Here is a 65,587-nt window from a genome sequence, read left to right on the forward strand (position 1 = left end):
TGGTATTCATCTTCACACCAACACAGTTGTGAAATATAATTTTAAACATGTTAATGGAGAAGGGGGCCCACAAAGGTACTAGTTGAAAGGGGGCCCTGGTGAGTGCGGAATCATGAGGTTGGGGAGTGGAGCTCTGGGCCATGGCAAGGCCCGGAGGGCAGGGAGCCTGGACCGTTCCCAGAGGAGGCCCTAGAGAGCAGGTGGCACAGAGCGGGAAGAGTCCAGGGGAGGCCAGTTCTCCGGGTGACTGAGCCAGCTGGTGATGAGAACTGGCGGTGGGAAAGGGGTTCTGGGACTGTGAGGTGGACACACATGGAGGCTGTCGACTCTGAGTGTCTGGACTGAAGCTAGAGATTCAGAACCATGACCTGTAAAGAGGAGAGTGGGCCCTGGCTGGTGTGCTCAGCGGTTAGGGCCTTAGTCCACAGGTGTGACTCAAGGGCACATACCTGGGGTGCAGGTTCGATTCCTGGCCCTGATCCAGGTTGTGTGGGAGGGAACCAATAGATGTGTCTCTCTCACACGGATGTTTCTCTCTCTTTCTCCCCCTCCCTCCCTTCCACTCTCTCTAAAAATTAGTGGAAGAATACTCTTGGTGAGGATTAACCAAAAAAAAAAGAGAGAGAGAGAGAGGAGAGTGGAACCTAGGGTGGAACGACCCACCCACCCTCAGCCTGAAGAGTTGGGGAGGCAGAAGGACATTGTGGAAGAAAGAGCGAGCGCGAGAGAATGCCGGCTGCTCTGAGAGGAGGGCCTGGGGCGTGTGAAGCTCATCGAATGCACAGGGAGCCGCCAGCGGAAGCACAGGAAAGTTCCCACGTGCTGAGGCCAGGAAGCAGAGCCCACAGGTTTGCTGAGGGCCACGTGCCTGCCTGGAGGATGGGATGAGCCAGCCCAAGTGTGGCTTTCCCCCAGACCAGTGACGAACCAACTCACCTGCCTGTGAGGCCCCAGGGCTCAGGAGCCCACACACACTGCTGGACCTTAGACACACAGTTACTCAGCTGCTGACCTGGGGCAAACTCTTGAATTTTGGCAAGACCGCCCAGTCCAGAAGGATGGTCTGTGTGTTCTCCTGGACGGAGTCTGTAGCACGCCGACATCTGCCTGCACATAGACCATGAAAACTGAGCTCCTCTGTGGGCAGGGCATGAGGACCCCACATTTGGGGACCCCACAGCCCTCTTATAGAGGTAAAAGCATTCTCAGACCAGCCCCAACTCACTAGCTGCCTCTTCTCCCCCAACTTCTCAGGGGTCTCCAAGCAGCCTGCCCAGTCCGCGAGCCAGGAGGTGGGAAGCCCCCAGGGCCGACCTGGGGCTGTGTTAAATGCCCAGGGAAAGTGCCAGGTTATGGCCTTGGATGCAGCCCTGAAATTGCACCCTTCCGGTGCCCATGATTGGTTCAGGTCTGGCCTGTGCACGTGGGCTCCCCTCAGGCTCCAGCCAATACCAGCTGTGCCCTTTAGCCCACCCAACTCTGGGGCTGCACCGGGCACCGTGTATAACTCCAGGGGGTCGTGCATCACCGAGTTCCCACTGTCACGGCACAACATGCAGGACCACCTGTGGCACTGCAGACAGACATGGAGAGAACGTGGCCCACAGCAATAAAGATACCTCCACACACAGGCAGCACCCACAAAGATGTCGATGCACCCTCGGGACGTCACTGACTATCTGCCCTTAGAAGAAGGGGTCCACTGGCACTGGGAGTCCGGGGCTTGGCCTTGGATGGGGTCAGTCTAAGTCCATTGCCTCAGAAAGCCAGCCTGGGCCAGAACTGTGGTGGGAGACAGGGCAAACTCCTGTGCACCTCAGCCTGTGACATCTGAAAATCCCTGACGTGCCCTGGCAGGTTTGGCTCAGCGGTTAGAGCATCAGCCTGTGGTCCGGAGAGACCCGGGTTCGGTTCCCGCTAAGGGCATGTGCCTTGGTTGCAGTTTGTCCCCGGCCCTGGTTGGTTGTGCGGATGGTGACCACTCGATGTGTCCCTTTCACATCAATGTTTCTCTCTCTCTCTGTTCCTCTCTCTCCCTCCCTCTCTATCTGAACAAAGAATGGAAAAATGTCCTCGGGTGAGGATGATTAAAAAAAAAGAAGAAGAAAAAAGAAAATCCCTGACGTGACGATCCGTGGTGACAGTGACTGCTGGTCCTCTGGGTGACCCTGACAGACCCCCACCTCTCCTCCGGTGCAGACAGGTGGGCGGCTGCAGCCTTGGGAGGCGCAGGGACAAGAGCTTACAGTGCACAACCAACTGCAGGGCAGAACCTGTGCATGTGGGGTGCAAACTTCCTTAAATAAAGGAAAGTGGGCGGGAACCCAGAGCTGACGGGGTGTATGTGAGCTCCCCCACACCCCTGGCCCCCTCACTGACCACAGGCAGCTTGGGGAACAACCAGAGGCAAGGGTGGTGTGTGTGAGGGGGGTGTCCCACTGTGGTGTGTGTCGAGTGGACATCGCCGTTCTGTGTCACACGCCACATACATCCAGGTCACGCTGGGGAAGGGCACGTGGCTCAGGGTGTGCGCTGGGACCGGGCCTGAGCACTGCACCCCTGCTGGTGACCCAGGAAACTCTGTTTCTTTCTTTCTTTTTATTGATTTGAGAGAGAGAGAGGGAGAGAGAAACATTGATTGGCTGCCTCCTGCCTGCCCTGCATGTGCCCCAACCTGGAATCAAACCCGGGCCCTCCGGGAGCGCTGGAAAACACAGGCCACGGAGCCACACTGGCCAGGCAGCTGTGTCCTCTTTTAAACCAGTCTCCCGCCCTGGCCGGTTTGGCTCAGCGGTTAGAGCGTCGGCCTGCGGTCCGGAGAGACCCGGGTTCGGTTCCCGCTAAGGGCACGTACTTCGGTTGCAGTTTGTCCCCGGCCCTGGTTGGTCGTGCGGGTGGCAGCCACTCGATGTGTCCCTTTCATGTCAATGTTTCTCTCACTCTCCCTCCCACTCTATCTGTACAAAAAATGGAAAAATATCCTCGGGTGAGGATTAAAAAAAGAAGAAGAAGAAAAGAAAAAAATAAACCAGTCTCCCTTTTATTTATTTATTTTCTATTGCCCTGGCCAGTTGGTCAGTGGTTAGAGCATCGGCCAAGGGACCAAACAGTCATGGGTTCGATTCCGGTCAAGGGCACGTACCTCGGCTGTAGTTCATCCCTGGCCCTGGTCTGGGTTGTGAGGGAGGCAACCAGCGGGTGTGTCACTCTCACATCGATGTTTCTCTCTCTCTCTCCCTCTCTCTCCCTCCCTCACACTCTGTCTGAAAATAAATGGAAAATGTCCTCTGGTGAGGATGTAAACAATAAATAAATAAATATGTCTTATTGATTGTTTTAGAGAGATAGAAACACTGATGTGAGAGAAACACCCATCGGCTGCCTCCTGCATGCCCCCTGCTGGGGATCCAGCCTGCAACCAGGGCACGTGCTTGACTGGGGATCAGTGTTGAGGCTCCACTTGTTTCTGTGCCCTCTCAGGCCCTGGAGAACAACATGCCCCGTGACCCTCTTTGGAGCACAGAAGGCCTTTGGTGGGAGGATCATGGGACAGTCATCAGGAGGCCTCCAGCAGTCACCCCCTATACTGGGGGTGAACCTGTTTCTTCATGCAGGAATGGGTGCACCTGGGAATCCATCGTGGGCCTCTGTGCCGCCCTGCATTGCTGTCGGGACCTCAGGACAGAGCACCACACCTGTCTCTGGGCCCCGACCTCAGCTTGCGGTCTGGGCACACCTGTCAAAAATCAAGGGTGCCTACCCTGCACCCTCTAGGGAGAGCCTCCCAGGCTCATGAGTTTCCTCTCTGCTGCAGAGCATGTCTGTGGCCATGGGTGCTGGGAGGCTCAGCTGGGCTGAGCGGAACCGCACTGGAAGGCGTGTGTGCAGCCTCAAATGCGGACATGTGGGCTTGTCAGTGAACTAATGCAACCAAGCCCTGCCCTCAGGGCCTGTTTGCCAGGAAGTCCAACGCAGAAACAGTCACGTCCAGGCCAGGCTGGGCTCCCTGCACAGCCCGAGCCTTGGAGCAGCACTTCTGCCCCATCCCCGCCCCAATCAACCCTTGGCTCCAGCCAGCTTCTCTCTGGGCTTCTGCTCCCAGTGTCCCACCCAGATGTTCCCTCTTCTTCAACTTCCACCTGGCAGAAAGACCACCTGAGCCCACACCTCCCCCAACACCCTGCGACTCTGAGGATGGCACAGCCTTGTCTCTATTGGGACTGTGGTGGGTTCTAAGCCTCACAGGTCTGCCCAGCTCATGACAGGTGAACATGCAAAGAGTAGATGCGTGACCAGCACAGTCGGGATTGACCCTCCAGGGCACAGACCCCTGCAATGAGGAGCATGGGTCCCCAAGGTCTTCATGTGGGGTCTGTGTTGTGTGTGAGCTGAGGTGCACAGCGGGACTGTGGTCACAGGGGCCAGGGGAATACGGCCACGCACAAGAACAGCATGAACACGTGTGAGCACCGGGCATCCCTCCACCCTCAGGCCTGGATCTGCTCCTCCCTCGCGCTCGGCCCTGCTGGCACAGCCCTGGGACAGGGGAATGCCCCTCGGCTCTGGTCAGCTCCCTGACCTGGCATCTGGAAGAGGCCGATCGTAGTGCTGCCATGGCTTGTGCCCTGAGGGGTGAAGCCTGCACAGGGCCTCGTGCCCACATCCACCCCACAGAGCTGCAGCCACATCCAGAGATGCTCCCTCCTCACCCCAGGCCAGGTCCAGGCTGCAGGCTGGCAGCGTCTGCAGGGAGGGGAAGGGTGGGACCAACTTCATGCCCACTCATGAGAGATTCTTCTTCCCTCAGGTTCCTGGAGGACTCTGTTTCCTGTGCTTGGCCCCACCCTGAGAGGCCCCCAGCTCCTGCACCTGAGCCCATTCGCGGAGGAGCATGGGTGTTGTTAGTACACACTGTGGCCCCTGGCCAGGATGACAGCACCTGCGCACACCTGTCCTGTGCATGCATGTGGGCGTGAGCATACATGTGAGTTGCTGTGGGTGCTTCCGGAAGGCATCCGTCTGCTGGTGGCTGTGTGGGCAGAGTGGGTGTGCAATGAGGGTGCTTCCTCACAGCTCAGTGTCAGCCACAGCCACACCTGTGGGGCCCCTGTGACCCGTTCCTGCACGCCTTCGAGTGCCTGCTCTCCAACCGCTTCAGTCACCCTGGGTGAGCGCAGGCCAGGGGGCAGGCCGGTCTGCACCTGGGGTCGCAGGGACACACGGCTTTTCTCTGGCCTCCCCTCTGGATCTCTCTTCCTAGGATTATACCACATCTGGTGCTCAATAAATGATTGATTGATGGAGGATGGATGGAAAGCAGACTCTAAGGGGTGCAGTCTGGAAAGGGGCATTGGCAGGCACTCGGGATGGGAGGGAGTGTTCTGGCAGAAGCACCAGTTGGGGTCAGGGTCGGGCAGCGCCAGAGGGGGCGGTTAAGCCTGGCTGAGCCTGGGCTGGGGGCAGCGGGGTCGGCGGGCCGCCCCCGCGCTCCCCGGGGAAGTCTCGGGTCACCGTCTGCGCCGCCCGCCGGCCGCGCCGCCCGGCGCGTTATTTATGACCCCCTCCCCCTCCCTGGCGGCGGCAGCGACTCCGGCCGGGGCCCAGCGGCGGAGGGCCCCGATGGGGGGGACCGCGAGCAGCGACGCTGCTGCCAAGGCCGGGGGCGGGGCCTCCGCCGGCTGGAGGTGGGACTGTGGCCGCAGACCCCGCCCGCCCCCACCCCCAACGGTGCTGCCAGCCCAGAAAGATTCTAGCGCCAAAATTCTGTCCCTCTAGGCTCTGCCTGCAGTCTGAGAAGAGCAGAGCGACCTGCGGGCCCAGGTGCCAGACCAGGACACAGGTGGCCAGGTAGGGGAAAGCAGACCCCTCAGGAGGGGTGTGATGACCAGGGCTGAGAATGCCTGGTCCCTGCTGGAAAGTGGCTCCCACCGGAAAGCAGAGGGGTCTGTTTCCCAAGAAGAGGAGAAACAGGTGGAGTGAGCCGCCCTGATCAGCCAAGGCCCTGAAAAGGGACCTCCCAGGAGCCAGGGAGTGGCCCTTGGAGGAGAGGGGCCCGAGTCCTCTAGACATGCCTGGAGCCAGATGGTGGGGTGGAAGTCAGGCTGGGTGAGTTAGGTTGGCCCCACACCTTGCCAGCTGAACCCTCACCCCTGAAAGCCAGAGTTGGGGACCCCAGAGCCCTCCTTAGCCATTGTGTCTGTGATGAGTGTTAGGGGTGGCTCTGCAGAAGCGAAGGGAAGGCCCCTCTGCAGATTCAGGTTGTAGGAAGGACACTGTGGCACCTGCTCAGGTCTGGAGGTGTCTCAACAGCCTTCCCTCCCCAAACCACAGTGTGATGCTCAGGGGTTAGGAGGCTTGAGGCTCAGGGCAGGTGCAGGCAAACAGAAGAGCTGGGTGGACGGGACTGTCTTTTGGCAGAGGGTCAGGGTTGTGGCCAGACAGTGGGCACACTGGCCTCCCATTTGACCTCCAGCAAAGCCCTGACATCCTCTGCGTTGACAGGATGGCTCCTCCCTGGGCCTTGGCTGTAGGGCAGGGACAGTCTCCTGTATCCATTGGACACGAAGGCATCACACCTGAGAGCAAGACACAGGACACAAGGCTGGCCATGTGGGGAGCTCCCCAACTCACACCTTGGGTCAGGCTCCTGCAGAGGTTCAGGCTGCAGATGGGGCAAAGAGGCCGTGGGTGGTGAAGCAAGGGGGTGCCTCTCACATATGCCCACCTTCCCTTCAGCAGACAGATGTGCCAGAAGTGGAGGAAGCAGGGATGGTGCAGAGGTTCAGGTGCACTGAGCAGTCAATTCCTGGTCCGAGCCCAGATCTCCACTCCCAGGCTGGTCTTGGTGCCTCAGCTGAGGATGCGGTGTGTCTGAGATGGTCTCCAATGGTCAGTCACATGCCCAGGAGGATGTGGGTGGCAGTGATGTGTCCCTCACTCCCAGCCCCTCCCCTGCAGAATGTGCTGGCGCAAGCTGTGATCCAGCTCCCCTGCAGAGGCTGGCCAGGGAGATGTACACAGAGATATCCTGCCAGGTTGCATCTCAGAGGGGCAGGGTTGGTGCCTGGCCACTGGGTTGGGATCTGAGGTTACTTCCTGTCTCACCAGCCATTACCCAAGCCACCGGGTTTCTCAGTTTCTCCTCCTAATTCTCCCGATGCCAGGCTGTCATGCTGATGTGCACAGAGGTGTGGGTTGGTCTCCAGGGGACAAATCACCCTCATTCCTGTTTTCCCAAGGCACTGAGGTGGACACGGATGTAGCAGGTCCTTCTTCTCCAGACCTGCTCCTCATAGAAGACAGAAATGTGCTCAATGCACAGTCCCCACTTCCCCATCCTTCCCCCAGACTGGCTCCAGCCCACTTTCTTGCCCCACACCATGGTTCAGATACTGTTTGTCCTAAAGTCACAGGGCCTGGATCTGAAGCAGCTGTGTGACATTAGGAGTGTTGCTTATGTCTTACCTTTCTCATCTATAACAGGGGAATAAGGAAATGATACTGAAATGAACACGTGAACTAAGGCCTGTGACGTTCATAGTAAAGCAGCAATAATTAATAGAATTGTTATTGTTAGTCACAGAACACAAACCCTTCCTGGCACATTTGCCGAGACCACCGCGAACCTACTGTCTCACACCCTTTAGGTGCAGGGGAGCCCCCACCCACGACCTTCTCCCACCCCACCCCCGCACTGGCGCTGTGCAAACACTTCTACCCAGAGCTGCAGGCTCACACCCACACACCTGCCAGGGAAGCGGGCGCGCCTATTCCCGGATCCCCTCCTCTGCCGGGAGCCCACTGCAGACCCAGGGCCGCCACCACCCCACGTGGTGCCCCAGACTCCAGCAGCGGCCCCGAACAGTAATTCCCTCAACAATGGTGCTTTCTGTGCGCGCCGCGTCTCGCTAGCCAGCGCTCACCCTCGGTCTCCCGTCCTCCTATCGTCCGCCACTCAGGAATAGGGCAGGGGGCGCAGGCCCGTCCCGCTACCCCTGCCGCCTCGGTGTGAGCCCGGTCGGCCTTCACGCACCCCCTGTCGGAGCCCGCGCCCGCCCGCCCGCCGCGCCGGGGCCGTTTAAATGGGCCAAGTTGTGGTGGCGGCGGCGGCGACGACGGCAGGAGTCTCCCAAGTCCCCGCCGGGCGGGCGCGCGCCAGAGTACGCGGGTGCGCGGCCCGGGCGGCGGGGCGGGGCGGGGGCCTGGGACCCCCGGGAGGGGCGGGGCGCGTGGCGGGAGATTTCTCGGCTCCTCGCAGCCGCGCTCTGCCTGGAGGGCGGACCAGCTAGCTGGGGGGCGGGGCCGCCCCAGGGGGCGCGGGCGCAGGTGGCCCGGCGCCCCGTGGAGTCCCAGGGCCCTGGAGCCGCGGCGCTCGGCTCGTCGATCCGGGATCGATAGCAGCTCCAGCAGCACCATGTCTCGGGCAGCCGAGGCCCTGCCAGCCAGGCGGGCGGCGCGGCGGCGGCGGCAGCTGCCGGCGCCGGGACGCAGTAGCGGGTAGGGCGGGCGCGCGGCCAGGCGCCTCCCGGGCCCCCTCCCGCCGACGAGACCCAACTCCAGCTCGGGAACAAGTTGAGCCGGCGGCGGGGAGCCAGGTTGCAGGACCACTGGCCCGCCATGCCAGCGGTCAAGAAGGAGCTCCCGGGCCGCGAAGACCTGGCCCTGGCTCTGGCCACCTTCCATCCGACCCTGGCGGCGCTGCCTCTGCCGCCGCTGCCCGGCTACCTGGCGCCACTGCCCGCCGTGGCCGCCCTGCCCCCGGCCGCCCCGCTACCTGCCGCGACCGCCGGCTACGAGGCGCTGTTGGCTCCGCCGCTCCGCGCCCCGCGCGCCTACCTGAGCGTGCACGAGGCCGCCCCACACCTCCACCTGCCCCGGGACCCTCTGGCCCTCGAGCGCTTCTCGGCCACTGCGGCCGCGGCACCGGACTTCCAGCCGCTGCTGGACAACGGCGAGCCGTGCATCGAGGTGGAGTGCGGCGCCAACCGCGCGCTGCTCTACGTGCGCAAACTCTGCCAGGGCAGCAAGGGTCCATCCATCCGCCACCGCGGCGAGTGGCTCACACCCAACGAGTTCCAGTTCGTCAGCGGCCGAGAAACCGCCAAGGACTGGAAGCGCAGCATCCGCCACAAAGGTGCGCCCGCAGGGGGGCCGCGGGCCGCTTCTGTCCCTCCCCTCGGCTCCCCAAGACCCCTGGGTCCGAACCCCACTCATGCTGCCATCTGGGAAACTCCATCGCCGCCCAGAGAGGGCGCTGTAACTCCGGGGCTGCAGCAGGGGCACTCCCCCCGCCCCACCCCCCGCCCCCCAACCGCAGCAAAGTCTGCTCGGTGGACGCCGGCAGAGCGCCCTCGGCCTCCGCGTTCGCCAGCTCCCGCTGCGGTGCCCTGGGCTCCTGCTGCTCACTAGCCAGCCGCTCCTTACGCGCCGAAGGTCTGCGGGATCCCTGAGCCTCGAGCCGCAGGGGAAGTTTACGGGAACTCAGGAAAGCAGGCGGGAGGTCGGCTGGGCAGGACACTCCCCCGCACCCCGACCCCCAGACGCGGAGCCGCGGGTTCTGGCGGGAGTGGAGGGGAACACGTGTGGCCGGGGCGCGGGTGCGCGCTGCTGGAGAGAAGGGCAAGGCGTAGGGGTGGCGCAGGCAGGTGGGGGACGCGGGTCGCGCGCCGGGGCGGGGACGCGCGCGGAGCAGGAGCGGCGGCGGAGCTGGGAGCAGCTTGTTGGGCTCCTGCAGGAGTCGAGCTCCAAGGGTGAGACGGGTGGGCGCCTGAGCTGGCAAGCAGGAGAAGGGCGGTGAGCGGGGGTGGGGGGAGTTAGAAAGTTAGGGACCCAGTGGCGTTCGACTTTGGGGTTCGCGGCTCCTCAGTGGCTTCCTTCTTCCCGCTGCGGGGTCGGGTGCAGCCCCAGGTCCTGACTGCGCCGCTCACCTGTCCCCGGGCTCAACCTTCCTCGGCCCTTCTCGGGGTTCCCGCGGACCAGCTTGGAGAGGGTGGAGCTCGGGAGAAGGGGCGCAGGAGGGAGGAGGAAGAAGCTGCCCTTGGTCAGGGGACGGTGCTCGCCTGATCTGCCGTTTCTGAGCTCTGCAAATCCCGAGGGTGGTGTGGGCGGCCGGGCTGGGCGGCAGGTTTGAAGTTGAACTGCGGTGGGTGTTCACACTCGTGCTGGGAGGGGGCTGGGCATTGCTGCTGACTGCGCCCCGAAAGTGCCCGAGTGCCGCCCACTCCCTCACTGGTCCTGCCTTGGCTCTCCTCGCAGGGAAAAGTCTGAAGACGCTTATGTCCAAGGGGATTCTGCAGGTGCACCCTCCGATCTGCGACTGTCCCGGCTGTCGAATATCCTCCCCGGTGGTGAGATGTGGGAGAAAGTTGGGCTTCGGGGTCTTTTTCTTCCCAATGGAACATGGGCATATTTTGTAAGATCCAGAATCCTATCCTCAACTCTGCCAGTGTGCAGGAGGGAGCCCCAAGGGCAAATAGGGGCGACTTTGCTTGGAGTGGGAATCCTGTGGCATCGAGAACCCCCCACCCGTTTGGATCCTGCCTCTCCTGAAGCTTTTCTTTGGGAACAACCCAGGGTGTGAAGGTTCCTCCCTGGAGAGTGTCTTCCCACTGACTTGGGGACTCTGCCCATTACCAGTCTGGGGGTCACCATGTCATCTGGCCCAGATTGGAAGAGGTGCTGATCCTAGGGTGATGCTTGTTCCGGGGTCTGACCCAGTGTTGGCTGGTCCTCATGAGTGTTCTGGGGTTTGGATGGAGCCTGCCGGAGGAGACCCTGGGTGTGCAGGACTGTCTGGGCAGCTCTGTGCTCGGTGGGCCTTGGGCAACCAGAGCTGAGGCTGGTTGGAGGTTGGTGTGGGGCCCCCAGCCCAGGGGCGACATCCAAGGAGCCCCTCAGGGCCTGGGAGAGCTGAGCAGTGGGTGCTGTGCCTGCCCCGGCACCTGTCCCCCAGGCAGCAGTGGGTGGAGGATGGATCTGGAAAGGAAATTGTATCTTGAGAAAGACCAATTTTGAACCCCTGGGGGGAGAGCCAATTAGAGCCCTGGCTGCTGGTGGGTGGGTTGTGCTCCCCCTGCTGGCACCACTCAGCAAAACCCTCTGGCTGGAAAGGGTGAGAGGGGCAGAGGCTGGTTGTTTGCCTGAGGTCCCTGGCCTTGGCCTTAGGCTCCTCTTCCTTAGAGCAGTAGGGTGGGGGAGGGGTGTCCTGGGTTCCTCTTGGGCCCTGGTGGCAAGTAATCTGGGCAAGCTGGGAAGCCACGGACACACCTGTGAGGACAGACACGTGGTCAGACACCAGTGGAGCAGCGGAGGGGGCTCTCATATGCCCACCGCAGACATGCTCTGACAGGAGCTCCTCACCCTGCGCACTGGGCTCCCCAGTGTGTGTGCCCAGGCAGCCCACCTCCCGCCCACGGCCACCGTGCCGTCCTGGGGCGAGAGACCGAGCTGTCTCTCCACTTCTGCACCTTCTCCAGCAGCTGGGCACCATCTAGGCTGGTCTGGAGTTTCTGTGCAGGTGGGAAGAGCCCTGCCTCTCCCACAGGAATGGAGCAGCAGGGCCTGAGCCCGGCATCGGTCTCCCGTGGACACTGCTTGGATGGTGGTTCGGACAGGGATGGGGACACAGTCTAGGGCTGCCTGCCTGTCTGGGGCTCCCAGATCCTTGCTTTTCGTGAGCGATGGCTCAGACCTGGGCCTGGTCCCTCCCAGGCCGGTCCCCACACCCTCTCTTAAGAAGGAGCTCCTTGTCTTTCCAGCCTTCACTTTTTCCACGCAGAGCTGTCTTCCCCACCCCCACAGCCAAGTCCACAGGTGTGTGTACACTGCAGTCACAGACAGCCCAGGGCAGAACGTGGGTGGGCACATGGCGCAGGGATCACGCAGCCACGAGGGGGCCACCGGTACTTGGCTGGGGGCAGTTTTCTTTTTTAAAATATATTTAATTGATTTGTTTAGAGAGGGAGGAAGGGAGAGAGAGAGAGAAATATCGATGAGAGAGAACATCGATCAGCTGCCTCCTGCACGCCCCCCACTGGGATCGAGCCCACAACCCAGGCATGTGCTCTGACTGGGAATCGAGCTGGGACCTCTCAGTCCACTGAGTCACACTGGCCAGACTCAGCCCCGTTTTCAAATCTGTGCTGCTGAGCAAGGGTGAGTGGCTGAGGTCACTGGTGTTCGTGGGAGGCGTGATGTCCCCTGTCCTTGGCCAGGGTCAGGGCTGCCCATCCTGGTTCCGCGTCTGAGACCCCTCCCCCAGGAGCACCCCAGGCCAGCATAGCAGGTCTGGCCTCATCCCAGGCAGCAGCCTTAACCACCAGCTCCCTCGGATGAGAAGCAGAGGGCGGTGCATTTCCTTTCCCTCTTAAGAGGGTTTGCTTTGGGCAGGAAGGCAGGAGAGGCGGTCCTGGCGGGGCCTGCAGCAGGCTCCCTCAGGGCAGAGTTGATGGGGACCCCCCGCTGAGCTGCTGCACACACTCCCAGCCCAGGCTGGCATGTGGAGGCCGGGACCAGACTGGTCACCCCGCAGCCTCGCCCATGCTCTGCTGGTGCGGGTGGAGCTCTGGGCCGGGGTCCTAGAGGGGCCGCAGAGCAGGCTCGTCTGCAGGCTGCACCCCACGCCCACGCCGGCCCCCGCTACCCCGTCCTCTCATTTAAGTGTTGCAGAGAGGAGACTGGAGGGTGTCCCAGGTAGACTGCTGAAGGAAGGGATGGAGGAGAAGGAATGGGGGCTCCTGGAGCCAGGGGTGGGGACACGGTCTGGAGGTGACAGAGGTCTGCGTCTGACGAGAACCTTCACTCTGGAGGACAGTGGCTGCGTAGCTGCTCTGTAGTCCAGGGTGACACTGGTCCAGGGAGGCCAAGGTCCTTGACACCCTGCTTCTCAAGCTCAGGGGTGTAACGGGGATGCGTGGTCCTGGCAACAGGGAGAAGGGGAGCAGAGGAGGCCCCTGGGACTGAGGAGGAGAGTTAGATAATCCCAAGGCCCCCACCACCTTCCTGAGCCAGTGGCCTGTTATTAAATAAGAAAAAGCTTCCTACCCACTAACTCTTCCTCTGCCCCTGGGTGGCGGGACCCGGACACGCTGGACGGTGCCGTGCGCAGGAAACCTGCCTGTGTGTGCGTGATCTCTGAGCACACCGTCTGTGCGCAGTGCCCTGCGGGTCTGCGGTCCTGGCGCAGGACCGGCAGTTCCGTGCCTAGAAGCCCTGCTTTGAGCACAGGGGTGGGGGTGGGGGGCCTCGGGGAAGCCTGGCTCGCTCAGGGCTCCAGGGCTCGAGGCACCCAGCTGGTCCCGGTTCCTGGCCAGGTGACCTGTGAACCACAGGCCTGCACTTTGCAAGGGGGCAGCAGGCTCAGGCCCCAGGCTTCAGGCTTCAGACCCCCTGAGACCTGGGCTCTGCGTGGCTTGGTCTCAGCTGGGGGTTCACAGAATCGGAGTAGGGTTGCCAGGCACACACATGCACACAGAGGGCACTGCATGTCCAAGGAGGGACAGGACACACAGGCGGGTGACCCCTCCGGGCTCTGAGGAGCTGGGTCCGCCCACACTCAGGCTGCCTGGAGTGTGGAGTCTCAACAAGGCAGTGCCCAGAGCAGCCTGCCAGGGCCACACCTGAGCCCAGCCCTGTCCAGGATGTAGGGTCGCCCGTGAAGGGGCTCTTGCCGAGGCCTTGTCCCCCTGCTCTGGCCCTCGGCTCAGCTGCGGCCTTTGCCTACCATGGAGCCTGTCTTGGAGGCTGGCGCCCCTCTACTTTTGGGGGCATGGGCTGGTGACTGCGCCTGCTTGATCTCAGCAAGGCTCCGTCACCTGGGCCTGCCAGCCACCCAGGGGCCGAGGGGCCTCACCTTCCTGTCCTCCCACTCTGCCCAGAACCGGGGGCGGCTGGCCGACAAGAGGACAGTTGCCCTGCCCCCTGCTCGGGTCCTGAAGAAAGAACTGACCCCCAGCTTCTCAGCTAGTGATGGCGACAGCGATGGGAGTGGACCGGCCTGTGGGCAGCGGCCGGGCCTGAAGCAGGAGGACGACACACACGTCCGTATCATGAAGAGAAGGTAACTCTCCCGAGCTCCAGGTGTGGAGGGTACACGGCTCAGGTGCGGGCGGGGACCCGAGATGGGTCTCCAGGCCTGGGGGGGTCCTTGCCCTGGGGACAGGGCCCCAGCTTAGCTTGTAGCTCAGCCCCAGCTGAAACAGAACCTGGACGGCCAGGGACACACCGCCTCTCCATTGCACAGGACCAGTTAGAGCCCCCCTGGCCCCCGCTTGGAGACGAAGGGCCACGCCAGGACTGGGTCAGCACTGCGGGAGCAGGGAGCGGGCACCCCCAGCGGTGGTCCCTGCCATGGCCAGAGTGGGCCAGGGAGGGTCCTGGGGAGGGGCGGAGCTGCTGGGTGTGAGGGAGGAACTGGAAGGAGGGCAGTCAGGGAGCCGGGGTGGGGGTGGGGTGCCTAGTCCCTCGCAGCGTCCCCAGGCCTGGGTGGACCCTCCCTCAGCAGCCCCGGGCCCTCCCCATCTCATTCGGGTGTGGTGCACCCTCCTGACCCCCCCCCCCCCCGCAGAGAAGCCTCCCTCTGGCCACTCACTTCTTCTGTCTGTCTGTCCATCTTCTGTTCGTCCAGCACTTGTGATGCTTCCCCGGAATTTCTCGGCCTCTTCCCACCTCGGCCTCCCGCACTTCCCAATGTCTCCCACCCTGGTAACCCCGGGCCCCCAGGACTCCACTGCCCAGCCCACCCCACTCCTGCTTCCCTGCTGCCCCTCAGCCGCGGGTCTTTCCGGAACCCCTGCTGAGGTGGAGGGCCTGGCGTCTCCCCTGCCTCTGCTGTGCAGTGGTCACTTTTGGGGGCCAGTTGGCAACAGCTGGGACCCCAGGGAGCCTGTGCCGGGCTGACATCCAACGGCAGTACTGGCGGCTCGCTCCACGGCCTGGTTGCAGCCGGAGTAGCTCTAGCCACTAGGAGTTGGGGTGGGTCACACGAGTGACATGCAGAGGAAGCTGCAGCCCCCACCCCGGCACCACACGGCGCCTCTGGGCCCGCGGCGGAGACATGGCGGCCTTAGCTCTGCTTCCCAGTCCTCTGTGGTGAGGGCAGGAGCTGCCGCGGCCCCGAGGCCTTTCCTGGCAGCAGCTGCGGTGCTGGCCTGGTCCCAGACGGTGCTGGAGACGGGCCTGAGCCAGCGCGCTTCCTTCGGGGCTGGCGCCTGGGGCAGGTGAGGGGCACCGTCCTGGAGGCCATGCTGACCGTCTGCTTCTGTCCTTGCAGGGTCCACACCCACTGGGACGTGAACATCTCCTTCCGAGAGACGTCCTGCAGGTGGGGTCCGCGCCCGGGCCGGGCTTCGTCCCACAGTGTTCTGCTTCCGCCCTCCTCCGTCTGTGGTTTGTCTGTCTGTCTGTCTGTCTGTCACTGCGCCTGGGCCTTGGCAGCAGCACGGGTGGACCCTGGGCAGCCCAGCCCTGGAGCCAGAGTCCCTGTCCCCCATGAGCCCATCTGCCCAGGGATGAGGCCATGGCTTCCCCTCCCCCCTTCCCAGAGACCCAGCAGGAGGTGAGCGGGGTGGAGTGAGTGGGGTCTTGAAGAAAGCATAGGAGTTCCCCAGGGAAAGGGTGTCTGCAGAGACATGGAGAAATGAGGGGTGGGGGGGGGAGGGCACGAGGTGGGGAGTCTGGCTCATTAGATGCTGGGCCTCTGGGCACTGTCCTCCGGCACAGGAGCCTGCAGGAATGTGGAGCAGGAGAAGGGGCCCTGAGACCCGCCCAGCGGGCTGGGGGTTGCCCAGTCCATGTGATTTAGGCTACGGAAGCAGGATGGAGGGTGATAAGGATGAGGGGACCTGAGAGGAGGTTGGGGGCATTGGGGACAACCCAAGTTTCCACTTCCGGAGGTGGTCATCTGTGGGCAGAGCTCAGGCTGTGGCTTCTAGTCAGTGGGGTCAAGTCTCATCCCAGGCTTCTGGGGAGGCTGCAGGAAGGGCCAGAGGGCACTGGCATCCAGGTCGGGCCTGGCGACCTCGGCGGAGCCCAGGTGGGAGCTGGGCCTCCCCACTCCCAGCCTGGTCTGAGAAGGTCTGGAGCCAAATTATAACGAAAACATTTTCAAACTTACTTGGTCGTTTTTACAACCGTCATGAACGTTGATGACATCTGGGGCTGGTACTTGGGAAGCTACAGGATACATTTGTCAACGCCAGCTCTGCCTGCAGCCCCTCCTCCCCCTGCGCCGCCTCGGGAAGTAGGGCAGGGTCCCAGGTGTCCAGACACAGGTGGCAGAAGCAGCTAGGATCCTCTCCGGGCTTTTATCAGAGGAGAGGTGGGCCCTGCTCAGCCCATCTGCCCGCCCCCACGCTGCCCCAAGTCTGGCTGGGGAAGGCATACCGCCCAGCTGCCTCACGCTGCCCGCCCTGCTTGGTTTCCCTGTCCCTCTGTCTGTCTGTCGTCTCCCACCTGTCCTTCAGACTCGGTCGAGCTGTTCTGTCATGCCTGTCTGTCTGCCGTCGTTGCTGTCTGTCTGTTCTTCTGCATCTGTCATTCTCCATCTGTCAGTCTGACTCCATCATCCATCTTCATCTGTCCATCGTCTGTCTGTTTATCCCCGTCCCTCTGTCCGTCTGACACTGAAGTGGACAGGTCTGTGCAGGGGGCAGCAGGCAGATGTGGTCCCTGCCCGTTGAATTCCCTGAGATGTGATGGTCACCAAGGGAGCCTGGAGGAGCCCAGGGCCCCTCGGGCAGGGCTGGGGTCTGACGGGTCCTGCTTCCCCCAGCCTCCCAGTGCACCTGCCTCCAGCCAGCCCCACCACAGAGCCTCAGAGCCCTCCTCCCTGGCGCACAGCGGGTGAGGGTGTTTTTATGGCTCCGAGAACCTCACGCTGGGATGCCAGGTGCAGGGTTCATGCTATCCGTGCCGTTTCTTTGTGGCCTAATGTGCTCAGTGAGTGACCAGAGCAGGTTTTCCAGGACAGGGACAGGCTGTCTTGGGGCCTGTGGGACGAACCCCCAAGGCAGAGACCGAGGTGTCCTGGTTCCCATTGGGCATCACCTCCAAGGGGCCGCAGCACCCCTGAGTGTCCGAATGACCGGCCAGCGGGTGAAAGAGCTAATGACTGTATTGGGTCAGGACAGACCCCATGGGCCTGTTCTCACCGCTCAGCCACCTCCTGCAGGAGCCCTGGGGACCCAGAAGGGGCCTTGTCGGCCCTGCCTCTAGGCCCAGCCCCTCCCTGGTGCTGAGACAGCAGCTCCCCTCTGACCCGCCTCCCGCCCCTTGAGTGGCTGAGGACGACCAGGGGGTGGATTAGCTGCCACTTAGTCCCCTAAAGGACCTGCTCCCACCCTCCCTGCCCCCCTGTCTGCATGGGGGGGCACCTCTCCTGAGGAGGGTGGGGTGGCGAGGGAGCCCAGCCTTCTCATCTTTGGTGCTGAAACTGATCTGCTTAGGGGCCAGCCCCAGATTAGCTGCTCAGCCGCCCAGGCCAGGGGGCGGAGGCTATTTAAGGAGGTTTAGGGTCGGGTCCCAGGTCACTTTGTGGAGGTCCCCCCGCAGTGGCCCAGCCAGGAGGCGGCTCTGTTACAGGTGGGCCAGGGACCAAGGGTTCTGGGGGCAGACCCTCCCCCCCTCCCCTCTGTCCTGTCCTGACTTCTTTCGGCTTCTGGCTGCGTCTGCCCCTAGGCAGCCGGGTGGCAGGTGACCCTTCTCGGTGCCGACTGATGGAGTGGGGGACCATCCCACAGTCACACTGGGGCTTCCTCACTCCCTCTTCTCTCTGGGGTTCTTTGATGATGTAGGGCTGGACTGATTTAGCAGGAACAGAAATGAGGGGACAACAGAGTAAAGTACTTGCTTACCCCCAGCCCCCTGCCCTGGGCCCGGCTGAGGTCCTCCTTGGAGCCTTGAGGTGAGCAGGCTCCAGTCTGTCCGCGTAAGCACGTCCGCAGGGCTGTGTGCATGCGCATCTCCATGGCTGCTGGCCTTTGGTCTGACCCTTGGTTTCCCTATTGAAGAGGTTGGGGTCTACGGCTGCGCAGGAGTTTTAGTGGATGGCGCGGGTGGCGCGGCAGTTGGTGCTCGTGCCTGTGCCAGCGCCTCTCCGGGCTGCCAGGGGCAGGCACACCTCCTGGTGGGTGCTGGCTGCCCTCCAAGCAGGGGGCAAGGACACAGCCCTGGTCACCCTGCAGAGAGCATGGCAAGGCTGCACCCACCCAGCTCTGCACAGACCCGCCCCCGAGCTGCGGTGGGGTCTGCGTGCCCAGCAGGTACTTGGCAGGTGCCAGCTGTCCGGGTGGGACCTGCTGTGGGGACACTTACACATGGTCTCAGCAGCCACCCTTGGAGGTGTGCACAAGGCACCCTCAGGCTTGAACGGGCACTCCTCGTGCCAAGGGTGGGCGCAGGCCTCACAGGGCCCCCTTCCCTGCCTTGCCTCCTGCAGCCAGGACAGTGACCTGCCCACCCTCATATCCAGCCTGCATCGCAGCAGCCGCCTCGTTATGCCCGAGCACCAGAGCCGCTGTGAATTCCAGAGAAGCGGCGTGGAGCTAGGCCTGGGAGGCGCAGGTGAGGAGCCTGGGGGGACTGGGGCCAGCAAGGAGCTCCAGGGCCACAGCAGCTCCGCCTGAGGGCGTCTCTGCTCAGTGGCTCTGGAGGCTGCCACCCCCAGTGGCCTTGGCAGGCAGCCAGGGAGGCCAGCGAGGAGGCGGGAGGTGGCGAGGCCGGCTGTCCCCCGGGGCTCCATGTGATGGTAATTGTGTTAATCCCTACCAGCAGGGCAGACAGGGGGCGGAGGCAGTGGCTCCATGGTGGCTGATGCAGGGGTGGGCTTGGAGTGACCGAGGCCCCTGCTCACAGGGGCAGAGGGAGGCAGGGCGGCAGGGGTGTGCAGGCCTCACTGAGGCTCAGAAAGGAGCACCTGCGAATGCTGTGCACAGAGCACCCACCAACCCCACAGCGCACAGGGTCTCAACAGGGAAGAGTCCATCCTGGGAGAGGGGAACTGGGGCCTAGGCCTCCAGAGGGGTGGCAGGAAGGTGCTCGCCCAGGAGCTCTGGGGTCACCTTGGAGGGGTGTCTCCTCGAGAGCAGTTGATCGGGGTGGGGGGGCGCTGCTTGAGGACTCAGGCCCTCCTCTGAGGACTTGGCTGCAGAGTTGGGGAATAGCTGAGCTTCAGCTGAAGCTGGAGGGGTGTGGGGTGTCCTGGGCGCCCTGGGCAGGGACCTTTCGGGCAGGGGATGCCGGCCTCAGGAAGGCTGGGCAGGGGATGGGCAGCGTCCCGGGCCCCCCACGCATCCTGTTGGGGCCCCAGGACTGCCTGCCTGGGAAGGCCCTTGTGGGGAGGGGGTGTTTCTGGAGGCCGCTGAGCAGGCAGCTGATACAATCTAATTGCCCCATCGATCGGGCGGAGCCTCGGGAGTCCTGCAATGATTGAGATGTCCTGCCGCAGCCCCTCCCTGCGCGCTGTCTGGAGCTGGGCCGTGTGCCCTGCCCCCAGCCACAGGCTGGCTCGGGCCAGCGTGGCTGTGTCAGGGTGTCCTCACTCACTTGGTGCTGAGGTCACACTGGCTCTGCAGGAAGTGCCACCTGTGCACTGGGTCCAGGTTTCATCAAGGTCTGGACCTCTCCTCAGCGCGTAGTCCCCTGTCTCCCTGCGTTCCCGTGGCCCTGGCGTGGGCTTCACCTGCTTCTCCCCAGAAGCCACATGTCAGTCCGGTCCCTGCAGTCCCAGCCCCTCCCTGGCCCTTGAGCCGGAAGGTCAGGGAGGCCTGTGAGGGGCCCAGGTGGGTTGGTGCGGCTTCTTGTGATTGTGTGTCTGCTTCTGCCGGCCCGGCTGAGTCCCTGCACGAAGGTGGCCCCAGACCCCCTGGCAGGAACTGCTGCAGCCACCACATGGGTTCACTGGCGGACCCTGGCACCCCCATAGGAAAGGGTAGGTTTAGGAGGGTTCCACGGTGGAAAATGGGGAACAGGTCGCAGGAAGGCGAGAGCCCTGGGTTATTTGCTAAACCTTAAAGTGTGTGTTCGGGTTGGGGTATTGACCCAGCCCAGGCCCAACCTCAGGCCAGGGACAGCCAGACATCCAGTCCTCCTGCCTGAGACCCTGAGGCCACAGGGCTGTCCACTTGGGCTTCCTCAGGGGCCTCACGCTGGCTGTTCCCCCATCCTGCCAGGCCCCTGAGGTAGGGATGGGGCAGGGCCTGGGCTGAGCCACGGGGCCCAGGCCAGTGGCAGCAAGGTGGCCAAGATCAATAAGTTATTAGCACCATTCTGTCAGCTGTAAAGTGGAGATTGATCGCGCCGCACTTCCCAGGCTGATAAAAATGACAGATTAAGGGAATAAGGAAAAGGAATTAGGCTCTGGAGCTGATGGTCGTGCCCCTTCGCGGAGGTGTCATAGTGGCCCTGGGTCACAGAGGAGGCAGATCCTGCACCCCACCCCCCAGACAGCCTCGGGAGATGGAGAGGGGGCCAGGGCCTGGCGGCCAACACTGTGGTGGGCCCTGGAGAGCAGGACCACTGCTGAACTCTTCACGGAAACCCTAGGCCCGGGCTCAGGAGGGAGCCTGGTGTACAGGGCCAGGGACTGGGATGGAGACAGCTGGCTCAGGGTCACGGATGGATGTGGTTTGGATGTGGGAGCTGAGAGAGGACTTCAGGGAGGGATGGAGTGGGGTGGGACTGGCGTGTGTGTATGGGGTGGGGGGCTGAGCAGTGGGTGAGGCTGCTCAGGGCGTCCTCCGGAGCTCAGAGCCTGCTTGGCAGCTGGGCGGGCCTGTGACAGGCAAAGCCAGGGTGCTGGCTCAGGTTTCTAGGGGCAGTGAAGGGTGTGGCCTGGGTGGAGGACCTAGGGGTATTGGATGTGGCAGGTGCACCCGTCCTCAGGGGCCTCCAGGTGGCCTTAAGAACCTGTAGCCTGGAGACCTCCCTGAGCAGGAAGAATGTGGGGCACCCCGGCATGGGCTCCTGCACCACCAGTCCTCACCCCTGTCCTGGGAGTCACATCAGGAGCCTTTTCCTGCTCTCTGGTAGGGTGCTGAGCAGGCCTGCATTTGCACAGGACACCCGTCTGGCTGGGTAGGGGCAGCCGGATGCCTGTGGGGTCCTGAGCTTCCACCTGAGGCTGTTACCAGAAATCTGCCATCCCATCTGCACATACACACCACAGAGCCCAGGGTCAGGACTGTCCTCCGGCTGTCCTTGGGACTCTGGTTAGGCAAGGCCTTGACCTGGCCAGGACCCCTGGACACCTTGAGCAGCCATGGGTGTGGTTCTGGGCTGACCTGGGGCTGGGCAGGGACAAAGGCTGCAGTTGGGGTGAGCCTGGGCCCTCCCTGTCCCTCCCAGTCTCCATCCCTTCCAAGCCCGGAGACACAGGGTGAGGCTCACTGTGCCCTCCACCAGGTGACCTGCTGGGCAAGAGACTGGGCTGCTCCCCCCACGTCGGCACTGACTGCCCTTTGGAGAAGAAGGCTCGAAGCAAGTCCCCCCAAGGTGGGTGGTGGGACAGGTTCCTGGAGGGGGAGGGCACAACTCAGACCCTCTGCAGGGTGGAGTATCTGAAGAAGACCCCTCTCCATGTGCTTCCCCCAAGCAGAGACTCTGCTGCTGCCAGAGCTAGGGCCCAGCATGGCCCCCGAGGACCACTACCGCCGGCTGGTGTCCGCACTGAGCGAGGCCGGCACCTTTGAGGACCCTCAGCGTCTCTACCACCTGGGGCTCCCCAGCCACGGTATGTGCCCTCTACCACGCGTCCACCACGTGTGCTGAGCTCTCTGCCCCTGGAGGCCGACCCTCACCCTGGAAAGAAACCCTGGGGTCTTGACTGCTGACAGCAAGGATGCACTGGGAGCAGGTCCATCAGCAAGCTCCCTGTAGCTGGGCAGAGCATGCGCTCCTGCTCCCTCCACCTGAAGCAGAGCCCCTCCAACAGGTCCCCTGTGGCTTCATTCCCTACCAGATCCCCACCCACTGTCCCCCACCGCAGGGCCACCCCTACCTCTTGCCACAGGCAGGCCGTGTCACTTCACACGGGGTGAGCCTGAGTGGGTGTGGGATTGACGCCCCTGCGCAGTCCACGCAGGCTGCCTACGCCCTGTCGGCACTGCGGGCCTGCTCACTCCAGCTGGAGGGTGTGACAGTGTCAGGTGCCTCCTCCAGAGAGTCTCGGGGTGGGAGGCCCCAGAGGAGGGAAGCAGGCAGCTTGGAACTTCCCCTGGCGGAGTCCAGAGGCAGGGTGGGCAGCAGTTGGGATGTGGCCACCAGGACCTCACTGGTGCTCAGGAGAAGCCCAGCTGGAGGCACTGTCCCTGCCCCACCCTGCTCCCCACCCTGCCCACTGCTCCGGCCATCTGGCCATCCCAGCTCTTAGGGGCGATTGGAAGTCCTAGCCACCATCTCAGGATCACACTCCAGCCCCCTGCCCAGATGCACCCTGACCTCACAGACCCCCAGCCCCTAGTCTGGGGGAGCTTGGCTTTTCTGGCTGGAGGTGGACGAGGGGGTGCTGGGATAGGGGGCAGGATTTCCTCTCCTTACACAAGGCACTGTCCCCCAGGGCAGTGAGGCACCGAGAGCCTGAATTATTCACCAAATGTTAATAATTTAAAAATCTTCCTTTTTAATTGCTTTCCCTGCCCTGCCTGGGGCCGGCTCCGCTGGCCTGCGCGAGGGAGGGGGCGCTGGCCGCCGGGGAGCAGCGCCGGGAGCTGGGCTGTCAATCACGGCCCTGCGCCGCCGCCCCCGCTGCGGAGCCGACTGTAAATAACCCAGGCCGCCGGCGCGCGCGGGGGCGCGGAGGCCCCACTGGGATCGACGCAGGCGGCCGCGCCGGCTGGGCTCTGCGGGCTGGCACCCGGCCCGGGCAGGACCCACCTCCGCTTTTCGGGTAATTAATTTATAAACAGGCGGCGGGAGCCTGCACAAATGGGGGGCTGCGGGGGGACTCAGAGGCCCGGCCCTGAGCAGACTGGAGGGACTCAGTTGGGTAGCAGAGTGCATCAGACGCATAGATGGAGTATGCACCACGTGTTACCTAGGAAGGGGTCGCCTAGGCAGCCTCAGTCCTGGACTTCAGCTCCCGGACACTGGTCACACTGCCCTCCAGGAGCAAGCCTGCGCCCTCAACCTTGGGCCTTTGCACGCCCCCCTCCCCTCGAGACCCCTGCAGCCTTGGTTTCCATGCCTTCTGAATTGTCACTATCAACGTGTATGCACCGCCAGCTTCCCCTGCGCGCTGGGTTTTCCCTTCCCTCCCTCCCACTGCATTTTTGGTTACTAACATCCCCATGTCCCTTTGGAATGCTTACATGGCCCCCTCCCAAGACATGGGGTGCCTCCCACCCCCAACCCCAGCATCCTTTAGCTTGTTGCAGCTAATGATTTGTCTCCCCTGCCCTATGGCTTTCTGCTTGTCTTTCTGTCCCAGTGACCAACCAGCTGGGTCAGTGTGAGGACATGCTCTCGCCAGTCCTGGTCTCCTTGGTGTCCTTGGCCAGTGCCCTATGCTCATCAGGGTAGGGGGAGTGAGAGCCCAGGGGGAACCTGGCCTCTGGGTCACTGCTGTTGCCCCCACCCCCCCAGACCTCCTGAGGGTCCGGCAGGAGGTGGCAGCAGCAGCGGTGAGGAGCCCCAGTGGCCTGGAAGTCCACCTGCCCTCATCCACCGCAGGTCAACGTCGGAAACAGGGCCTGGCTCAGCACCGAGAGGGCACCGCTCCAGCTGGCGCCCCATCCTTCTCAGAGAGGTACTGGGGTGCCTGCATCTCAGAGAGGCCCCCCTGTTCATTGTGCTTGTTTCTGGGGTACAAAGCTGGGGAGGATAGACATCACCTGGTTTCTGCAGGTCAGGTCTACAGGCTGCACCTCCCTACTTGTCAGCCACCTTGACTGCACAACCCCCCTCATCCCGGCCACACAGCCTGTGGTCCTCAGTGTGCTAGCCCGAGGCTCATGGCTTCCTGTGCCCTGTGAGCTGGGCAGAGGCCCCGAAAAGCACTCTTGGGTCGAGCTCCTGGGGGTGACCAGCCCTCTGGTCGGACTGTTAAGGGCGATTCCCTTTCACACTGAGCCACAGTGAGACCCGCTGAACCCAGGTGCCCCTGACAGCTGAAGGCTTTACTCCCCCAACAGGTGGGTTAGGGTGCTTGACGCAGATCGGGGAAGCCCGCGGAGGGCGGTGGAGAGGGCCGAAGGGGGAGCGGCCAGGTCTGGAAACCCGAAAGCCGGAGGTGCCTGCCCCCAGCAGCACCGGTCCAGACTCGAGCCTTCGGGGACAGTGACGAGGCCCCCGGCTAGTCGCGGCCCGAGGACCCCAGGCGGGGGCGGGGGCTGACAGCCCGAAGGGGCCGAGGGGCGAGCCGAGCCGAGGCGGGGCGGGAGGAGCTGCGGGGCTCCCGGCTCTGCTGCCCGGCGGCCACAGCACGCCCCGCCCCGGGACACGGCGACCCCCGCCCCAGACGCTGTCTGCAGCCGCCGCCGGGATCGCGGCTAATTGCGCCCCGCCCCCGCCGCGCAGGGTCCGAGGGGCGAGGAGGCGGGGCCCCGATGCGCCCGCGGTAATTACCGCTGCAGTCGCCGCCGCCCGCCGGGTCAGCGCCTCCGCGCCGCCGCCGAGATTAATTGGCGCCGCCAGCGGGGCCGGGCGGGGGCGGAGGCGGCGCGAGACCCGAAGCCGAAACGAGCGGCGCTTCGACCGCCCGCGGGGCCGGCAATTAGCAGCGGCGGCCGGAAGGGGGGCGCGGGGCGGTTCCGGGAATGGAGGGGGCGCGCGGCGCTCACCTCCCTGCCGTCCACAGGGAGCTGTCACAGCCGGCCCCCTTGCTGTCGCCCCAGAATGCCCCGCACATCGCCCTGGGCCCCCACCTCAGGCCTCCCTTTCTGGGGGTGCCCTCGGCTCTGTGCCAGACCCCAGGTGAGAAGTAGGCGAGTGTCTGATCCCTTTGTGCCCCGGGGGGGGGGGGACCTGCGTGCGGGCGCCATCGGGCTTGCCTGTGACCCAGTGTTTCTGTAGGGCCCGCCCCTCCCCGGACAAACGGGGGTGGGGGGGGTTGGGGGTAAGAGCCCGGGCGGCTCCGGACCACCGGCCACCTGGCTTCGCGCTCTGTCCCCTTCGCACCAGGTTTCGGATTCCTGCCCCCTGCCCAGGCGGAGATGCTGGCTCGGCAGCAGGAGCTCCTGCGGAAGCAGAACCTGGCTCGGTAGATGGCAGGGGAACTGGGGGGGAGGTGGCCCCGCCCCGCGGGCTGACACTGCCCTGTGCTCTCCCTGGTCCAGACTGGAGATGTCGGCAGAGCTGCTGCGGCAGAAGGAGCTCGAGAGCGCGCACCGGCCGCAGCTCCTGGCGCCTGAGGCTGCGCTGCGCCCGCCGGATGGTGCCGACGAGCTGCAGCGCCGCGGGGCCATGCTGGTGCTGAGACACAGCTCCGCGCCCGTGCTGGCCCTGCCCCCGCAGGGGCCCCCGGGCCCGGGCCCTCCCACCCCGCCGCGGGAGCCTGCCCGCCGAGCCCCTCGGAAGGGGAGCTCCAGCCCTGCCTCAGCTCGTCCCAGTGAGCCCAAGGAGACCACCGGGGCTGGGCTCTGGGTACAAGATGGCTCTGAAGATGAGCCCCCCAAGGACTCAGACGGAGAGGACTCCGAGATGGTGGCTGTTGGGGGCCAGGGCCCCACCCCGGGTCAAGCCCCAACTGGAGGGGCCAGCTCAGAGGGGAAGGGACTTCTCTCAGGGTCCATGCTGCCCCCTCCACTGCCCCTGGGCGTGCCCTACATCAGCCCCTACTTCCACACAGGTGGGCACCCCCGATGCTCTAGATCTCCCCATGGGGTGGAAGGAGACCCCTCCCCCCCAACCCCCTTTAGGGTATCCAAGGGGAGAAAAGTCCCTTTTAGTCACGAATCCATCATCTCTGAACAAGGGCAAAGGTCAGCAGATGGTTGGGACCCTAGGAAAGAGTCAGTCAAAGTCCTAGTAACACCCCCTCCCAACCCAGGCACCATGGGGGGACTCTTCACGGATGGGGAGGAGGCCACAGCCCCTGAGGATGTCAGCAAGTGGACAGTGGACGATGTCTGCAGCTTTGTGGGGGGCCTGTCTGGCTGTGGAGAATACGCACCGGTGAGGGGGGCACCTGCCCAAGATGGTTCTGTGCTCCCTGTCCCCCAGGGCCTCCTCACCCCGCTCGCCCTCCTCAAAGGGTCTGGGGGGCACTGGCGCATGCTCCCTGCACGCGGTGCTCTGCCTGCAACACTGGCACGTGCCCAACAGAGGAGTGTGTTCTCTCACTGGCGTATTTTTCCTGCAAACGGCACAAATGCTCCGCTCTGGGAGGCCTCGAGCCGCCCCAGAAGCAGCCCTGGTGGGGCCGAGGGACTGCAGGGTGGGCAGGCACCGGTCACACTCAGGCCTGACAGGCTCCCACCTCACACCAGATCTTCAGAGAACAGGGGATAGACGGGGAGACCCTGCCCCTGCTGACTGAGGAGCACCTCCTGACCACCATGGGGCTGAAGCTAGGGCCTGCTCTCAAGATTCGGGCACAGGTGAGTGCCCGTTGGGGCAGTGGTCTCCATCCAGTGGAAGGGCAGCATCAGGGCTCTTCCTGGCTGCAGACTCCCACCTGGGCGTGTCTCTCCGCAGGTAGCCAAGCGCCTGGGCCGCGTCTTCTACATGGCCAGCTTCCCTGTGGCTTTGCCGCTGCAGCCACCAACGCTGCGGGCCCCCGAGCGGGAGCTCACCTCAGGGGAGCAGCCCCCATCCCCCACAATGGTCCCCTCGCCCTATGGTGGGGGTCACCCCACTGCTGGCCGAACCTCACCCAAGCAAGAGAATGGGACTGTGACTCTGCTCCCAGGGCCAGCAGACCCCTCCCAGCCTCTGTGCTGAGTTGTGGGATGGGCCGGCCAGGCCCACGGTCCCTCAGTGCCAGTTGCTGCAGTGCAGAGGCCCCTCCCTCACAGCTCATGTCCTTCAGTTTTGGAAGTGAAAACACACAGAACTTTTAAAAAGAAAACACGTGACTTAAGAGAAAGGAACACCTTCCCAAAGACTTTTGGGGGTACCGGCAAAGCCTGGCGCAGGCCTGGGGATCTGAACCTGGATGCTGCAGACAAACCAAAGACAGGCAGCTCACTGGCCCTGGCTCCCTCTGGAGCTGGGACTGCTCTGGGTCTTCAGCACCCTGACCTCAGGCGAGGTCAGCTTCCCTCACGGGGACATGCCCCTGGGGTGCGGCAGCAGCAGGTTCCACGGTGCAGGGGTCGGGCCCAAGGCCACCGCTCCAGCCATCAGCACACAGCGCTTGGTACTTCATGGTCTTTTGTGTTGTGAAAATAAAGCCCCATCCGCCACCTACTGTCCTTCCCCCATTTGGGCACTGACCCCTGGTGAGATGGGGACACTGCTGACAGGCCCCGCAGCCACGGGTGGTGGCCGAGTCCTCAGTCCTCCTCGGAGAGCTGTAGGTCCTGCAGCTCATCCTCCGGCCCCTGGGCCAGCAGCCGCCACAACTCCCGGGGGGCCAGCTCTGCATCTGCATCTGGGCCTCCATCTGCAGGGAGACACCAAGGCCACATAAATTCTGCTCTATCAGGAAGAAGCCAGCCTGGGGGGTTACTCTTGCTAATTCATCACAGCAGTAATTAATTTATTGGTGCCCTGCTGCTGGCTGCCAGAGCCAACAGGAAAGGAACGGCTGGCCTGACCTCCCAGGGAGGAGCTTTGGGCACCCAGACACAGGGGCTCGAAGGGCACAGCACCCTCACCCCAGGAACCACTCACCCTCTGAGTTGCTAACATCTTGGCTACTACTGCTGCCATCATCCTCATCTTCATCATCCTCATCCTTGTCTTCCTCCTCTACCCTCTGCTGAGCTCCAGAGGACGCAGGTGTACCTGGGGACCAAGGGGAAGAGCCCGTGGGAGAGGCCCACCAGCAAATGCACAGGGGGACAGCTGGCTCAACAGCCCTGCACTGCCCTCCCCTGGGGCCTCCTCCGGCAAGTGGAGAGGACTCAGAACTGCCAGCAGGGGGAGGGACAAGGCCCGCGGACGTTTCCATTTTAGGAGGCCGCGTCTCAAAGAAAAGGGTCAGAGAAGGGACAGAGCAGCCCGCAAACAGGAGCAGAGGTGGGAGTGGGTGCCCTCCCTCCAGCTCCAGGAGGTGCTAGGGACACCTTCCAGGTCCGCCTGACCATCCCCCAAGAGCTCAAGCTGAGCGGGGCAGGCCCACCTCTCTCTGAGAAGTCCACAGCATCCTCCTCACTATCCAGGTCAAAGAGGTCCTTGAATTCCACCCTGTCCTCATCCTTCCTGTCCCCCAGCTTCCGCCGCTTTATCTCAGGGAAGTGCAGATCTTCCAGCTGGGAAGCCCCAGAACAAGGGCAACAGGTGAGGTGTGCCAGGAGCCTCGTCCCAAAGACAGGCTCCACCTAAACCCAGGACCCTGCGTTCTCCCTGCCCCCGGTCACATCCCTCGATCCCACAGAGACCTGTTGGGCCACGTTTCCTACCGACTGCCCATCTGCATCCCTGGGAGTGACCCCTGGATGGCCACCTCACCAGGCAGGTGAGGAGGTCCCAGCCCCCTCTAGCCCTCAAGTGCCATCCAAACCACAGCCCCACCCCAACCACCCTGGCAGATGTGTCCCCAACAGCCCCAGCCCCATCTTAGTCATATCAGGGTGCTAGGGCCTCGTCTCAGAACAGTCCAGCCAGGTATGCCCAGACCCCGGCAGCCTCCCACACACACCCGCTCTTTGCCGCTGATTTCCAGCTGGATCTCACGGTCCCGCAGTTTCCGCCACTGGCTGTAGTACTTAGTGAGCGGAGTCCCCTCCTTGCGGATCTGTTTCTCCCAGTCATCCTGTGGGTAGCGGTTCAGGGTCATGTCCCACCCTGGGCAAAACCCCAAACCCCAGCCACACTGACCAGTGCCCTCCCCACGGACCACGGCCTGGAGGTTTGTCACACCGAAGGAGGCCCTCTGGCGGAGGCTGCAGATGTGGTCTGCATTCTCCTGCAGCTTCTCCAGCAGCTGGCGCACCTGCCGGCAGTAGTTGGCCACCTTGCACTCTCGGAGGAAGGACTTCAGCTGCAGAGGAAGAGGCTCAGCCAGCTCCACAGGCTGCTGTGTGGGTGGCCCGCCCACCCACTGCCCACCAGGAGGGGCAGAGCCCGGGGCCCAGGCCCAGCCACAGAGCTCCCATGCGAGGCTCGTGCACACAGCCTCTCCGTTGCTTCCACGTTTCTGTGGGCTTTTTATTTCGACAGAATTAAGCAGCTGTGGAAACCACAGGACCGCAAAGCCTAAAACATCACCTGGCTCTTTACCAAAAAAAAAAACTTGCGGATCCCTGGGGCTTCAAGCCCAGAAACAGAGCCTTGCACCCGCTCCTGTGTCTAGATGGGCCTCTGCCAGGCACAGCTAGGTGGGAGCAGCCCCACCACCAGAGCCGCGAAGACACAGGCAACACTCCCTCCCCCGAGCACAGGCCTCCCTGAGATGGGGGATATCTAGGCTGGAAGCCAATGGACTTCCGAGAGGAAAGACACCCACCCTACCCCCAGTATTGCCTGGAGAGAAGATGAGGCTGCCGAGGACCCCTGGGGAGCATGCAATCAGTAGACCAGCCCACTCAGTCCCAATCCCTCAGGAAAGACTCATGACATCTGGTCCCCGGGCTGCGCAGGCCTAGAGTCCTCGTGGAGTTTGCCCATGCGCAGATTCCCACACCACAGCCCCAGCACGGGGCCAGGTTCCATCACCTGCTCTGTGGTTGGGACAGACGACCTTCCTCTAGCCCCTGTGTAAACAGGGAGCTGAGTCCATTAAAACACAGTCTAGCCAGCCTTACCACAGGACTCAGAGGGACCTGGGCAGGGGTCGGGTAGCGGGCACACACCTGCAGGATGGCGGGCAGCGCCAGTTCGGGGAACGCGATGCTGTGGGCCTGAGTGTGCAGGTACTCGAGGGTGAGGTCATACAGCTGCTCCACCAGGCCGTCCTGAGGCAGCAGTGCAGAGGAGAGCATCAGGGCATGGGGGAGGGGTAGCTCAGACCACTTCCACCACAGGCTGACACGGCCGCTTACTCTCCAGGGCAAGGAGGAAGGCTGGGACCCCACAACCTCCCTGGAAGCCACACTCAGGCTCCCTGGAGCTGGGCCAACCACCATGGGAGCCCACAAGGATCCATGCTTCAACTCGCAGTGCAGCACACCCCTCCTGTGCACACCCTGCGTGCTGACCCCAGTGTCCTCTGACACCTGCGGCAACCTCAGCCAGGGCCCTCCCTAGGCACCTCCCTGGAGGCCCAGAGGCTGGCCTCACCCGGTAAGCCTTCTCCTGCAGGTTGACTTTGGACAGCTTCAGGATCACAGCGAAGTTGATGGGCTTGGAGCTCATGCGCCCCGGCTTCTTGTTGAAGTCAACCTGCTGGAAAACCTGCGCCGACCCGTGGCCACATCAGCCCAGACTGCAGTGCTGGATCCCGCTCACCCCACCCCAACTGCACCTGGGTCCTTGAAGACCCATCGTGGGAGCAGACCTACAGCCCACAGACCCCCCCCACCCCAAGATACTGCTTGCCTTCCAGAGCTCTGGTGGCCCCCGAGGGAGCCCCTCACCCAGAGTGGGACACTGGCCACTGGGCAGGCCCAGGAGCACGTGCATGCTCACTGCTAGACCCTCTTCTAAAAACTGGGCCAGAAGGCCGCATCTGGAGACAGGAGAGCCCTCCTGCACAGGACCACTGCCACCACACCACCTCACTCTCGACCGCGTTCCCAAGGGCTGCGTCCCCAGCAGTCACACACCAAGGAACACAGTCTCGGGAGCTGGGGCTCGGCTCCCGCGTCCTCTAGAGGCGGCAGGCTGTGCACTTCCCGTCAGCCCTGGCCTCTGGGAGAAGTCCTCCTCCCAAGCGGGAGGCTGAAGCTGCCCAGGGAACAGTGGACTGCCTGGCCCCTCAGCCATACACCTCTCCCACGACCCTCGAAGAGGGCGATCGGGATGAGTTTCCGAGAGCGATGTGTGGCCGAGGCTGGGGGAGCGTGACGGAAAGCATCCCCATCAGGAGCCCAGAGCTGAGCTCAGGACGGCTCCCGATGAAAACAGCCATGGTGACGGCGACCACAACGCGGCCCCTGGGAGGGCACAGCTGCAGCCTGGCTCGGCCCCGGGAGGTCTGACCTCCCACACTGGTGCTCCCCGCCACCCAGGGAGGAGGGCCAGGGCTCCCGGGAGACAGAGCTTGGCTTCCAGCTCTGTGGTCTGTTTCCTCTGGGAAGGAAAGGCCTGCACCGTGGGTGAGGGACATGCGGGACGCAGATGAGGCCAAGACGGGCCAGTGCAAAGGTGTAGGAAAACAGAGAGCGGGCCCAGGGAGACAGTGAACAGAGGGGACAGACAGATGCCCAGGGCACACACACGCACACGGGGACGTGCAGACGCGGCCTTGGAATCAGACCTGGGCTTCCAGGCTGGATCTTGGACAAATGCCCAGATCAAAGCAGGTCTGTGCCCCAAAACCAGCTCCCTTAGGCCCGCCCCAGGAGGCAGCCTGTCCTCAGTGCCGCTCTTGCCAACCAACACAAGCCACCGGCCTGGGCAGACAGAAGGCACCAAGGACAGCGGTGCCCTGGAAGCACCTGTGCTCTGCAGGTGAGGCCCCACCCGCCTCACCTCAAGGACGAAGGGCAGCACAGGGATGAAGGTGCCCGTGCCCTCGGAGAGCAGCGTCAGGGCACGTATGCAGTGCATGCGCAGTGGGTAGAAGCGCGCCGTGGGGACCAGCCTGGGAGCGGGAGAACGGGAGTGAGAGGAGGCCCCGCCTTAGGGACCCCATAAACCCGCCTCACCCTCCTGGCTGCTGCCACAGAGCCCTAGCCTCAGCAGGGGCCCTCCCTATCACCTTTCTCAGGGTCAGAGGCCACACCTGCCCCACCAGATTCCTGACAGCACAGGACAGAACGCAAGGCCTTCAGGACTCGCCTCCTTGCTCGGTTATAGGGCTGCCGGGCCCCCACCAGGCTGGACTTGTTTCCTTTTGAGGAGCGTTTCCTCCCAGCTCTCAGCTCCCCTCAGAAGGACAGGGCTGCCCCCTCCTGGCCAACAGTCACCAGCCCACGCTAAACGTTCACACCCAGGATCCTACACACCAGACCGGATCTGCTGCTCAAAAACCCCATGCGAAGAGACCCAAATTCCCTTCAAACTGCACACGGCCCCCTCTACCCGGCGTCCCCAGAACACACGCTTGGGCTGTGTCCTCAGAGGAAGGTGCTGAGGAGTCACGTCACAGGTGACCCAGAAAGAAGCCTGCTGCCCGGGCCTGGGTGCTCTCTCACACGGGCACCAGAACAGACAGCCCCACCCGGGCCCTTCCACAGATGTTACCAGGTCACAGACCACAGAACCTCCCTGGAAGCCTTGGCCACCTGGAAGAGGACCCCCTGCCCCTCAGGACAGCTCTGTAATCCTGACCCCTCTGACCTCCAGAGCAGCCTCCTGCACCCGTCCCTAGACGACCCACGCCAGCCTGGCTCTCAGGACGCCCACCCAGACTCACTTGATGCAGCCGAGGATGACCTGGGCGAGGGGGTAGACCAAGGGCTGGAGGGTGTCGCTGGGGCAGATGGTGCTGAGGACGCGGCACCACAGCTGCAGGCAGTGCACGAACTGCCAGTTGTACACGGACTGGTGCGTCTCCTGCAGAGCCGCTGGTCAGCCGGTCCCAGGGCCCACCCTCCCCACCACGCACAGGGGCCCAGCAGGCAGCAGCACTGGACCCTCCCAACACCCACCCCAAGGACCCTGGCCCCACCCAGATGCTGGGCTCTCTCTTCCCGGAGGCCCCAGGCCCTGGGCTGGCTCAGCGCCCCAGCCTAGCCACCAACCTTCTTGCGCGTGGTCATGGCATTGCGCAGGTGGACGGCGAGCTGGCGGATGTAGAGGAAGGCGTGCTGGTAGGCCACGCTGGTGTCCAGGGCCAGGAGCTCAGTCAGCGTCCGCTGCATGAAGCCGATGAGGGGCAGAGCGCCGGGAGAGGTGAACTTGCAGTTCTTCACGTACGCGATGTACATTTGCTGCCGGGAGACCAGGCACAGCCGCCTGAGCTCCCAGGGCCCCGAGGCCCCACCGCCAGACACCAGGGCCTGTCCCTCAGAACCGCTGCCTCAGAACCACAGCCCGGTGTCAGTGCAGACCCTCCGCCCGCGGTCCCCCTGCTGCTGGGCCTCCACAGGGCAGTCTGCAGTCCAAGGGACTGTGCTCACAAGGAGGACCTGGTGCCAGGGGAGGGGGAACTCCAGCATAAACCAGTTTGGGAACCAGCAGGGGAACCTCGGAGGGCCTGGGAGGGAGGACCCCCTGCCGCCAGGCCACCCTGGCTGGGACTGGGCACCAGTGTCTCTACCCCTCTCCACCTCCAGGGTCCTGTCCACTGAGGAGAAGTGGCCACCACTTCTCAGAGGAAACAGTGACAAGGACCCGGGTCTGCCTGGAGCCACAGTCCCACTGAGCCCAGCAGCCCTTAGACTGAGACTTTCAACCCTGATCCCAATGGACACTGACTGGGGGCACCACAGGTGGAAGCCACGGGCCCAACCTACCTTCAGGACGGGGCTCAGGAAGGTGTCTTTCTGGTGCCGGCAGGCTCTGACGAGGACCAGGAAGGCCAGCACGCGGAGTGTCTCCTCGCCTGTGCTCCACAGGACCACCATCCTCTGCAAAGAGTGAGACGTCACGACTGCCTCGGCCTCCCCAGGTGCAGCAGGAGGCCCCTGTGGGCACTGCTGAGAGACAGCCCAGCCTGTAGCCTGTTCTCAAACACCTGGGCAGTGCTGCCCGAGGCAGACCCTGGCAGAGGAGGGGTCTGTCACTAGCCAGGGCACTCAGCCACGCCCACAGGCCAGCCTGCCCACCTTGAGCAGCATGCGGCACTGCTTGGGGAAAGTCAGGAAGTAGGGCATGGAGCTGCTGATGTGCTGCAGGAGGGCCGCCGCCACCGTCGCCTCTGCCACGCAGGCCACCAGCTGGGGAGCAAGAGAGGTCAGTGCCAAGCCCACTCACGTCGAGGAACAGAGAAGAACCGGACCACTGCGCGCGGCCAGGCCCTGATGACCCAGCAGCCCTCTCCCAGCAAAACCGCACCTGTATGACTGAGCTCAGGTGAGTCTTGACATCCAGCCGGAGCTTCCCCCAAAGCGGGCTGCTGGATGGCTGCAGCAACCTGCAGAGACCACACCCGTCCACCCACGTGAGACCAGAAGTTCAGACACCCCAGCTCACACACGGGTAAGCCCTGGGCCACATTCTGTCCACACACAGGCTCGTGGGCCCTGTGGGGAGACCCTCTCAAAAGTGGCCCAGATCAATGCCTGAGGAGGGGCAGCCCCCAGCTGACCAGAGGGCTGACAGCCACTGTGCCCCATGTCTGAGCCCACAGCCACCACTCCCCCAGTCTCCAGAAGGCACCCATACCTGCGGCAAGCATACAGGGCCCTAAGGTCTAACCCAGGCATCACCAACCACAACTACACCAGGCTTTCTGTGGCCCAAACAAGCTTTAAAATAAACCAAAGTCCCCATGTCTACAACTCAGCTTCACCAAAAACCCAGACTCTGACCTTTTTCGAAAAATGCAAAGGCCTGGCGATGCCAATTACCACCTCTGGCAGTTTCTCACAGGCATCGCCCCTCAGCATGCACAGAACTCAGCACACAGTAGGTGCTCATTAAAATCTGGTGAGCCCGGCCGGTGTGGCCCAGTGGTTGAGCGTCGACCCTGCACCAAGAGGTCGCCAGTTCGATTCCCAGTCAGAGCACATGCCCAGGTTGTGGGCCCGATCCCCAGTGGGGAGCATGCAGGAGATGGCCAATAAATGTTCTCTCTCATTCATCTATGTTTCTCTCTCTCTCTCCCTCCCTTCTTCTCTAAAACCAATATAGAAAACTAAAAAACAAAACAAAACAAAAAAAACAAAACAAAAAACCTGCTGGCATGCACAAAGGGGCAAAGGCCGGCACCAGTGGAGAGCTCACCTTGACCCAAGAGGCAGCATCTCCATTTCCTCAGTGACGCAGTGCAGCGGCCTCCTTCCGGGAGAATGCAACCAGCGCTGTCGGCTGCCCACGTCCTCACTGCCCTTCTACCCCTGCCCGTCAGCCACCTCCACACGGCCAAACCCTTCAATCCCTCGGTCCAACCTCACCGACACCACCAGGCCCAGGTGATGACAGAGGACCCTCTCTGGACACTTCCTTCTTCCTTTAAGAGGCATCTGGGGTGAGTCTGACCCTCCAAGGCTCTTTCTGCCTCCAACCCAAGTGGTCGAGTAGCGTAAGCCCTGTTCTACCAACATATGCTGCCCTCCTCCCTCCTCTGAAGACAGCTTCTCTCCCCGATCTACCTCTAACACGGAAGGTCAAGTTCTCAAACCCAGCACTGACCAGGCCCCCGCCTGGAGACACACCCAGCAACCAAAGTAAAAGGGAAGGAGAGTAGACGACACTAATTTATCACAAAGAGGAAAAACGGGGAGGGGGGGGGGAGAGAAAGAGAGAGAGAGAGAGAGAGAGAGAGAGAGAGAATATGAGAATCCTAACCCAAAAAAACAGGGAAACAAAGTAAAGCGCAGAGTTTGCGGTCACTGAAGAAAGCTAGGCAGAGAATTTCCTTTCTCAGAGGAAACAAAAAATGGATGGGGCCACCCCAACTGGCCTTGAGAACCCAGCCACTCCCAAGAGCCCCAGAAAGAGCCTGGCTCTGCCCCCAACATCCCTCTGTGCCAGCTAGGTCTGGAGGGAACTGCTAAGTCACAAGGCCTCTGCCTTTACCACTGCAGGGCCCTGAACAGCCCACCCCACCCCCACCTCTCACCTGCTGCTGTCCTTTGGGGTTTTTCCAAACAGCAGCTTCTGGAGACAGCCAAAGAGGTCTCTGATGCAAAAGGTGACCAGAGCGTTGAACACTGCAACGAGGGGACCACAGATGACACTCACAGGACAGCAGATAGAACAGAGCCCATATCCCAGGTTCCCTGGCCCCAGCTCACCAGAACTGTCTGTGACCTGGAATTTGCTGGCCTCAGCACCCTCCTGGTCTCCTTGGGTGATGGTCACAGCTGCTCGGAATGCCTGCACGACTTCGTGGAACAGCCTTGGAGTGAGGTGCTGCTGAAGGGGCGACAGAACCCAGAACACTGAGGGGGCCGTCGGCTGTGCTGGGCTGAGGGAGAGGTAGCCGGGGTCCCAGACCCCGCCCTGGGAGACAAAGGCACCTCTCGCCCTCATTCTCAGACACAAGGCAGAAATGGAACAGTGTCACTGAGCCACACGCCAAAAATAAAAAGACAGAGTCCAGAATCCTCCTGGGTGGGCAAGGAGCCCAGCTCAGGGACCACAGGGGAGGGGCTGAGGGTCCCGGATCTGGACGACTGCCAACAGTGAGTAGCTTCTGGAGCTCTCCCCTCTGTCTCCTCCTTTCCCTACAGAAACCGTGGCAACACCCTCGGAAGAAGATGCCTGGCTCGACCAACCAGCAAAGGGACAGAGACCTTATCCTGCCCACAAGAAAATTCAGAGAACGAGGAACTGGAGAGAGAAACTGAGAGCGAAGGAGCAGGCAGAGCCCCTAGGACCTCTGACTGAAGGAGAGGACGCAGTCCCGGAGTCTCTTAGCATGAGGGAGAACTGTCCCGGGTTCCCATGCAGGGCACTGCTCACAGAAGCGGCCTCCCATCTGCCTAGCCCAGGTAGCTGGAAGGAGCAGGGCAGACTCCTAAAGGGGCAGGGTGGGCAGCAGCTCCTCCATGCTACTTCTCACCTGTGCTGCCTGCTTCCATCTCTCAACCATGGCGAGGGTCACAGGGGTGCAACCCCTCTTCTTCCCCTTCGGTCCTCTAGAGGCCCCATCCTTGTCCTCCTCGCCTTCCTCCTCACTTGCTTCCTGCACCAGACACAGAGGGCCAGGCTAGAGCAGGACAGGGTGGCCCGAGTGTGGCCCTGTCCCTGCCCGGCTCTGTCCAGGCCTCACTTCCAGCACGTCTGGCAGGGAGTGGAGCTGCTCCTCTTCATCCTCAGAGCTGTCCGAGTCGCTGAAGTTCAGCAGGCTCTGGTCGTTCTCCTGCAGGAACTTGTAGAACTCAGGGTCTTTGTCCTTCAGCCGAGAAAGCTGGTCCTTGTGCTCAGATGCACGCCCTTTACGTCGGCTGGGAAGGTGGGGGTCAGTCATCAAGTCAGATGGACAAGCAGAGCCACAGTGGGGGCGGGGGGGGGCATAAGGCTTCCTGTCCTCCATACTGCCAGCTTGGTGGCCTTCTCTGGGAAGACTGGGGCTTAACCTGCTCGCCCCACAACAGCTACCCACAACTAAGGCAGGGTTTCCAGTGGGTACGTTTTCAGCAGATGCCCAGACTTACATATCCCACAGCCTCACCGTACCTGTTTCAGCACATGCACCCCAAATCCAACATGCACAACACTGAACTTGGGGTTCCTCCAAACTTGCTCTGCCAACACCCTCCTCTACCTCACTGGTTAGTAGCACTACTTTTTCAGGTGCTCAAATACTAAGCAAACCTGTCTCTCTCCTAATCCACCGCGTCACCTGTTAGGAGATCTCACCAGCTATCTTCAAAACCCCTCCTGCCTCCTCTCAAAACCAGGACCATCTCTCAGTTACCAGAATGGTCCCTCCCGGTCCCCGTTCCTGCGCCTACAGCCTACTCTTAACACGCACCCCAAGTGACCCTCGCTGTTGTCACGTGCCATTTCTCCACACACTGCACACAACCCTGAGATGGCTCCCCACGTTCCTGGGACACCTTACCAACGGCCCCATCACCTCCCCAGGCCCAGCCCCTCCTACTCCAGCCCGTCCTGCACCCCGAAGGAGCGGCAGCTCCCCTGCCGCCCACACAGCTCGCGGCCTCGGGTCTCCGCTCAGTGACACCTCTTCCAACGACCTTCCCCACGCAGCACAGCACGTGTCGCGGCTCCGCTCCCGGCTCCTCCTGCCCGCGCACTGCCTCCCACGGCGCCCGCACTTCCTGGCGCGCCCAGGACCGGGGCCTCCCGCACCCACGTGCGCCTCCCGAAGCCGGCTCGGCCCCTCAGCAACGACCAGAGACCGAACAAGCTCGGGGGTCCGGGCTCGACGGTCCCTGGGCCGCGGTCCCGAGGCCCCGGAGGGGTCCGCCTCCCGGCGGAGAGCGGCCGGGCCGGAGACGGGGACGGGGTTGGCTCCCACGCCGCGGACACGCTGCGCTCACCTGGCCGAGGGGCTGCCGTCGGGCCCTTCCGGGATCCGGGAGGCTCCGCGCGCCGCCCGCGCCTCGGCTCCCGCGGCTCCTTCGGGCTCCGACTCCGACTCGGAATCAAAGCCCGAGGCCAGGAACTCGTCCACCGTCAGCTCCGCCAGGCGCCTGCGGGTCCCGACAGGGGAGTCAGGACGGCCCGCCAGCCCGGGGGCCCCGCTGCCCGGGAGCCCGGGGGCGCGAGGGGAGCCCTCGGACACAGGCCCGCGGGGAGGCCTGAGCCGCCCCCAGACCCCACTCACCGCTTACGGCTCCGCGCCGCCGCCATGACCGCCCGCTGCAGCGCGAGCCCACTTCCGGCCCCAGAATGCCGCGCGCCAGCCGCGCTTCCGCCGGCCGGCCCCGCCCCGCCCCGCCCCGCCGCGCCGGCTCTGCGGTTCTCCGGCCGCGGTGCCGGCGGCGTGCGAGCGGGAGGGTGCGTTCACCGCCTCCGCGCTGCGGGCGCGCCCGGGCTCCTGGCCAGGCCACGGGCGGGGTCACGGCTCCCGCTCGCGTCCGCTCGTCGCCGGTGTGCTCGCACCTGAGGGTCCGGGGCCCGGGGCCCACAGCCTCGCTGGGCTCCGCAACCACGTGCCAGCGAGGGTGTCAGTGCGTCCCCAGCGCACAGAGCGCATCCACACGGGGCTCCCGCAGACCGCTCACAGATCAGTGATGAAAAGCCAACACGCTGGGGGCGGGGGGGACAGAGGAAAACAGAAACGGTGCTGCTGCGTACGTGGGCAGTTCGCCGCAAGACAGACGACAGCTGTTGGCCAGGCCGGCCTCGCCCTGCTCAGGGGAGGACCAGAGCCACGCGGGCATCTCCGTTTCACTGGACAGCTCCCCGGTCCCTGTGGTGGGGAAGGGGTGAGGGGAGGCGCTGGTATTGAAGCCGGTGTGGCCAAAGCTACCCGAGAGCACTATGCCTGCTGGCCCCGCGCCCGGCCTCTGCTGGGAATTCACCTGTGCACACAGCTGCCTAAGCTCACCGCACCGGGCTCGGCCACTCCCCCGTGCTGTCCGTGTGCAGGTGCAAAGGCCCGAGGCTGGAAGGTCGCCTGGGGAAGAAAGGCCTGGGCCCCCCTTCCCGCCCCCACCGCCTCGGGGTGAGGGTATGCGGGGTGGAGGGCCAGACCCCACCACAGCGGACCCCACAGCCCCTGGGGCGCGGGCGAGGCTCTGGTCAGACCCCTCGGGCCAGCGCCCCGCTCCACCCACCCTCATCCCGCAGCCAGCGCTCAGCTCCAGGGCTGGTACTTGCAGGGGTGGGGTAGGGTGGGGGGCTTCTTGAATGAGTTGGGGAGGGGGCGGCAGGTCTAGGAAACGTCTTGGAGATAAGGGCAGGCGGGGCCCGCGGGCTTCCTGGAGGAGGAGGAGGAGGGCGTGGCGCCGGGACTTTGAGAGGAGTCGCGTCCTACGTTGCGTGCCCGAGCCACGGGGGACTGCGGGAGGCGGGGCGGGCGGCGCCGAGAAACAACGGCTGCAGCAAGCGGCGGGAGCCAGGGACGCCGAGCGGTCCGCCGCCGCCGAGCAGCCCTCCAGCGGCCCGTGCGCCCGTTAGTCGGGGCGTCCTCCGCGAGTCGGCAGGTCCGGTGGCCGAGCCCATGCAGCCGCGCAGTGAGCGCCCGGCCGGCAGGACGCAAAGTCCGGAGCACGGCAGCCCGGGGCCGGGCCCCGAGGCTCCGCCGCCGCCGCCGCCGCCGCCGCAGCCGGCGTGAGTGTGCCGAGGGCTGGGGGCCGCGAGTCGGCCGGGGGCTGAGTGGGTCCGGAAAGGAGGGCGGGAGGGAGGGAGGGGCGCGCGCCGACCCCGGCCGGCTGCCCGGAGGGGGCGGCCTCGGCGCCCTGCCGGCTCGGGCCGCCGGGGATGGGTCCAGCCTGCACCCCTCGGTCTATCCGTGCACACAGCGGGCGCGGGACAGGGCGGCCAGCGGTGGCTGCTGCCGGAGGCGGCGTCCCTCCCGCCGCCCTTGAATCCTAGCTGCGCCGCTCACAGACTTGGGCGCCTTGTCTGCGGAATGGGGGCGGGGGGCCGGCGGGGCGGGCGGAGCCGCTCCGGAGAGTCGAGTGAGGTCACCCTGCTGGTGGACTTGGGGTCCGCTTCAGAGCTTCCTGACGCCACTGACCAGTTTCACTCTGTGCACTTCCTGTGCGCCAGCTGGGGCTGCACTCCGATGGGGGCCCTGCCAGGGTGGCCAGCGATGGACCGAGGAAAGCCTGGTTCTGACGGGGCACCTGGGCAGCATGGAGTATGGTGCCTGAGGAGGGGTGGGCAGAGGAAGCTGTACAGGTTCAGCACTCCGACCTCCTGGGAGAAGGTGGGAGGCTCCTGGAAGTGAGTGAGCAGAGTGGGTTGAGCCTAGGCCACAGGGGAGGTCCTCTCTGGATGCCAGTTATGGACCCTGGGGGGAGGAGTGGCCTCCTGGGTGCCCTGGCACCCTGACCTGGCACTGTCCGTCTGCAGCCCCGAGGCCGAACGTGCACGGACACGGCAGGCCCGGCCCACAGCCCCCATGGAGGGTGCCATGCAGCTGCTGACCCGTGAGGGCCATACTGTGTCCCACAACTCCAAGCGGCACTACCACGATGCCTTCGTGGCCATGAGCCGCATGCGGCAGCGTGGCCTCCTGTGTGACATCGTTTTGCACGTGGCCGCCAAGGAGATCCGAGCACACAAGGTGGTGCTGGCCTCCTGCAGCCCCTACTTCCACGCCATGTTCACAAGCAAGTACCACCCCACCCAGTGGGCCCTGGGGGTCTCCACGGGTCTCCCCAGGTGGGACTGGCCTGACCCACTGTCCCCACAGATGAGATGAGCGAGAGCCGCCAGACCCACGTGACGTTGCATGACATCGACCCTCAGGCCTTGGACCAGCTGGTGCAGTTTGCGTACACGGCTGAGATCGTGGTGGGCGAAGGCAACGTGCAGGTGAGGCTGCTTCAGCGCCCCTCCTGTGCCCACCTGTCTCCTGCCTCGGCGCTCCTCTCACCAGTCTCTCTGTGCCTGCTCCCCCGGCCCTCTCCCATCTCACCCACAGACTCTGCTCCCAGCTGCCAGCCTGCTGCAGCTGAACGGTGTCCGTGACGCCTGCTGCAAGTTCCTGCTGAGTCAGCTTGACCCTTCCAACTGCCTGGGCATCCGGGGCTTCGCCGACACACACTCGTGCAGTGACTTGCTCAAGGCGGCGCACAGGTACGTGCTGCAGCACTTCGTGGACGTGGCCAAGACGGAGGAGTTCATGCTGTTGCCGCTGAAGCAGGTAACGTGCCAGCCAGGGCGCTGCCTGGACCGTGACCCAGTCCCTGGACCCCTTGACCCCCATCATTTCAGCTCTCAAGACCTGGGCATCTGTCCCCCCAGCCCTTATTTGGAGTCTCTGACCCATGTTCCAGCCCCACCACCTGTCCCCTGCCCCCTCCTTGCCCCCATTCCTGACCCCACCCAAACCTTTTCTTAGCTTCCTGAGCACATCTCTGCCTATAACCCCAGTCCCTGGTTCCAGTCCCCAGGATTGCTCTGGGCCTGGGCCCCCAGGAACCAAATCTTCGGCTCCTGACCCTGCTTGGCCCCTTCTCATAGGAACACTGGGCCCCCGTTTGACTCTCCCTCTCAGGCACCTTCAGGGCTCCGTGGGCTCCCAAGACCCTCCCCAGATTTCAGGTCTGAGGGTCCCTACCCCCAGGTGCTGGAACTGGTCTCTAGTGACAGCCTGAACGTGCCTTCAGAGGAAGACGTCTACCGTGCCGTCCTGAGCTGGGTCAAGCATGACGTGGATGCTCGGAGGCAGCACGTCCCACGGGTGAGGCAGCCCCTGGGGCCCCCGTGTCTGTGAGGGGGTGCGATGTCTGAGGGGATATGCACCCGGGCTCCTCCGTGCCCTGAGTACCGCAGGGGTGATGCAGGCATGTCTTAAGAAGCATCCGGCACACAGGTGGACAGGGGTCTGGGGGTGGGTCTCACTGCGGGGATGAAGTGTCTGTGGGTTCCACCTGCTGCCTGATTACGGCGTCCCTGCACCCCAGCTGATGAAGTGTGTGCGTCTGCCCCTGCTGAGCCGGGACTTCCTGCTGGGCCACGTGGACGCCGAGAGCCTGGTGAGGCACCATCCTGACTGCAAGGACCTGCTCATCGAGGCCCTCAAGTTCCACCTGCTGCCAGAGCAGAGAGGCGTCCTGGGCACGAGCCGCACACGGCCCCGACGCTGTGAGGGTGCCGGCCCTGTGCTCTTCGCTGTGGGTATGCCCACACCTTCTGGGCCCCCACGTCCCTTCCCTCTCTCTCCACATCTGTCTTGCGTCTTCCACCCGTAAGCCCAGTCCTCTCCATCTGTGCTGGTCACACCCTGCACCCACCCCATGCCTGCTCCTCCGCCTGCCTGTGGAGCACCTGTGTGGTGTGACCCACTCACAGATCCCCATCCCCACCCTTGGAGCCCCCATCCTCTCCACCTTGAGCTGGGCCAGAGCCCCCAGCCCATTGCCTCCCTGGGCCCCTGGTCCTGCCCCATCACCTCCCCCTCCCTAGGTGGCGGGAGCCTGTTTGCGATCCATGGGGACTGTGAAGCCTATGACACACGCACTGACCGCTGGCATGTGGTGGCCTCCATGTCCACACGCCGAGCCCGCGTGGGCGTGGCAGCAGTGGGGAACCGGTTGTATGCAGTGGGTGGGTAAGTCTGGAGGCTGCTCTCGGGTGGGGCTCAGGGCGTGCCCACTGGGCAGCCCGGCCGACAGTGGACCCCTCTCCTAGTTATGATGGGACTTCAGATCTGGCCACCGTAGAATCGTACGACCCTGTGACCAACACCTGGCAGCCTGAGGTGTCCATGGGCACGAGGCGCAGCTGCCTGGGGGTGGCTGCCCTGCACGGACTCCTGTACGCGGCCGGGGGCTATGACGGGGCTTCCTGCCTCAACAGGTAGGGGTGAGGTCAGGGCAGTGTGGCCTTTGGAGACTGGCTTGGCAGCTGGTATGGCTGCATCAGGACTGCAGAGGTCATACCTTGAGGGAAACAAAGAGGGATCCTGCCTCACTCAAGTCCCTTAGGCCTCTTCATCTGTGCCAGTCCACCTGCCCCTTCTGTTCCTCTCTGGGCTCCTTCCCACCGGTCCAGGGGCTGGGGCCAGGTGGACACCTGCACAGGGTCACCAGGCAGCCAGAGGCCTGTGCGCACCCCGCAGGCCTACTTCCTGCTCCAGTGGGGCTCTGGGGGAGGGCAGGTCCTGGTCAGCCGTTGCTCAAGGTCACTGGTGGTCCTGTTGTCCACAGTGCCGAGCGCTATGACCCCCTGACAGGAACGTGGACGTCCATCGCTGCCATGAGCACCCGCAGGCGATACGTTCGTGTTGCTATGCTTGGTGGGTAACAGCTTGCTTGCTGTAGTGCCCACCCTGCAGACCCCACGCACAGCAGGCACACCACGGGCATGTTGACTCCCTGCAGATGGCAACCTGTACGCGGTGGGCGGTTATGACAGCTCATCACACCTGGCCACTGTGGAGAAGTATGAGCCCCAGGTGCGAAACACCCCAATCACAGGTGTTCCCCTTCCCAAGGGCTGCCTGAGGTCATCACTCTGGCCACCCACATTCCCTGGAGTGGCAGGCCTTTAGATCCATCTCCCCCTCCCCCCACATCCTACAGACACCCACCCCGGAGTGGGGGGTCTCCGCTGTGGAGGTGGAGGGAGGCTGGTGGTGGGTCTGCCCCCAGCGGGTCCCCTCGACCACAGGTGAACACGTGGACGCCAGTGGCCTCCATGCTGAGCCGGCGCAGCTCGGCTGGCGTGGCAGTGCTGGAGGGGGCTCTCTACGTGGCTGGCGGTAATGATGGCACCAGCTGCCTCAACTCTGTGGAGAGATACAGCCCCAAGGCCGGTGCCTGGGAGAGTGTGGCGCCCATGAACATCAGAAGGTGTGCTGTGCTCCAGTCCCCGGGCTGGCAGTGCCCCTTGTCACCGCCACAGCATGTTCCCCTCAGAGCCTGACTGATGGGTTTCACCCTGCGTGGCATGCCAGTGCCCCTCCTGCCTCCAGACTCCCCTCGGGGACTCTTTCCCACCCCCTCCGCTCCCGGAGGCTCCACCCCCTATGTTCCTCCCAAGGCCTCTGGCCCCGCCCACAGAGGCTTCTCCCAAGGCCTGGGGCCCCGCCCCCGCAGGATTCTCCCTGGCCTGTGGCCCCTCCGTACTTTCTCACACCTGCCTGTCCTGCCCCCAGGAGCACCCACGACCTGGTGGCCATGGACGGATGGCTGTATGCCGTGGGGGGCAACGATGGCAGCTCCAGCCTCAACTCCATCGAGAAGTACAACCCGAGGACCAACAAGTGGGTGGCTGCGTCCTGCATGTTCACGCGGCGCAGCAGTGTGGGCGTGGCGGTGCTGGAGCTGCTCAACTTCCCGCCGCCGTCCTCGCCCACACTGTCCGTGTCGTCCACCAGCCTCTGACCCGCGGCGGGACTGCACAGAGGCTCGGCCGCAGCCGCCCACATGCCTTAAGTCCCACCGGGGGCCCCAGCGCCTCCCTCCCCTCGACCGTGCTTCGGAGTTGGGCTCCGCGGCGCCCACCAGGGACGTCCTGCACCGTCTGTCCACGTTCTGTCCATTCCTCAGTGTTCGTTTACGTGTGTGCCGTTGATTTACTCGTCCGTTTATTTATTCAGTATTTATTGACAATGAGCAGTGCTGCAGCTACCAGTCTACATTTGCTCTGAAAGTGTCCTGTGTCCTTGGGACCCAGCTGCCATCCCCGGGGTCCTCCCGCCCTGCTGGGGCACCAGGCGGTGATGGGGGTGGACACTCATGGGAGTGTGGGTCAGGGAAACTCAGACTCTGCACACCCGGAGGGACCAAGGTGTAGGTGCAGAGCAGCGGGCCACGGTGGGCGGGGCCGGCCTTCTGAGCAGGTGCAGACCCCCGGCCTTCACTTTGCACATGGCCCTTGCCTCCCGAGGCAAGGCACACTCCCAGGGAGGGCGTGAAGGGGCTTTCTGGACCCTGCCCTGAGCTGGGCACACACGTGCGCACCCCTCACAGCAATAGGAGCCCGAACAATAAACATGTCCTTGGGCTCTGCACCTGAGTCCCAACGTGCATCTCTGCCTTTTGGGGCCGGTCTGGGGGTGAGTATGCAGCTGGGCCGAGGTACAGCGTTGGCATCTGGGGCCTTTGAGGCAGCACCATCAGGTCCTGCAGGGACAGTCCTGGGACATCCTGTCAGCCTGGTCCTGAGAGACCCCATGGCCCCTCCCCAGGCTCACCATGCTGTCCCGCACCCTCCTGGGAGGGTTGTGGCCTCCTTCCTGGATTCTGGTTAAGCCTGTGGGACCCTGACCTTGGCCCAGAGCGAGGGGTGGGCACAGGCGAGAGGAGGATGGGGGTGGGGGGCGGTCCTGGCTTCCCCTTCCCCCTCAAACTTCTGCTTTGAGAAGGAACACACCCACTCACAGTCACTGGTGACTCAGGTTGGCGTTGAGGTGGAAACAGGATGTGGGCTCACGGGAGCCTCAGAGGGGGTCCCTGGACTCTCCGAACTCTAGCCCCTCACACCCCAGCCCAAGTTCAGGCAGGCTACGCATTCAGGGGCCAGGCCTTCGAGGCCCCTCCTGTGCAGACTGGAGGTTGAGATGGGGGCTCTTAGCTGGGCCAGGGGAGCCTCCCCCAACACCCCACTCCCACCCCGCTGGCCTGCTGGTGCGGAGGACCCCAGGCAGGAATTGGAATGAAAGGCTCGGCCCAAGTAGGGGCTGGGCCCTCCCAGGGAGGCTCCACCCTCGCACCTCGCTTGGGCACAACGTAGCACAGCCCCGCCCCTGGGAGGTGGGGGCAGGAGGGTTGGAACCTGGGGACCCAGAGCCGTCCACCTGCTCGCTGGGGCCAGCCGCCGTCGCCGCTGCCCATGGGGAACAGCCACTGCGTCCCTCAGGCTTCCAGGAGGCTCCGGGCCTCCTTCTCCAGGAAGCCCTCGCTGAAGGGAACTAGGTGAGGGGCGCGGCCGCGCTGGGTCCCAGGGTCGCCCTCACCTGCCTGGGGTCAGGCTGCGAGCCGCTCTTCCTTTGTCCCCAGAGAGGATGGCAGGAGGAAGCTGGCCGGCCTGTTTGGCTCGGAGGCCAGCCCCGACGGGGACACCACGGCCGACAAGATATTCTACTACATCCCGGGGACGGTGAGCGGCGGTGGGCGTGTCCCGGCGCGGCCGGCGCCCAGGGGTGCGGTGGCGGTGGGCTGCGCGGGCTCCGGGGCTCCGGGTCAGCCGGGGGGCGTCGGATCCAGAGCTGGGCGAGGAGGTGGGACAACCCCGCCCTCGAGGCTCCTCTGGCCGAAAGTCTGAGCCGAGAGCGAAACTGGGACGGACTCTGAGTCAGTGGGTGAGCGCACCAGCCAGGCGGCGGTGGGCGGGGCCTCCGAGGGCAGCAGGACCGGCCCCGGTGTGTGCCCGCCCGGCCCGGCGCGGACGGCGTGTCCGGGCGCACTGCGGCTGGACCAGGCACACGGATCTCTGAGTTGTGGGGGGGTTGGATGTTGTGTTCCCAGGGTGGATGTCAGTCCCACCCCAGGCCCCCTTCACGCGGAGTAAGGGGCTTCTGTGAACAGCGAGCCAGCCTCGCACCTGTTCCAGGCCTCAGTTTCCTCCAAGGTGCGTCCCAGCGTCCACCACTGCCTCCTCCCATACGTAGATCCCGGCCCCCCCCCCCTCACAGCAAGGACTGACCACCAAGTGGAGCTGAAAACCACTCCCTCCCCCTGCCCAGCTCCTACAGAAGTAAAAGTTAGCGAAGGGGGAGAGACACTCAGCTTCCCAGACCACTGGCATCAGCCCCAGGATGTGGGGGAAATTACCCCCGAGTTCTTATTCCAGGAGCATCTAGGAGGGGTGCAGGAGGGACAGGTGTGGGTGACTGTGCCGGGGGCTGGGGCCAGGCTCGCCCTGCACTCCTCAGTCCTCACGCTGGTGTGGGCTTCCAGCACCCACCTTTCCAGGTGTTCCCCTCAAGCTGGGAAGCCTCTGCCTGGCCCCTCTGAGGTCCTGGGGCTCCCTGTGGGCAAATACTGGCTCCAGAAACTGTGCTCTCAGAGGAAGGGGGTCCTTCTGTGTGGCCATTTCGGACCTCAGCTCCCACTGTTCGGGTCCAGGACACATCAGGGGACCTGGAAGAGTCCCTGGGGCAGCCGTCCTCTCTGGCCAGGACTGGCAGTGGCTGGAGAGGGGACCAGGCATGTTGTACCTGGGGAAATCGGGCCTGGGAGAAGCCAGCTCTTTTTGGGTCCTGCCCATGGCGGCACTGAACTGACTCCTCCTTGGACCCTAAGGCTGAGCCCAGGCCACGGGGCCAGTTTCGCAGCCCGTCCTGCTCTGTGGCCTATTTTTCATGGTCCCATCCCAGCGTCATTCCCCGAACTGGGTGTGGGTGCGGGAGGCCCCACCCAGAGGCAGGGAGGCCGGGAAGCTGCAGGTCTGTCTGTGTACATTCCTGGGCTTGTCTCAGGGACAGCTCAGCGCGCAGGGCTCAGCAGCCGGCAGGCAGCCCCTGCCAGGTCCCAGAGGGAGCGCGGCCCCTCCACAGCTCCCCTTCAGCTGCAGGTCGGCTCCCAGCCCTGTCCGACACCCAATCCAATGACCAAGTACCCGTTTGTAGAGGCCTTTCTGTGTCCCAGAACTGGCTGTATGCGGGCACCAGCAGGCAGGCATCGAACCCCAGCACTCCCAGACCTATCCTGGCCCCCACAGGGCCACAGTGGGCAGAACAGACAAGTCTGTGCTCATGGTGTTTCCATCCCTGTGACACAGAGCCAGGTGACCAGACAAATGAGCAGAAGATACAATGAGTAAGATGTGGTTAGAACGAGGTATGCCGAGGGGTCAGGAAGGTTGGGATGCTGGAGGGCACCAGACGGGGCATCACAGAGGAGGGGAGACTGACCCAGGGGGAGGAAACAGCAAGCTCAAAGGCCCTGGGCTGGGCGTGTGTGCTGTGAGGGAAGAGGGGGGTGAGGCAGGTCACAGAGGACCCCTCCGCCAGTGCCTGGCCTCCACTAAGTGACATGGGGATCAGGGGCGTGAGCTTTCTTCCCACCTACACGTTCCCAGACACCACATTGGCTGCTCAAAACGGGCCATGGAGGGCCTGGCAAGTGCTGTAAATCAGACACACACACACACACCCTTTTTTTTTTTTTTTTTATCCTCACCCGAGGACATTTTTTGATATTTTGTTCAGATAGAGTGAGAGAGAGAGAGAGAGAAACATCGACGTGAAAGCGACACATCGAGTGGTTGCCACCCACACGACCCAACCAGGGCCGGGGACAAACTGCAACCAAGGTATATGCCCTTAGCAGGAACCGAACCCGGGTCTCTCCGGACCGCAGGTCGACGCTCTAACCGCTGAGCCAAACCGGCCAGGGCCAGACACCCCCCTTTTGAAGAAGCAGGTATTAAAACATTTCCCAGCTGACAGTGGAGATTCAGGAGGGTTTTGAGTAGTGCCTCATTCAGACACCCAAAACCCTGTGATCAACAAGACTTAGGGGGTTGAGCAACCAGAACAAGGGTACGCAGCCTAAGAGTCTCCTCCGAGTCCAAGCATCACTGTTTCCACTGCTGGACACATGATGCCATGACTCGCAGTGAGGCCTCTGTGTGTGTGTGTGTGTGTGAGTGTGTGTGACTGTGTGTGGTGGTGGAACTCAGGCCCCCTCCCCTGAGCTCTACTCCCCGCAGGACCTACCGGGCCTGGAGAGCCAGCGAGCACACCTGGACCAGCCGTTCCTGAGTGTTTTCAAGAAGGGGCGGCGCAGGGTGCCCGTGAGGAATCTGGGCAAGGTTGTGCACTATGCCAAGGTCCAGCTGAGATTCCAGCACAGCCAGGTGGGGGCCAGGCCTGGTGGGTGCTTGGGGCTCAGTCTGCACCCACGCCCTGGTGCTCAGACGGTCGCCCTGCTCCCCCCAGGATGTCGTCGACTGCTACCTGGAGCTGTTCCCTTCCCACCTCTACTTCCAGGCCCACGGTTCTGAGGGACTCACTTTCCAGGTGAGGGATGTGGGCAGAGGGAGGAGTCTAGGAGGACAGGGAGAAAGCCCCTTGAGAGCCGGTGACGACAGCCCCTGGGGGTCCTCCAGCCCTCCCTTTCGCTGTGCTCTGGCAGGGTCTGTTGCCGCTGATGGAGCTGAGCATCTGTCCACTGGAGGGGTCCAAAGAACATGCCTTCCAAATTACAGGTGCGGGGGCGTGAGCCATCCCAGTCCTAGGAGACCGAGAGGGCTAGGGCTGCTCAGTGACCTTGGCCTCTGGCAGGGCCCAAGAATACTGGCAGGACCCTGAGCAGGTTGAAGCGTCCTGACTTTTCCTCCAATAGGCACACAGCCACGTGCCTGGTGGGCGGGGGCGGGGGGTGTACAGTGGGTCCAGGACAGTGCTATATTCTCCTCCCAACTGTAGCCCTGGGTCTGCGCGTGGCCCTGGGAAGGGGCAGGGGCCGGGGCCTGTCCTGTGGGCTGCTTGCCCAACCCACCCTGCTCCTCGGCCCACAGGCCCGCTGCCTGCCCCCCTTCTGGTGCTCTGCCCCAGCCAAGCCGAGCTGAGCCGCTGGCTCTACCACCTGGACAAGCAGATGGCCCTCGTGGCAGGGCTGCCGTGCCTCCACTCCGCACCCCCGCAGGTCAGTGCCGGGATCCCCACAGCCCTTTCCAAGCCCCCCTGCCTGCCTGCCCTGACCCCCCTTTTCCAGGGCCCCGCTGAGGACGAGCTCTCCTGGAGTCTGCAGCCTAGGCTGACCCACCTGCAGACCACATGGGGGCGCCAAATGGTGGGCAATGCCATCTGCGCCTCGAGGGTCAAGCTGCAGCATCTGCCCTCGCAGGTGGGTGAGGGACGTGGGTGAGGGGCGAGGGAGGGGCAGAGGCAGCAGGTGGGGCCAGCCCTGGGTGCACACCACTGGGGACCACACTCTGCCCTTTGACCCCTGACAGGAGCGCTGGGACCGGGTCCTGGTACTATACCCAACTTCCCTGGCAATTTTCTCTGAGGAGGCCGACGGGCTCTGCTTTAAGGTGGGTCCTTCACACTGTGACCCACCCCAGGGAGGCGCCCTGTGCGTGGGGGGAGGGGGCGGCAGCTCAGGAGGAACCTGTATTTCGGGGCCAGTTGGGACAGAGCATACTGGCCCCACCCACCCAGCCTGCTGCCCTGGTCAGTCTGGTCTCGGTTCTGATGTGGGCACAAGGGCCCTGCCCAGGCACCTGCGTCCTTCTGGAGGATCCTCAGCCACCATCACCTGGGGGTGATCATGGTTTTTCGTTGTGGAGAAACACACATGGGGTCCAGTCCTCTCAGCATCCCTTCCCAGTCTTCGCGCGGTGGAGGGGACCCAGCCCCGCCAGCACCTGTCTGTGTCTGCCCCTGGTTCATGACGGTCCCACCCAGAGCCCAAGGCTGGTGGTGGAGATGCCCCAGGGCAGATGGAGCGTGCCTGGCTCCCTCAGGGCTGTGTGCCTCGCCCTGCCTGGTGGCCCCCTCTCAGGCGGGTGAGGAGAGCTGGGCCCAGGCAGAGCCCCAGGGTGGCCCCAAGATGCAGGCCCCACCTTCCTCTGCTGCCCCCCAGGGGGAGCTCCCGCTCAGTGCCATCCACATCAACCTGGAGGAGAAGGAGAAGCAGATCCGCTCCTTCCTGATCGAAGGTGGGCTGTGGCTGGGCCTGGGTGGGGGGCACGAGCCCACTGGGTGCCAGCCCTCCGTGGGCCGGGCGACACCTCCTGTCTGTGTGCAGGCCGCCTCATCAACACCATCCGGGTGCTGTGTGCCAGCTACGAGGACTACAGCCACTGGCTGCTCTGCCTGCAGACGGTCACCCGCAGGGAGGGGGCACCCCTGCTGCCCCGCCCCGAGAGCTTCCTGGGGCCGCGGGGGCCTGCCCAGGTGAGGGGTCAGCAGGCCCAGGGTGGGCGCCGATGGAAACAGGAGGGGGGGCTGGGCATGGTTGCTGGAGAGAGGGGTTCTGCCATGTGGCTCAGTACCCCCCATCCGCTGCCAGGTCCTGGGTGGTGGCCGAGGCTCACTCTCCTCTGATGGACAGACCAGCTGGGACTCGGGGTACCCGGCACCCCCCTCTACCCGCACCAGCCACTCCCTCCCTGAGTGCTCAGCTGGCTGCCCTGCCCAGCCTGCATCTGTGAGTATCTGGGGGTGTAGGCAGGGGCCATGAGATGAATTTCTGTTGGGGAGCCTAGGTCCCCATGGCACCCCATCCCTCCTGGGGTGCTAGCTCCTCAGGGGAGGGCACTCGAGGGTTGTGTGGGAGAGGGCCCTGGAAACCTTTGGAAGGTCTTGTTCCCCACAGGACCACGCCAACCCTGGCTCCACCAGAATCAGTGGGCAGAAGGCAGAGCTAAGACGGGGCGGCAGCAGCCGGTCACCCGGGAGCAGGGCCCGGGCCGAGGGGCCCGGCCCAGCCACCCCACTGCACCTGGACTTGACCAAGGTGGGCCCAGACACTGACCCCAGCTCCGAGCCCGGCTCTCCCTGCCCTCCACCACCCTGGACTCTGTCTCTCAGGCCCAGAAGGTCCTGGAGCCCCCTGGAAGCCTCAGGTGTGCCCTCCAGGAAGTTTCTCTCTTCACCTCTTGCCTGCAGCTGACCCAGCTGAGCCAGGAGGGTGGTCCAGAGGCCCCAGACCACTCACTGGAGACACCTCACTCCCCTCTGTATGCTGACCCCTACACACCACCTGCCACCTCCCACCACAGAATCAGAGATGTCCGGGGCCTGGACGAGGTGAGTGCCGGGGACAGGAAGGGCTGGACGTGCCCACAGCCCGCTGTCGGGAGTCAGGTCTAGACTGTGCTCCTCCCCCGGGGTCTGGGGTTGCCGCAGCCTGAGGTTGAGGAAGCCTGAGGTCTGCTTGGGCCACGAGAGGCTCAGGGGGTTTGTGGGCAGGAGGCCCCAGCCCAGGGCCTCGAGTCACTGACGCTCCTTGGCAGTTCCTCACGGCAATGAAGAGCTCACCTGGACCCGAGCCCTCGAGCCCGTTCCCCTCCGTGCCTGTGTCTGTGCCCATCTCCAACCCCAGCTCTGGAGTGTCCAGCCCCCACTGTCTCTCCAGGAAGGGAGCCCCGCAGGCCCGAGCCTCTCAGCGGCACCGGGGCTCCCTCAAGGGCCGCGGGCCCCGGCCCCCAGACTCTCCTCAGCGCGTGAGTAGCAGCCCCACCCTGGGCGAAGGGTTCCGTGGGGACCTTGAGGGAGCAGGAGAGACAGAAATGGGGCAATGGGGCACCAAGGACGGGAGCCGGGGCAGTTCGTGCTGGTGCCCAAGCCCCTCCCCAGGCTCGGCTCTCACTCCTGTTTGGGGTCTGCAGGTCTGCCCTTCCAGGGAAGTTTCTCCCGACCCCCGGCTGCATCCCCCAGGTGAGTGAGAGACCCTCCCGCTTTCTGAGGGGCGCTGTGGGTGTGCTTCCTGAAGACACACGCACCTCTGCCCCTCCCACCAGACGGCGAAGCCCCCAGGAGGTATGACAACATCTGGGACAAGGCTCCGGCTCCCTCCCGCCAGCGCCAGCGGCCCCGGGAAGCGGCCGAGGCTGAGGAGGGGCTCGCCCAGTGGATCTGAGGGCCAGGGCAGGCTGCTTCTCAGGACCACCTGCCAGCGTCAACCCTGGGGGGTCTCAACCCTGGGGGTTCTCCAGCAAGGCCTGGATCCTTCTATGTGGGGCCACTGGCTGGCCACTCCCACCCAATACCCAGTCAGGGAGTGGAGGGGGGTCTCCAGAACCCTGCGTTTTCTGTGCTCTGGAGGGACCAGGAGGACGGCCTCGGCCTGAGGACGCTCCAGCCAGCGCCTGGACCACAGATCAGGGTGCGGCACCCAGATGGAGGAGTTGGCCTGCCCCCGGGGGAGTGAGGGAGGGGCTTGCTGGGGCTTCACCTGGGAGTGAGAACAGAGCAGGGATGAAGGTGAAGGTCAGAGGGCTGAGAAAGTTCCACTATCGAGGGTCAGAGTATGGGAGGTCAGAGGTCATGAGGTCAGAGGTCAGCGAGGCCAGAGGTAGGGCGGTTGCCCATGCGCATGCGAGTGGAGTGGTGTTGCTCGGGAGAAATGGACAAGAGACTAAACAAGAAAGAAGAGAAGGAGATTTTATTTGTCTGTGTCCACACATTCTTCCCTCGGCGGCCGGGAGGCCCCTGCTGCCCAGGGCCTGAGCGGGGCCTCCAGCTGGATGCTCTCCCAACACGTAGCTGGGCCACCTTCCTGCCCTCCCTCTGGCTCCTCAGCCCCGGGACAGTCCCAAGTGCTCATCCCTCCACCTGACACCATGGAACGCCACTGTGCACTTCGTCCAGGGCTCCCCCAAGGAGGGCCCCGGCTCTGCCCTGCAGACCCCTACCCTGCAGGGACGCCTGTGGTCACCTTCCTACGACCCTCTAGCACCTGCTCACTGTCTCAGGCAGGAGCCAAGGAGGCTCAGGTTCAGGCTCCGAGACCTGCCCCCAGCCCACTGGAGAGCAGGCAGTGACCTGGACCCCAGCCCCCTGGCCCCTGCCTCCTGCCCAGCCCTCCAGGGGGGCCATGCTGCTGCTCTGACGCCCCCTAGTGTCCAGGGCTCCTACTGCCGCTCACCCTCTAACTAGGTAACCAGGCAAAATGCAAACATCCCGTTACATTTGATTTCAGATAAAGCACAAATGACCTCCTAGTATAAGCACATCTCAAATATCGCCTGCTGTCTGAAATCCGTTCTACTGCCCACCGTTTTCATTTGCCAGTCTGGCTGCCTTCCTAAGAAACTCCCTGCTCAGCCCCAGCCGTCCAACCTTCCAAATCTCCCCTCAGGCGTGGAGCACAGCCCGACTTCGGCCACTGGCCTGAGCCTCGGGCAGAGTCCAAGAAAGCCCCGGCTGAGGACAATGGCTCCTTCCTGGACGCTGGTGTGGAACACAAGGGTCAAAGGGAAAGGCCAGGGGACCGCGCCTCGCCCTGCATCTCCGTGGGCAACCCTGGGTCCTAGGAGCTGGGGCCGGGGCTGGGGCTGGGGCTGGGGCTGGGGCTGCGGCGCTCCCGCCACACCTGCCGTCGGAAGTAGCGGATGGCGGAGATGGTACCGATGTTCGCCAGCAAGACTGCAAGGGAAGCAAGAGGCTGCCTGAGTGCCGGCTGCCCGGCCTGGCCCTCGGAGGAGGCCAGCGGGAGGGTGGTGGGCCAGCAATAGGAAGAGCACGGTCAGGGGAGAAATCTGTGCCTCCCCAAGCACCCTCGTCCCTGCTGGCCCAGCGGGGAGACTTCTGGGAACCAGCCCCACTTCCCCAGGGCCCCCAAACCTGTCTTCCAGGCGTCTGGGGCGTGCAGATCCGATGTCCTCACAGCCCAGGTGGCAAAGGCTACAAACACCAGGCACATGTCATTCTGGCTGAAGGTGAAGGGGGTGAGGGGACCTCGGAGCTCCCCTAGGAGAGAAAAGCGTATTTCAGCTCCAGCTGCTCCCTCAGACGTGTGCCCTGGACACATCGGGAGTGTGTCTGTGTGGAGAACACACTCCCCGAGTCACACCTGCCCGTGACACAGGCCCCGTGCGGCACAGCCGAGTCAGGCCGGGGGCCAGCTGCCTCTGGGACACTGATCCCCGGTTTCTAAGACGTCTTTCAGGAGGCCTGTGAGACGGAGCCCAGGGTGTCCGCAGCCCCGGTGCCGGCCCTGTCACAGGCCGGGGGCGGGGCTCCGGTGCCATCTGGGTCTGAGCTCAGGGTGGCAGTCAGGGCACAGCCAAACCCTCGAATGACCTGGCCTGGGCTGCCCCATCTGGACCGTGTCCTGGGATGGCCAGGAACTGGTTCCTCCTTCCCAGATCATCCCGAGGCCTCCACACTGGCTCACGGCCAGGGTCCGGCCTGCCCCTCCCCAGCGGCCCTCCTGGCTGACATCCCTGGACAGAGTGTTCCCGAGACCAGGGCAGGCGGGGGGCCCACACGACACCCACCTGCTTGCCTGAGCACCAGGTCGAGCTGTTCCGCTGCAGCCGGGCCGGGCTCCGCTGCAGGGCCAGGCTCTCCTCCCCGGGGGGCCGGCGTGGGGGCCTCTTCGGCCTGAAGCTGGAGAAGGGCAGCCGGCCCCAGCACGCCCTCCAACGTGTCCTCCCCAAGGAAGTGCTCGTAGGCCTCGGGAATGGAGATGGGCTTGGGGTCTCCAGGAACAGGGCTTGGCACAGGATCAGCTTCTGGGGGTGAGGCCAGGGAAGGGCCCCCCCGGTGCCCAGCTCTCTTGGCTCGACTGTCCCGGAAGAAGAACTCACACACTTCCGGCCACTGGACTTGGGCTGTGGCCTCGCCGGCCTCTGCCTCCTCCTCAACGTCTTCATCCTCCTCCTCAATAGTGTCGCAGAAGAAGAACTCGTAGGCTTCTGGGACCGTCACTGCAAAGCAACTCCTGTACCCGAGTGCCCCAGAGGTAGAGGCGGGGGGGGGCAGGTGCTTCAGGATCCGAGGCTGGGGGAGCCGGGGCCCAACTGCCACTGCGTCCCAAGCTCCAGGCCCCCCACGGCCCCCCGCTGCCGTCCTGGGGGCTGAGGGCCAGGCTGCGGCTGGCGAGGGGGGGCGTGAGGCCTCCGGTCCTGGCTCCTCCGGGCTGGGCACAGCCATAGAGAACCGCACTTTCTTCTTCCTGGTAGCTGGGAGGGGCTCCTGAGAGGGGCATCCAGGGCCACCTGCTGAAGGCTCCCCTCCGGGCTTTTCTTGGTGCCCCCCTGAAGACACAACAGAGCTCATATCCAACTTGGCCAACGGGGCGACCTTGGCCTCCATCGTGTCAGGCCTAGCCTGGGGAGTGGGAGCAGGTGTGGACACACCCACATCAGACTGTGCCTCCGAGACCGGGATAGAGAAGTCCACCTCTGGCTTGACCTCTGGGCCCAGCAGGGGCAGGTCCTCATCCAGCCTAGGCTCACAAGCAGGTATAGACTGAGCAGGGTCAGGACGAAGCTCAGAGGCAGGTGTGGACGGAGCAGGGTCAGGACGAAACTTGCAGTCAGGTGTAGACGGAGCACGGTCAGGACAAAGCTCAGAGACAGGTGTAGACAGAGCAGGGTCAGGACGAAGCTTGCAGACGGGTGTGGACGGAGCAGGGTCAGAATGAACCTCGGAGGCAGGTGTAGACTGAGCAGGGTCAGGACGAAACTTGGAGACAGGTGTGGACGGAGCAGGGTCAGGACGAAGCTCGGAGGCAGGTGTGGACGGAGCAGGGTCAGGATGAAACTTGGAGACAGGTATAGATGGAGCACGGTCAGGACGAAGCTCAGAGACAGGTGTAGACGGAGCAGGGTCAGGACGAAACTTGGAGACAGGTGTGGACAGAGCAGGGTCAGGACGAAGCTCAGAGGCAGGTGTGGACGGAGCAGGGTCAGGACGAAACTTGGAGACAGGTGTGGACGGAGCAGGGTCAGGACGAAGCTCGGAGGCAGGTGTAGACGGAGCAGGGTCAGGACGAAGCTCAGAGACAGGTGTGGACGGAGCAGGGTCAGGACGAAGCTCGGAGGCAGGTGTAGACGGAGCAGGGTCAGGATGAAGCTTAGAGGCAGGTGTAGACGGAGCAGGGTCAGGACGAAGCTCGGAGACAGGTGTAGACGGCGCAGTGTCTGACTTTGCTGTGGAGAAATCTGGACAAGGTCCCTGGGCAGGTGTGGACACAGTGTGTAGCTCAGCTCCGGGAGTCATTCTGAGTAGGTTCGTACCTTGCTCAGTAGTGGGGACAGGTGTAGACAGATCCAGTCCTGGCCCTGGCTGGGCCACCTGCTCAGGGGCTCCTGCAGACTCTGGGCCCCGCTCGTCCTGCTGGGCTCCTGCCGTCTGCTCTCCCACCCCAGCTGAGAGATCCTTCCCCCGGGACCCAGCGGGGCGGAGGCCCTCTTTGGGCCGGGCCTCGGAGAGCCTGGGGGAGCCCCGCAGGGTGGGAGAGGAGCCTGCCGCACTGGAGCGCCCACCTCCCTTGGCACCTGCGGCTCGCCTCTTCTTTCGGCTGGGGCTTCGCTGCTGGGCCCCAGGGCTGCCGGGGGGCCTCTGGGGCAGAGGGCTGCGGCCTGGGGACCCGGGGCTCGGGGGAGCCTCGCCAGGGGGGCGAGGGGCAGGGTCCCGGGGGGCCGGCCCCTGCAGAAGCCTCTGCATCTCGTCTCTGGAAGGTACTGGCCCTTGGAGGGGCGCGCTCTGGCCGGGAGAGGTGGCGCCAGGGCTGAGGGGTGGCCGGGCTTCTGACCACACTGACGTGCTGGGCATCTGCTGACTGGCCCCCTGGGCCAGGACAGGCTCTTGCCAAGACCTGCTGACCAGCTGCTGCGCGGCTGCCTGGTCCTCCTCCTCGAAGCCACGCCAGCCACTCCCCCCGAGAAGGGCCTGGGGCCCGGGGGGGCTGCTGCCACTGCTGTCCCCTTGGTCAATGTCACTGGACAGGGGTTCGTCCCCAGAGGCCAGGCCGGCCTGCAGGAGGCCACACTCCTCGGCAGTGGCCGAGAACTCAGCCCAGTCCTGGTCGCTCAGCTGGACGCTGTACTGGAAGTTCTCCATGTGGGGCGGGCGGCACGTGAGCGGCAGAGCTCGGGTCTTCATGCAATGCGTCCCCCTGTGCACCCAGCAGGTGCCTGCCCCGCCCTGGCTCACAGCCGGGCCAGCATCTTCGCCCTGAACGGAGCCAGCAGACGCGGGGAGCAGGCTGCTTCCTCCAGTCAGACCGTGTGCAGCCCCCTGTCCTTCCTGTTTCCAAATCGACCCCCGACAGCAACTTTATGACATGTCTCCTTGCTTCCACCAAATACGGCTCCCGGTCAGTGAGGTGCGCGAAGAAGTAGGGTCCTTGTGTTTGGATCTCGACCCCAGAAGCAGCTGCCCTTCACATCCTCAAGCATTGTCTGTTCAGCCGGGTCGGCCGCAACCTCCAACTTCCCTCCACACGGGCCGGCCTGGCGATGGTGAGCCCTGGCCTGTCCCAGCATGCCCCAGGTGGCAGCTGGCCACGGAGGAGGGGCCGCAGTGTCCAGCGTGTGACCGGCCTTGGTAATGACCTCCCACTAGCCTGGGCTGACACAGGCCACTGTGCTGCCTCTGAGCTCACCAAAGTCACACTGGTGCTGGCCAGGGCGCACTCGGGTCATCCGGGAGAGCCCAGGCAGGAGGTCGCAGAAGGGACACGAGCCTGCTGACTCCCAGCAGCTCCCTAGGTCATCCTCGGGGTCTGTGCTCCTGACCCGGGTCTGCCCAGCTGGCGAAGGTCCCTCCGTCGGCCTTGTCTGGGTGACCCAAGGCAACCCCAGCTGGGGAGCCTCTAACCTCTCGAGCCCCTGTGGTGGGGCTGCCCTTCGGCTCCTGCTGGTCCAGTCCTGGGATGGGGGTGCCTGGGCCCCAGGGCACTGTGGCTTCCTCGCTCACTGAGCTTCACCCTCCTCTCGAGCCCTGAGGAGGATCCCTGCGGGGGCCTCCACCTCCCGGACCCCTTAGGGATTGCCCCTGAGGGAGGGAATGAGGGGCTGCTGGTCCAAGCGGCGGGTCCAAGAGCGGCATGGTGCCGCCCGCCATGCAGGCCCCACCCCCACAGCCAAAAATACCCATCCCAGGGTCACATGTCTCCTGCCAGCCATCAGGGCCCAGGCCACAAATAGATGGCATTTGAGGGGCCTCCAGCTACGTGAGGGACACCTCCTCGTGCGGTTGGACACTGACCAGCACGAGAATGCTGACCAGCACTCAGCGCTCAGCACTTCGGCCCCCTTGTCCTGGCCGGAGGCTGCTCTTTCCTCTTAAAGGGGCCCCACTGCTGTGAGACCTCAGACCCACTCCCCCATCACTTCACTGCCAGCAGCACCCCCGGGGCCAGTCTAGGCCCTCTGGGTCCTAGGGCTGTACCCTGACACCTGAGGGGAACGAAGGGAGTCGGAGTGACCAGCCGGGACATGATGGACTCCAGAATGTCCCTTGAGGTCCTCTGGGGGTGGCCTGCTGCCGACCGGGGCTGGGCTCAAGGGGCTCGCTGGCCCCTCCCCTGGCAGCACTGCCCACCCTGCTAGGGGCTTGGGGGCACATGGGGGTGTGAAGGCTCTCAGGTGAGGGCACCCCAAGTGTGCATGGCCCTTGGACCTCTGGAGAGCGTGGGGAGGGGTCAGGGGAGAAAAGTGGGTCACTCCTGCCAGCATCTCCCCACCTAAGCTCCTGGAGAGGAGACCCGCAACGGGGGTGCCAAGAAAGGGCTCTGGTGCTGCCAACCCCCAGGTGAACCAGTCACCCAGAGATGGGCAGGGGTGACGTGCCCCTGAAGAACAGCAGCCCCTCACAGGACCCCCGAACACTTTTCCCAAAACCTCCCGTCCGGAGGGCGAGCCAGGAGGACCGTTTCACAGCCGAGTGGGTGAGGCAGAGAGTGTGAGTGACCTGTGCGAGCCACAGCCAGCAAGGGCAGAGCTGGGGTCCAAAGCCCCTGCTGCAGGCCGCGCTCCAGCCGTCCTGGACCTGGGGCCGCGTGGCTGTCCCTGAGCAGGTCACTGTGCCGCGCACGAGCCGCCCAGCTGGGGACACAAGCAGGAAGCAGGGGTAGGCAGCAGCCACCTACACGCAAGGAAGACCATTCCGACAGCGCCACCTCCTAAGGAGGAAGCAGAGAGCCTGGGACAGCAGTCCTGTGAGAGTCTGCAGGACAGCACCCGGGGGTGGGGACAGCAGGGCCAGGCACGGGGGTTTGAGCCTATTCCATGTGACAGGTGTGCAGGAAGCACCCAAGGGACAAATGGTAACTGCGCACGTGGCATGGCCACGGCCAGATGCCACCCGAGAAGGTGAAGGCCTGCCACGCGCTCCTGGGCAGGCGAGCTGGCCTGGGGACCGTCACCCCCTGAACCTTTCTGCGCCTTCTGTCTTGTGTCGCCTGTGAGGCTTCCTTACTAGTGACGCAAAACACTCCACGCTGGTCCCAACGTGGGATTTCGCCCACCAAGCAACTCTGCAACACCCATTTCAGCCCATCCTGACGCACTCTGGAGAGAGTGTCAGATCCCAGGTTGCGGGCTTGGTTCACAAGACTGTCCCCCCACTGATGCCAGGTCCCACGACATTTGTCCCACTTGGCACACATCAGAGGTTCCCACGGTTGCTGCCCCTTGGACTGGACTCGTTTGCTGGAGCGGCTCACAGAACTCAGGGAAACTCTTATCTGTATTTGCCGGTTGATTATAAAGGGACGTGACAAAGGACGCCAATGAGCATCCGGATGGAAGAGCTGTGGTCTGCGAGGCACGTGGACGGGCCTCAGTGTCGCTGTCCCGCAGCTGCCCTGACCACTGCCCCAGCGCTCAGACCCCAGACTGCAGGCTTTCTCATGCCAGGGGGTCGGCCCCTCACTCTGGTTGCAGCCCCTGTCCCTTCTCCCCAGGATTTGCACACACAAGGGCTGCAGATGCCACGTTTCCAGCGTGGTTGGTCTTCCCGGTGCCCAGACTCACCCAGGAGCTGACTCAGAACAAGGTGCTGCTGGTGCCCGTGTCGCCCAGGAAATGACAAGGATTCAGGAGCTCTGTGCCAGGAACCAGCGTCAGAGACCAGCCTGCACATTTGCTCTGAGCTCACGGTCACGTCCTTCCCTCCGCATCACCGTCCGGCTGGAGCCAGCAGCTGGGGCTGGGACTTGGGTGGAGCAGTGATGCTGTGACCATTCTGGAACATCCTTTTGGCAAATGTGTGTCTGCGGTGTTGGAGAGTGGTTGGGTCAGGGCGGTTGTCCAGCCCAGGGGTCCTCCCCCGGGGTCCTGCGTTCACGCCAGCAGGGGGACATGCCCAGGTCTGTGTGCCTGGCCTCCTGCCGGTCCTGGTGGTCACCGTGCTTTAATTCCTGGACAAGCGGCAGGCTCCTGGCCAGTCCCATCTTCTCCAGGGGCGTTTGCCGCTTGCTCTTCTAGGCTTTCTTATGGATTTGTGGGAGTTCTCACACTGTGGAGCTGGATCTGATTAAATGTTTACAGTTTGAATATCGCCTCCCTCTGTCTCGCTTTTTCAGTCTTCAGGGTGCCTTTGGATGAACAAACATTTAAATGGATACAATCCAAATTGTATCCTAGTCATAAATTGTATCCTAGTCCAAGCTGCCCCCAGTTTCCAATTTTCTGTTCCCCTGAGCTCCCTGCCCCCCAGGGAAGGCGGCCTCCCTGGTCTGCCTTTCTCCTCGGACCGGACCCAGGGGCCTCAGGACGCGGGGTGACAGGCGGTGCGGTCACTGTTTCCACGTGGGCACCAGGGTCACGTCTGGGCTCTGGGGGTGCACGTGTGTGCGGACCTGCACGCGCAGACGAGCGGGGCTGCCCCGGGGGAGGGGAAAAGGGGTTTGCAGCAGGGGCTTGTCGACAATTCCCCAGGGGCCCAGAAGAAGAGAAGACAGGGTCACGGGAGGCGGGAGGCTGGTTCGGGTGCGGGAAGTGGGGTGGCCGAGGAGGAGGCCATGCAAGGGCCCAGAGGCCTTCGGAAGACCAGCTGTCCCCGGAGTTCGTTTCCCCGCCATCAGGGACCTCTGGGTGGGGGTGTCCGCCGTGGGGAGGAGAGCAGGCGGGGCTCTGCGGCGCGTGGTCGGACCCGGACCGGCTCCTGCGTGGAGCTGGGGAGTCAGGCGAGACCAGCACCTGGGCGCAGGGGGCGCCTGGACGCACCGCCCGCGAGCGGGGGGGGGGGGGGGGGGGGGTGCCCTGTCGGAAAGGGTTGGACCGGCAGCAGCCTGCTGTACCCCTGCGGCCACCAGAGGGCACCAGGACCCCACTGGAAGCCAACAGAGTCCCCCCTACACACACACACACTTCTGGGGAGCCAGGGCCCCCCCTGGTGAAGGCTTGCAGCCCCTTTGAACCCTGGACCTTGAGGCAGTAAACACTAAAACAAGAGCCAACTTTTGAGGAGCAGCTATTACATGCCAGGCAGTCTTACATGCTTTTTACAAATCATAGGCTTTTTATTTAAAAATTGTAAATAGTATTAATGAGGTATAGACGATACACTGCACCTATTTACAGTGTAGAATTCGCCCTGGCTGGTTTAGCTCAGTGGTTAGAGCGTCAGCCCGCTGTCCAGAGAGGCCCGGGTTCGGTTCCGCTAAGGGCATGTACCTCGGTTGCAGTCTGTCCCCGCCCCTGGTTGGGTCGTGCAAGAGGCAGCCACTCATGTGTCCCTTTCACATCGATGTTTCTCTCTCTCTCCCCCTCCCACTCTATCTGAACAAAAAAAAAAAAAGGAAAAAAATGTCCTCGGGTGAGGATTAAAAAAAAAGAAAAGAAATGACTGGTCAAATCTTTTGCCTATTTTTGTAACTGGGTTAGTTCTTTTCTTGTTGTTGAACCTTGAGAAATCTTTGAATAGTTGAGATCTTTGAACCTAAGTCCTTCATCAGATGTGTTATTGGCAAATATTTTCTGCTAGTCTACGGCTCCTCTTTTTATTTTCTTAAAAATGTCTCTTGAAGAGAAGAAGTTAACATTTTATCTGTTTTTCTTTCATGGATTGTGTGTGTGTGTGGTATCTAGGAAATCTTTGCCTAACCAAAATGTTCTAAGTTCTCTCCAGAAAGTTTCAGGTTTTGCATTTAAGTCTATGACCTATTTTGAGTTCATCTGTACACATGGTGTGAGGCATGGTTCAGGTTATTTTGTTTGCATACAGATGTACAGTTGTTCCTGGTCTGTTTGTTGAAAACACTCTCTGTTCTCCAGGAAATTAATGACCTTTGCACCTTTGTTGAAAATCACCCACCTAGGTATGGTTAGGTCTATTTATAGAGCTCTAGGGGATAGTTTTCACTTGTAACACTTTAAGATGCTCCACTGTCTCCTCATGTACATTTTCCCAGCAAGAAATCTGCCGTCATTTTATCTTTCTTCCTATGTGTATAACGTTTTTTCTCTAGCAGTAATTAAAACTTTTTCTTTATTGCCGTTTTTGTAGGGAGGGGGGTTACAGCTTTATTGATATATAACTCACACATCATACAGTTCATCCATTTAAATTAAATGGTTTTAGTATGGTCACAGAGTTGTACAACCATTATCATAATCAAGTTTAAAACATTTCTATTACCCGCCCTGGCCGGTTTGGCTCAGTGGTTGGAGCATCAGCCTGTGGACCAGAGAGTCCCAGGTTTGGTTCCCGCTAGGGACACGTACCAAAATAAATTAATAAAATAAAACATTTCTATTACCCCACAAGGGACCCCGTCTTATTCCCCTCAATCTCTCCCAGCTCCAAGAAATCACTGACCTACTTTCTATCAATTTGCATATTCTGAACAGTTCACATAAACGGGGTCACAAACACATGGCCTTTGTGACCGCTTTTCCACTGAGCATGGTATTCTCGAGATTTGTCCGTGTTGCATGAGTCACATATCAGTACTTCATACCTCTTGATTGCCAAATAACATTTCTTTATATGGATATGCACATTTATTTATCCATTCGTCAGCTGACGGACACTTGGATTATTTCCACTTCTTGGTGGCTATTATGGATAATACTGCCACGGACATTTGTGGACAAGTTTTTCTGTGGACATTTGCTTTCATTTCTCTTGGGTCCAGGCCCAGGAGTGGAATTATGCTAACTCTACAGTTAATCTTCTGAGGAACTTCCAGACTTTTTCTAAAGTGGATGCACCATTTTACATTCTTACCAACAATGTATAAGTGTTCCGATTTCTCCACAAGTTCCTAACACTTGTTATTATCTGTCTTTTTAATTATAGCTGTCTTAGTGAGGGTGAAGTGGTATATCGCATGGTGGTTTTGATTTAAATGTTCATGATGGCTAATGATATTGAGCCTCTTTTCATGTGCTTATAGGCTCAATTGTGAATCTTTGGAGAAATATCTATTCAGATTTTTTCACCCATGTTTTTAGTTGGACTATTTCTTTTTATTATTGAGTTGAGAGAGCTATTTATATATTCTAAATACCAATCCCTTGTCAATATGTTTTGCAAATATTTTCTCACCTTCTGTGTGTCTTTTCAGTTTTTGGTAATGTCCTTTGAAGCACAAAAGATTTTCATTTTTATGAAGTCCAGTTTTTTGTTTTTTGTTTTTGTCACTTATGCTTTGAACATCACCATTGTGAAGGTCTGGGGTCCTTCACCACCCAAGATCACAAAGATTTGCTCCTACATTTTCTTCTAAGAGTTTTGTGGTTTTAGCTCTTACATTTATGTGTTTCAGTCACTGTGAGTGAATTTCGGTGCAGGGTGTGAGGTAGGGGTCCAACTTTAGTTTTTGCACATGGATGTGTAGGTGTCCTGGCACCATCTGTTGAAAAGAGTGTTCTTCCCCCCACTGAATTGTCTTGAATCTTTGTTGAAATGAACTGACTATAACAGTGAAGACTTGTTTCTGAACACTCAGTTCTATCTCATCAGTCTCTATGTCTAACCTCATGCTAGTGCCAGACTGTCCTGATTATTGTAGCTTTGTAGTAAGTTTTGAAATCAGAGGAATTGAGTCCTCCAACTCCATTCTTCTTTTTCAAGAGTATTTTGGATAACAGAAACTTGTCGATTTCTGCAAACATGTTAGCTTGGGCTTTGGTTGACATTGTGTTGAACTTATAAATCAATTGAAGAAGTCCTGTCATCTTAACAATGTAAATCCTCAGATCCACAGGCATGGAATAGCTTTCCATTTACATGTTAGCTTGGGCTTTGGTTGACATTGCGTTGAACTTATAAATCAATTGAAGAAGTCCTGTCATCTTAACAATGTAAGTCCTCAGATCCACAGGCATGGGATAGCTTTCCATTTATCTGTGTCTTAGTTTCTTTCAACAATATTGTGTAGTTTTCAAAATATAAGTTTCACACCTCTTGTTTTAATGTATTCCTAAGTATTTCACACTTTTTTATGTTATTATAAATGGCATAGATTTCTTAATTTCGTGCTCACATTGTTTGTTGCCAGTGTATGAAAATACAATTGGTTTAAAAAACTTTTTTTTTTTTTCCTTTATTGATTTTGAGATAGAGAGGAAGGGAGAGGGAGAGAGAGACAGAGACATCGATGAGAGAGAACATCGACTGGCTGCTTCCTGCATGCTCCCCACTGGGGCTCTGGCCCACAAGCTGGGCATGTGTCCTGAAGGAATTGAATCAGCGACCTCCTGGTGCTGGGCCGATACTCAACCACTGAGCCACATTGGCCAGACTACAGTTGGTTTTGAAATGTTGATCTTGTCTGGAACCTTGCTTCACTCACTTATTGGTTCTAATAGTTTTGTAGTGGATTTCTTAGGATTTTCTATTATAAGATCATGTCATTTGAATGTAGATAGTTTTAGGTCT

General features: G+C 62.5%; 5 protein-coding genes across 12 annotated transcripts; 3 read left to right on the plus strand and 2 right to left on the minus strand.

Annotated features, from left to right (window-relative positions):
- Positions 1-8,579: 8,579 nt before the first annotated feature.
- Positions 8,580-26,871, plus strand: SAMD11 (sterile alpha motif domain containing 11). 2 transcript variants are annotated; one of them, XM_036281431.1, is made up of 14 exons: positions 8,580-9,133; positions 10,255-10,346; positions 13,875-14,056; positions 15,269-15,319; positions 18,434-18,558; positions 21,397-21,486; positions 21,587-21,724; positions 23,575-23,737; positions 24,788-24,903; positions 25,111-25,189; positions 25,266-25,777; positions 25,979-26,103; positions 26,418-26,528; positions 26,626-26,871. In XM_036281431.1, the coding sequence occupies exons 1-14, from the start codon at positions 8,617-8,619 to the stop codon at positions 26,869-26,871; spliced, it is 2,547 nt and encodes an 848-aa protein (XP_036137324.1). In that variant the 5' UTR covers positions 8,580-8,616. The 2 variants fall into 2 exon arrangements, with proteins under 2 accessions (XP_036137324.1, XP_036137325.1); XM_036281432.1 differs by having other exon boundaries at positions 8,581-9,133; positions 21,590-21,724.
- Positions 26,743-38,589, minus strand: NOC2L (NOC2 like nucleolar associated transcriptional repressor). 5 transcript variants are annotated; one of them, XM_036281435.1, is made up of 19 exons: positions 38,546-38,589; positions 38,259-38,411; positions 37,022-37,196; positions 36,812-36,934; positions 36,042-36,162; positions 35,867-35,957; positions 34,138-34,216; positions 33,909-34,019; positions 33,597-33,710; positions 32,883-33,071; positions 32,555-32,694; positions 31,669-31,780; positions 30,316-30,429; positions 29,889-29,990; positions 28,934-29,077; positions 28,736-28,849; positions 28,217-28,346; positions 27,766-27,879; positions 26,743-27,535 (listed from the first exon to the last, which is right to left on the minus strand). In XM_036281435.1, the coding sequence occupies exons 1-19, from the start codon at positions 38,569-38,571 to the stop codon at positions 27,426-27,428; spliced, it is 2,262 nt and encodes a 753-aa protein (XP_036137328.1). In that variant the 5' UTR covers positions 38,572-38,589; the 3' UTR covers positions 26,743-27,425. The 5 variants fall into 5 exon arrangements, with proteins under 5 accessions (XP_036137328.1, XP_036137330.1, XP_036137327.1 ...); XM_036281437.1 differs by having other exon boundaries at positions 27,766-27,829; positions 28,179-28,346; XM_036281434.1 differs by having other exon boundaries at positions 35,867-36,159.
- A 2,159-nt stretch (positions 38,590-40,748) lies between these two features.
- On the plus strand, positions 40,749-44,802 carry KLHL17 (kelch like family member 17). Its single transcript, XM_036281452.1, has 11 exons — positions 40,749-41,003; positions 41,087-41,208; positions 41,318-41,539; positions 41,963-42,079; positions 42,303-42,516; positions 42,805-42,949; positions 43,030-43,197; positions 43,548-43,636; positions 43,722-43,795; positions 44,011-44,192; positions 44,498-44,802. Exons 1-11 carry the CDS (start codon positions 40,793-40,795, stop codon positions 44,724-44,726), a joined length of 1,773 nt encoding a protein of 590 aa, XP_036137345.1. The 5' UTR covers positions 40,749-40,792; the 3' UTR covers positions 44,727-44,802.
- Positions 44,803-46,146: 1,344 nt separating this feature from the next.
- On the plus strand, positions 46,147-53,346 carry PLEKHN1 (pleckstrin homology domain containing N1). Of its 3 annotated transcripts, XM_036281488.1 has the most exons (16): positions 46,147-46,259; positions 46,344-46,443; positions 49,000-49,146; positions 49,229-49,309; positions 49,425-49,497; positions 49,810-49,937; positions 50,007-50,138; positions 50,248-50,328; positions 50,880-50,955; positions 51,045-51,193; positions 51,309-51,446; positions 51,615-51,755; positions 51,908-52,048; positions 52,255-52,464; positions 52,630-52,678; positions 52,762-52,941. In XM_036281488.1, the coding sequence occupies exons 1-16, from the start codon at positions 46,177-46,179 to the stop codon at positions 52,878-52,880; spliced, it is 1,848 nt and encodes a 615-aa protein (XP_036137381.1). In that variant the 5' UTR covers positions 46,147-46,176; the 3' UTR covers positions 52,881-52,941. The 3 variants fall into 3 exon arrangements, with proteins under 3 accessions (XP_036137381.1, XP_036137380.1, XP_036137382.1); XM_036281487.1 differs by having other exon boundaries at positions 49,810-50,138; XM_036281489.1 differs by lacking the exon at positions 52,630-52,678 and having other exon boundaries at positions 49,810-50,138; positions 52,762-53,346.
- A 908-nt stretch (positions 53,347-54,254) lies between these two features.
- PERM1 (PPARGC1 and ESRR induced regulator, muscle 1) lies at positions 54,255-58,883 on the minus strand. The gene is made up of 4 exons (XM_036281490.1): positions 56,756-58,883; positions 55,243-56,200; positions 54,587-54,712; positions 54,255-54,388 (listed from the first exon to the last, which is right to left on the minus strand). The coding sequence occupies exons 1-4, from the start codon at positions 57,854-57,856 to the stop codon at positions 54,273-54,275; spliced, it is 2,301 nt and encodes a 766-aa protein (XP_036137383.1). The 5' UTR covers positions 57,857-58,883; the 3' UTR covers positions 54,255-54,272.
- Between the last annotated feature and the right edge of the window lie 6,704 nt (positions 58,884-65,587).

Source organism: Molossus molossus, unplaced genomic scaffold, assembly GCF_014108415.1.
Source record: "Molossus molossus isolate mMolMol1 unplaced genomic scaffold, mMolMol1.p scaffold_m16_p_35, whole genome shotgun sequence".
Lineage (NCBI taxonomy): Eukaryota > Metazoa > Chordata > Mammalia > Chiroptera > Molossidae > Molossus > Molossus molossus.

Coding starts and splice junctions, on each gene's coding strand:
- PERM1 (XM_036281490.1), bottom strand. CDS start 57,856: ATGAAGACCCGAGCTCTGCCGCTCACGTGCCGCCCGCCCCACATGGAG. Junction 56,201..56,755: donor ACCCTGCTCCGTCCACACCT/GTCTCTGAGCTT, acceptor CCTGCTTGTGAG/CCTAGGCTGGATGAGGACCT. Junction 54,389..54,586: donor CCCAGACGCCTGGAAGACAG/GTTTGGGGGCCC, acceptor CTTCCCTTGCAG/TCTTGCTGGCGAACATCGGT.
- KLHL17 (XM_036281452.1), top strand. CDS start 40,793: ATGGAGGGTGCCATGCAGCTGCTGACCCGTGAGGGCCATACTGTGTCC. Junction 41,209..41,317: donor TGGGCGAAGGCAACGTGCAG/GTGAGGCTGCTT, acceptor TCTCACCCACAG/ACTCTGCTCCCAGCTGCCAG. Junction 42,080..42,302: donor GGAGGCAGCACGTCCCACGG/GTGAGGCAGCCC, acceptor CCTGCACCCCAG/CTGATGAAGTGTGTGCGTCT.
- NOC2L (XM_036281433.1), bottom strand. CDS start 38,571: ATGGCGGCGGCGCGGAGCCGTAAGCG. Junction 30,430..31,668: donor TGCTGCCCTTCGTCCTTGAG/GTGAGGCGGGTG, acceptor GGGTCGGCGCAG/GTTTTCCAGCAGGTTGACTT. Junction 29,991..30,315: donor TGCAGGAGAAGGCTTACCGG/GTGAGGCCAGCC, acceptor CTGCTGCCTCAG/GACGGCCTGGTGGAGCAGCT.
- PLEKHN1 (XM_036281489.1), top strand. CDS start 46,177: ATGGGGAACAGCCACTGCGTCCCTCAGGCTTCCAGGAGGCTCCGGGCC. Junction 49,310..49,424: donor CTGAGGGACTCACTTTCCAG/GTGAGGGATGTG, acceptor GTGCTCTGGCAG/GGTCTGTTGCCGCTGATGGA. Junction 49,498..49,809: donor ACATGCCTTCCAAATTACAG/GTGCGGGGGCGT, acceptor CTCGGCCCACAG/GCCCGCTGCCTGCCCCCCTT.
- SAMD11 (XM_036281431.1), top strand. CDS start 8,617: ATGCCAGCGGTCAAGAAGGAGCTCCCGGGCCGCGAAGACCTGGCCCTG. Junction 9,134..10,254: donor GCGCAGCATCCGCCACAAAG/GTGCGCCCGCAG, acceptor CTCTCCTCGCAG/GGAAAAGTCTGAAGACGCTT. Junction 23,738..24,787: donor GCCCCATCCTTCTCAGAGAG/GTACTGGGGTGC, acceptor TGCCGTCCACAG/GGAGCTGTCACAGCCGGCCC.